Raw genomic sequence first — 60,948 nt, 5'->3', positions numbered from 1 at the left:
GGGATTGGAGGCTATGAAATATCTGGTGATAAGGCAAAGAATCATGAAGGAAGTGACATTTGAGTGACACCTTGACAGTTAGATAATGTTTTGATTGGGACAGATGAAAAGAATCATTGGCATGAAGGGTGAGTAGGGGGAGGATGAAAATGCCCTCAATGGTATTTATATCATTGTGTATCATTGACGATGTAATAAAAATTAGTTTGTCAGATAAAACAGATTCTGCTATGTTGAATAGTCAGAGAAAATGAGCATCTATGTTGTAGAAGTTCAAGGTCAGACTTCTCACCCTCCCAGCCCAACTCCCCTAGAGACAGAATCAAATAGCAGAAAGACTAAAGGATTACTGGAGAAATGCAGGAAAAAAAAATGAAGACTATATTATCAAAAATTTTCTCCACATTTTATTTTTGCCTAATTAGGCCTACCAACAGGTCCTGATGGAATAAGAAATAAAAGTGGTGAACATTGCTCAGAAAGAGGAAAACTGAGGAGGGCAAGACATGGAATATTGACTAAATGAGGAAGTTGTCTTGCAATGGGAACCTCTGGATCATAACTGCAGCCGGTGAACTTGAGATGGGAAAGACAAAAGGAATAAGAAAACTCATCTTTGTAGAAAGACAGTGTTTAGCCTCAAACTATTGGGGGTTTGACTTGGAGTTTTTGCTCATGTGATTGTGTAATTTTGTTTTCTTGGTTATGATGATAATGATTATATTGATGCCTCAAAAGACTCTTGGGAGGATTAAACAAGCTAATATACCTGGTTGAGTTCCTTGCATATAATAGCAGCCTAATATATGGTGGCTACATATTAGGGTGATATTATGTGATAGGTATTTTAATATACATTATCTTACAGTATTCTCAACATTGCTTTTAATAGGTACTATGAAAACTAGTATGCAATTGAACAGTCTTAGAGAGTTAGGTAAATACTCAGGTTTTGTACTTAGTAAATAGCAGACCTAGGTCTTGAACTTTGGATGCCTGACAACAAATCCTATAAGGATTCCATTATACTATACTCCTTCACAAATGCGACAATTTGAGCACATATTTGTTTTTCTTTCCATTTGGTCTAGTACTGGCCTCAACTCCAACTTTTGAGCTTTCACTCACCTTTGAGAGCATGTGGGATGTCATTTGTGAACACATCTATGTATTTTTAATTCTCCCAACCACCATTATCCCTATTTTCAGTTTGGGTAAAGCAAGACCCTAAGAAGTAGGCCAGTGAAAACATTTTCGTGTTTAGCTGTTTGCTTACGGTTTTAGTACATTTGGTTGTTTGGTATAATTCTCTATGAACCTAGAGAAATGTCAGTTAGAAATAGTATCTCTGTCCTGAGCTTAGAGTTCTCAGAGTGCTACCCACAGACCAGTAGCATCAACAAAATCTGGAAACTTGTTAGAAATGCAAATTATTGGGCTCTGTATCCCTAATGAATCCAGACCCTTTGAATCCTCACAGTCAGGCAAACCTACAGACCCAATCAATGAATCAGAGACTCCAAGGGGAAGAAGGTGGCAGGCAGGCAGCAATCTATGTTTTAACAAGCCCTCCAGGCAATTCTGAAATGCCCTACAGTTTGAGAACCACTGATATAGGGTATAAGTAGCATGTAATTTAGCTTTGAATAATAACTTACCCTTGTAATGGATTGATAACTTTTGCCTTTCTCTTTTGCTAAACAGAATAATAAACATTACTTGTAAACAACTTGAGAATGTCTTTTTTTTTTTTTTTGAGACAGAGTCTCACTCTGTTGCCCAGGCTAGAGTGAGTGCCATGGTGTCAGCCTAGCTCACAGCAACCTCAAACTCTTGGGCTCAAGCAATCCTCCTGCCTCAGCCTCCTGAGTAGCTGGGACTACAGGCATGTGTCACCATGCCCGGCTAATTTTTTCTATATATATTAGTTGGCCAATTAATTTCTTTCTATTTATAGTAGAGACAGGGTCTTGCTCTTGCTCAGGCTGGTTTCAAACTCCTGACCTCAAGCAATCCACCCGTTGGAGTCCCAGACTGCTAGGATTATAGGCGTGAGCCACTGCGCCCGGCTCAGAATGTCTTTTTTAAAAAAATTAACTTACCTGGTTCTAATCAGGACATTAAATATCCTTGCTAGATCTGCTTTATTATTTAAGGACCATTTTCCAGGAAAGAAGTACTCATTGCAAATGGCAACTTGTATCAATGACCCCACCTTTATTTTAGTAAGAAGTTTTTCTGTATGTCAAGTTTAAATGAATCCCCTGTGATTTTAAGTGTATTTCCATCTACTTTATCATCAAGGCACATTTCAAAAAACAGTTGGTTAGAAATAAAAAAAAAATGAGCAAGCTAATTAAAGCTTTTTTTATTCTCATGTATAAGTCATATATTTTTAAAATTTAATTCAATAAAGCATCTTTTTTATAACCTAATAAAAAAAACAGTTGGTTCTAAAAATAGGCCAAGATACAGATATTGTTTTTTTTTTTTATTAACTTCAGTTACAAAATAGCTTCTGAAAAGATACAGATATTGTCAATATAAATTCAGAATATTCTAATTTTGGCCTAACTTTAAATATTTTGAAAAATTGTCAAAATCTATGTCCCAAATTATGGTTTTAAAGTGTTACTACCATGGAAATGTGACATGCCAAATAGTTTAGAATTTCATCCCGATCTCCGGGAAATGAATTATTTTTTCTTTTTTAATTTCCCAGAAAAGTATTTAGCCAGTTGTAACATACATTTTCTGTGTGTCTTAGAATGTCCTTCTTTGATAATCTTCATCCTTATTTGTGTTTAAGCTACTCCACAGCTATAGCCAGACCATACTGGATTCTCTCTCAGAGCTTAGGAATCCAGAGTCAAAGATACAGGTCAGTCTCTGCTAGTCACTGGAGCGGAGGATTGTGAATTCAGCAGCTGTGGGGTCTAGAGAAGAGAAAGCCTATCGACAGAAAGAGGCAATAGCCCAGGCATGTCAAGAATATCATAGCCCAGAGAATGTGGAGAGAAAGAGACAACAGCAGGTGCAATTGCCATAATTCCTGATAGTTTTCTGGTTGTTGATTCTACTCTCCTCTATCGCCTAACGATGAGAAGTTTCTTTGAAATGCCCCATTAGTTCATTGAAAAGCTCCTCCTTTCCCCCCCCCTTTAACTCAATTTTAATGAAATTCTGTTATTTCTAATTCAAAGTGCTTTAAGATTACAGCCAATGAAGAAATGTTCCCACTCCCTTTAAGTAGCAGGAAAGGAATGTGAGTGGCCCCGAAATAAACTCTAAAATTGAAATTGCCATAGCTATCAAATCATTACTTGATAGTGGTGGGCAAAGTTATTCATATAGTCTTTTTTTTTTTTTTTCTAGAAACTCTGAGGAAGGAATATTCATATAGTCTTATGCTAAAAATGAATCAAATCTTTTAAGTTGCTTTTCGGTTATAAAGAAAACAGTAAAAAGTCTCATTCTGTATCAGTGAGGAAGATGTTTAGCAAGGAAGGCCGTTTTGTCTTTGCCAAATGGGTTTTATTCAGAGTTCTCAGCATTCTGTGATGGAAGGACCCTGGCCATTGACCACAGACTTAGGGTTTGAATTCTGGCTAGATCACTTACTACCTCTGTTCCCTTAGATAATCTTACTTGATTTCTTGCTTCCTAGTGTCTTCTGTAAAATGGGGATAAGAATGCTACAGCCTCCTTTGCCCGTGAGGATTGCCAAGGGTCTAGACCAGGGTTCTCCTGCAGAAGATGCACGATCACTACCATGCTTTGTGTACAGCCCCTGTTCTGCCAGCTTCCGCGGCCTCGGCGACGTCATAAAAACGGAACTGGGGGAGGGAAATCTGTAAACACTAGCCCTGGAAGGATACTCTGCATTCACTTTCGGCTCAGCGTTACTGCCGCCCTGTGGATTTCTCCGCCCTGTAATGAAACTCGGACTGAGAAATTAAAAGGCGGAGGACCACGCCTGGAGTGAGCCTCCGTGGTCACCGCGAGCGCCCCCTTCTGCGTGCTGGGGGAACGGCACGGGCTTTCCACTTCGGTTCGGAAGGTTGGTGGCGGTGACGCGGACGTGAGTGAGAGCATGAATGAATCCGCCCTCCTCGGCGGGGCGGACCTCCCCAGTTTTCAAACATAAAAACTGATTTCCAAATAATTTAAGTTTCAAGGCTGGCCGGTAATAAATCTAGGAAGAGAATTTAGGGTCTCCTGACTTTTAATTAAACATACTTCCCACTTACACAATTGGATAATAGATGCTTGTTTTTTTACAATTAATTGATGGCTATTTCTTCACTATTTACTTGTTTTGTAAGCAGCAGCTAATTGACCGATTAATTAATTGGCCTTAGAGCACTGCATTTACGTGTGATCCTGCACTTTTCTGGTCTATTTCCTGGGTGTTGGTCAATTTTCTTCCTTTAGAAGCATTTTCTGTCTTTTTCGTGTTAAGTACTGGGTGATAGTCCAAGGGCTTTCTTAAACCCGAGGACTCCATATGAATTTCCACCTTTGTGTATTCCTCCACTTCCTGAAAAATCCCTGCCTTCTCAGAAGCCGTGCACATAGGCCCAGTTTAGTTTCTGTCTACTTCTGAGTCTTTTAAGCCACAGTGACTCTTCCTCCTCTTTTGGGGGCTCGTATCATTGGCTCCTATAATTTAACATGTATATTATTATTTCTTTAGTTAGACTATAATATCTTTGAAAGCAAGACCTATGTCTTAATTGTATTATTATTAAGAGCACTTGAACTCCCAACATAAGCACAATTAATATGTATTTTTTGATTCACGTGGGTGTCCCTACTTTCTTTTCCCCTTTCTGTTATATTCCCATCTTTCCAAGCAAGCAGGAAAAATCCTATGGTCTATTTTAGGTCGTAGCAGATTATTGTGTTTTGTTTCTCCTGGTTTTTACTGGTGGCAACCCGTTTCCTCATTGCTCATACATATGCATGCTAAGTGCACGTGTGCATTTGATTCCCTTATAACTGTCTGTTGTGAGAAATTTATCTATAGGTATGTTTTGAGATCTCTGTTGAAGTTGCTTTCCTTTACGGAAGGTTTCCTTTTTGCTTCTTCCAGGCAACTGAAAGTGTCACTTTAAAACAAATTCTCGGGTTGAGGTTTTGGGGATTAATGTTGCAAACATGTTTGAACGCTGCTTTGTGGTTATGGATTCTCCACGGACATTATTTTTCCTTGTTCCCCTCATTTCCAAGGTTGAAACTTATTATAAATTTGTTCACTTTTCAGAGGGGAAGGATTTTTTGTTTGCTTGTATGGTTGCTTTAATTTGTTTGTAGTTTCCCATCACAATCAGGGTGTACCTTTATTGCATTCCAGGTGTATGTGTGCTGGAAGGATGTCTGTGAATTAGTCTCCCATTTAATGTTTTTACATTGGTCCAATTTGAGTGTGGGCTTCATGGCTGTCCTTATTCCTCATGCTCTATACAAATGGAAGCTCAGATTGTCCTGGGTTAGCAGATACCCCTAGGGCAGGTTCCCATTTCAAGCTTCTCTCCTGGGATTCTTGCTTTCACTTTATTTTGTTAAATCTCTTAACAATATTTTTTCATGTTATATCTTAGAATCCTGTATTTTTGAATTGGGATGATGGTTCTTGAGGCACACAGTGACCACTTATTTGCACTTTTAGATTCATTTTAGGATCAGTTTGCAAATTTCATGGAAGAATTCTGTAGGGACTTTGGATGGGAATTTCACTAAATTTATAGAAAAATTCAGAGAGAATGAATCTTTACAATATTTATTCTTGTCCTTCTTAAATATGACTTACCAGTCCACTTACTACATCTTCATTATGTTCTTTAGTAATGTTTATATTTTTTCTTTGAACCTCTTACACTGAGGTAAACAGGTTTTTTTTTTTTTTCTTTTCCCAGAGACAAGATCTTGCTCTGTCACTCTAGCTGGCATGCAGTGGCATGATCATAGCTCACTGCCACCTCGAACTCCTGGGCTTAAGTGATCCCCCCACTTCAGCCTCCCGAGTAGCTGTAAGTAGGTTTTTTTAACTTTCATTTTCTATTGATCACTGCTGTATAGCTAACACTTATATAGTACTTACTAGAGTCAGGCATTATTTAAAATACTTTAGTGATATTTTATCTGTTGAACTTGTTTATTAATTTAAATAATCTGTCATTTAGTTTCTCTTGAATTTTCAAAGAAGGCAATTATATCACCTATAGTTACTGACTCTTTACTCATTTTATTTCTAATATCTGGGCTTTTAATATATTTTTAAAAATTACTTTGTCCATTTGGTGTCTATCTTTAATGTTTTTTTTTCTGTGTGTGGTTTGTTACTCTTGACTGGAGGTTTATATTTGTATTTGAGAATTCCTCTCGCCCTGCCTCCAATGTTGGAGTGGAATCTACTAGTACAGAGTCTTCCAGCACAGGAATGAAGACGTTTCCATTCCTTTTGGGTGTTGCCAACCACCTGGAACACTGTATTGCTTCTGTGACCCAGTTATTTATGTTGAATTCTCCAGTCTGGAAGCAGATGCAGCATTGTTTATTGCTGATTCTGTGTGTGTGTAAATGTGTGTGTATGTGTAAATGTGTTTGTGCAGGGAGTGTGGAAACAGGGCCAACCTGCCTGTTTCACATTCCATTCCTAAGCAGTCACCCCAATGATGATTGTCCTTGGCTCCCTACTCCTCTTTATGTTCTCTAATTATGAGTTAGCAGAGTCTCAGGAACTAATCTCACCGTATCAGCCATCTCACCTGGTTTCTGTCTTCCCATGAAGATTTGCTTTCTCCATTTGATCCTGTCAGATTTCTATCTTATACGTATATAAACATTTCCGGTTTTCTAATGACATTCCTTCTTTTTTCCCCCAAGTTTGGTTAAGAATTTATTGTTTATTTTAAAATTTATTTTCAAGGATTTGTTATGAAGGATTTGTTTCAAGGATTTGTCCATTCTGCTGTATTGATGAAATCTTTACTAATACCCACTTATTAATTTTTCCTCTGTTTCTAGCTATTTCTTATTGGCTTAACTGCTGGTAAAAACATATTACTGACACCAGTAATGGAAGAATATTTATATTCATCAAACTCTGATCAACACATAAATCAGAGAAAAACTGAATTGAGTAAAAAACAGTAATTATCATAGGCTATTCTGTATAAATTGATATCATGTTGCATTTGTCCAAGGTTTTCATTAATTATATCACCAAGTTCATTAATTATATCACCAAGTTCCACAAGCCTGAGACAATTATTGTAATTTCAAGTTGAGAAAAATAAGTCTGAGGAGAAACTGAGATTTACACTTAGTATGTAACAGAAAGACTTAATGCCCAGATTAGCATGCTGCTAATAGCACAAAATACACAGCCAGACAGTCTGGGTTCAAATTTCACTGCAGTTGCTAACTAGTTGTGTTAGCATTGCACATTATGTAATTTCCCCATCTCTTACTTTCTCATCTATAAAATGTTATTAATAATAGTACTTCCCTCAAAATATTGTAGTAAAGATTAAATTGAAAGAGCTTAGAACTATTTCAATCACATAATATACACTCAATAATGGTCATTGTTATTATTACTGCTATTATTTTGAACTCAAGTCCAGCATCTTTTACTACATTAAATCATGGTATGTAAGATATTTTACATACAATGCAAATTTTGACAGTCTTTTTGATTTTAGGGATAAGTCCAGAAAAAAAAAAGAGAACTCTCCAAAAGTGCAAATGGACACAAACACACACTTGCACATCTATATAAAAGTATTATCAAACCATCTGCAATAGCAGCTCAACCTGGTGCTTCATAGGTTCCAGACAAAATGTGTCAGGAAAATAGTGTTGAGCAAGACAGATACTGCTATCTTTCATGGAGAAGACAGACAGAAGAGACAGAAATTTAAAAAATGATTATACTAAAACAAAATCATTAAAATTACATGAAGGACATTAAAACAAAAAACATTTGGCAATGTACTGCTGAAAAGACATGAGTTAAAAAAAATCATGATGATTGGAATATTTTCCTGAAGGTATGCTTGGAAAACTGTAACTGTTAAAACATGCCATAGCAGAATGTTCATGGCTCCTATCAGAAGAATTGAACACTTGGAATTTCTTTATTTTCATTTTTACAATTAAAGTGAGGGGAACAAAGTATCTAACTAAGTCTTTTTTTTGAGACAGAGTCTCAGTGTCATCGGCCTAGATCACAGCAACCTCAAACTCTTGGGCTTAAGCAATCCTCCTGCCTCAGCCTCCCAAGTAGCTGGGACTACAGGCATGCGCCACCATGCCCGGCTAATTTTTTCTATATGTATTAGTTGGCCAATTAATTTCTTTCTATTTATAGTAGAGACGGGGTCTCGCTCTTACTCAGGCTGGTTTTGAACTCTTGACCTTGAGTGATCTGCCCTCCCCGGCCTCCCAGAGTGCTAGGATTACAGGCGTGAGCCACTGTGCCCGGCCCAAAGTATCTAACTCTTTGAAGACATGTATCTATTATCAAGAGAAGGACAGGTCTTCTATTGTTGTCATTGGTACAAGGTTGGGGGGGGGTTGGCAGATGGCTAAATATACATTGGTAGGTTAGTGGATTGTAAGTAGTATGTTAGGAAAGCAAAAATAAGAATTTTCTGTGTATTGATCAGAGATTGCTGAATGCAAGACCTCTTTCATTACTTGTGTCATTAATCTGTGTTTTCCTGGAAGTTGAGCTTTCAGTTTCTGATGGTTAACATTATGTGAAATTATATACTGATATACTGATATATACTGATATACTGATACTTATATACTGATTTCCTACCATGTGCTAAGCACTCTTCTAGGCATTTGGGGCATATTAGTGAGCAAAACAGACAACAATCTCTGCCCTCAAGGTACTTCAAATAAGTCGATAGGAAATACCACCTGTTCTTCACACACCTTGTGTTTTTGGAGAAAGATGAGGGAGGAGCAGAGCCCTACTTCTCATGATAGAACTGAGGGCAAACAAAGCTGCAGTTAAGGAAGGCGACAGCTGTGATGGTCCTTTTGCTTGTCCCACTGATGTTTGCTGATCTGAGGTATCGTCACAGTTTAGCCCTTAACGTGCAGCTGCACTAGTAAGTCTTACTTGCAGTCGGTACATTGTTCAGGCAGAGTCGCTATCTTATGCATCACAGGGCATCTCTGTTTCTAGGCGGAATATTCAGCACATGAGGAGAAGATGAGTGGCCTTCCCAGAGTGATGTTACTGGAGTAATGGCACTGAAAGAATCCAGATTACCACGGATTGAGAAGTGAAAGATTGCTAAAGAAGTATTCTAAGAAGGTGGAGTGAGATTTGGTGGCTTTAGGTATCATTAAAACAGTCTTTCAGGATCCTGCCACTCAGATTTTTGCCTCACAGTTCCTGTCTTAGGAGTTTACGTGAAAAGAACAGTAGACAAAAGAAAGGCACACCCCAGTGGACTTGTATCTAATGTAAACCTAAGAACCAAGGTCAGGACACAAGGTGAAACATCACAGGTTGACAGAATTGCCCATGAGAATTCCATAATTGTCCCAAATTCAAGTACTTGACTCCTTTTTTATTTTTTATTTTTGCAGCTATATATCAGTTCCTATAATCCTTTGTTAATTGATTTTTTTTTTATGTGCTTTTGGTTAACTCTTCAATTTATCTCTCAAGAATGTTGACAAATCCATCACTGCTCACATGTCTGGCCACATGAGCCATGAATTTCTTTTTCTTTTTCTTTCTGACTCTCTCTCAAAAATCCTTTGAATCAATTGTGTATTATTTCCTTAGGTTTGTCAATATTTATTGACTCTTTTCAGCTTGACTGTACTTAGCATAAGTGACAATGTAGTTTAAACAACATTCCAATAGGTTAAATATGGGTATGGAAAACTCCCAGTGTAACATTTGAAATTATCTGGGTAAATTCTGGGCCTATCTGATATAAGATTACAGGTGCAAAGGCCTAAGGGAGGCTTCTGACTCTCTTTCTCAAGAAGGCTGATCACAGGAGGGGACCCTTGCCCACTGTTGACCTACCAAAATAATGGAGAGAAGAGAGAATGATCAGTCTGCCTCACGGGAGAGAGCTTGGCGAGGACACACTCTAGGAAGTACATGAACGAGGGAGTGTACTACACTTGGATTTTGAAAGAGCAAATCTATCCCTAAAATATGGTCTAGTTAATATCCTAATATTCTTGGTTCTGAAAAATCAGATTAACAAATCCTCCTCTCCTGAGAGGGCTCAGAAGGGGGAGATGGGCAGAGGATTGCAAATATGGAATGAAGGACAAAATGTATAGAGAAAGGTCAGCATACCTTCCTCCCCTCCAACCCCCATTGCAAATCCATTATCCTATAGTTACAAAATGAAACCAAATTTTGCAATAAAAACACTACTAAAAGAAAAATGTCTCTTATTATTAATTGTTCAAGGAAAAGTTCCCACACTTTATACATTAAAATCCTAAGGAAACCCCTAAATTCCAAAGTACTCTGCTATCCAATGTCATCTTGTAACCATCTTATTTAGGCTATTCAGATGCCCAGTTAGATTCCATTTACCTTTTGTGGTTAAATTTGAGCCATTTTTAAATTGAATAATTCTAGGTCCTTGAATCTCCAAAGTTGAAAAATATTCCCCTGCTTTCCAACCACAGTCTCTCTTACATGTCCATTTTTCAAAGAATAAAAAGGATAATTGCACATAAAAGAATATTACTAAAATATCTCTATAGTTAAGTTTTTAAAATTTATCTTGAACAATAACATTTAATGAGCAAAGGCAATGTTCCTTCATTACGATTGCCAGTCACAGAGGTAGAAAAATGAAACAAGAAAAACCAAAAAAACAAAAAAGAAAAATATTATTTTCAACTTAAATTATCAAATTCTGCTACTTGTTCATAATCAACAAATTACAAATTTAAACTCAACTGGGAGAAATATCTCCTTTAAGAAGTTAATAGTGAACTTATGCCTGTCTATATATACTCTCTCAGAGAGTGGAAATGTGAAATGCTCTGACTTCTTTAAATTTTATAAACATTGTATACAGTTTACTTAAGGAATTCTTCCCATTGGCTTTTGAGAAACCTCATTTTCTATTTCCTTTTTGAACCTCATCTTCCTAGCATGATAATACTAAATGCGGTATGAGATCTTCCATAGTAGTTTTTGAACAGGAAATCTTTATTTGTAAAAAGGTAGGTCCTGGCCGGGCGCGATGGCTCACGCCTGTAATCCTAGCACTCTGGGATGCCGAGGCGGGCGGATTGCTCGAGGTCAGGAGTTCGAAACCAGCCTGAGCAAGAGCTTCTCTACTATAAATAGACAGAAATTAATTGGGCAACTAATATATATAGGAAAAATTAGCCGGGCATGGTGGTGCATGCCTGTAGTCCCAGCTACTCGGGAGGCTGAGGCAGCAGGATTGCTTGAGCCCAGGAGTTTGAGGTTGCTGTGAGCTAGGCTGATGCTACAGCACTCACACTAGCCTGGGCAACAAAGTGAGACTGTTTGAAAAAAAAAAAAGGTAGGTCCAAGCAAACTCAGCCTTCATTCAGAGTCTTCTGCTCCCCCTTCTGTATGTTGTCATCTCCAGCAGGAGCCCCCCAGACCTTTACCACTATCTTAGTGTCTATCACTGTTAACCTTCTGCAGTGAAATTCTCCACTTCCAGCTTTATTGAAGTATAAATGGCAAATAAAAATTGTGTGTATTTATAATATACAATGTGATGTTTTGAGATCTATACACACATTATGAAACGATTACTACAATCAAGCTAATTAACATACCCGTCACCTCTCATAGTTATCCTTATTTGTGTATGTGCACGTGTGTGTGTATAGTAAGAACATTTGAGACTACTCTCTTAGCAATTTTCAAGTGTACAGTGCATTACTATTATATTAACTGTAGTCATCTTGCTGTAAAACAGATCTCCAGAATTTATTTCCCCTGCCTAACTGAAAATTTTGACCCTTTGATCAACATCTATCTCCTCATTCCCCAACTTCTACCCCAGCCCCAGCCCCAGCCCCTGGCAACTACTATTCTCTTCTCTGCTTCTATGAAGTTGATATTTTTAGATCCCACATACAAGTGAGATCATGCAGTATTTGTCTTCTGTGTTTGGCTTATTCCACTTAGCATAATGTCCCATGGATGCATGTTGTCATATATGACAGGATTGTTTTTCTTTTTTAAAGGCTGAATAATACTCCATTCCAATACAGACATGCACGTGTGTGTGTGCGTGCACACACACATACACACAACATACATTTTATTTATCCATTCATCTGTTGATGGACACAGCTCGGTTCCGTAAATAGCTATTGTGAATAATGCTGCATGAAAGTGTGAGTATCATTTCAGGATAATGATTTCCTTTCCTTTGGATATATACCCAGAAGTGGGATTTGGGATCACATGGTAGTTCTATTTCTAAGTTTTTGAGACATTTCCATACTGTTTTCCATAATGCTGTACTAATTTACATTCCCATCAACAGTATATGAGAATTCCCTTTTCTTCAGTCCTCCTCAACACTTTAACTCTTGTGTTTTTGATAAAACCCATTCTAACAGGTGTAAGGTGATGTCTCATTGTGGTTTAATTAGCATTCCCCTGATGACTAGTGATGCTGAGCATTTTCAAATATATTTGTTGGTGATTTGTATGTCTTCTTTTGAGAAATGTGTATTCAGGTCCATTGCCCATTTTTAAATTGGATTGTTTCCTTGCTATTGAATTGTTTGAGTTCCTTACATATTTTGGATATTAACTCCTTATCAGATATATGGTTTGCAAATCTTTTCTCCCATTCTTTAGGTTGTATCTTCACTCTGTTGATTGTTTCTTTTGTTGTACAGAAAGTTTTTAGTTTGATGCAAATCTATTTTTGCTTTTTTTCCCCTGTGCATTGGGGTCATAGCTAAAAAATTATTGGTTAGATCAGTGTCAAACTTTTTCATATATTTTCATCTAGTAGTTTTATAGTTTCAGATCTTACATTTAAGTCTTTAATTTATTTGAGTTGAATTTTTATATTTAATCTATTTGGATTCTTTGAGTTTTATGGATCTAGACGTTCATTTCTCTCTCCAGATTTGGGAAGTTTATTGTCATTATTTTCCGTAAACAAACTTTCTGTTCCTTCTCTTTCTTCTGCTTGAACAAGTCTGTTGTTGATGTCTATATGGTATTTTTTAATTCAGTCATTGTGTTCTTCAGCTCTAGAATTCCAGAATTCCTGTTTTTTATAGTTCATATTTTTTTGAACTTTTCATTTTGTTCATGTGTTGTTTTCCTGATTTTTGCTTAGTTGTGTATTTGTATTCTCTTGTTCTCATTGAGCTTCATTGAGATGATTATTTTTTAGGCTGTTCATAGATCTCAATTTCTGTAAAGTCAGTTTCTTGTGTTTATTTGGTTACTTTTGTAGCCACAAAATAGGGTTTTACTGATTATTCATGATCCTTGTGGCCTTGCCTTAGTGTATGTGCATTGATGAAATACACAATTTTTTCAGTCTTTACAGACTAGCTTCATCAGACAAAGCTCTTTACCAGTCAGCCCATTGACAGATTCTGGGTGGGTTGTGTGCCAGGATCTGTGGAGGAGCTGGCCTGCTATTGGGTCAATAGTTAGGCAAGTCTGGCACCCGGGAACACAGAAGCCAGTCAGGCACTATGGTCCATTTGTCTGGATCTGCAGAAATAGGCCTGGAGCCTGGCTCCATAGGAATGGGCATGGAGCTGTGTCCATAGGACTAGCCTAAAGCCTGGGTCCACAGGGGCCAAGCTGGAGGCCTGGGTCCTGGGTCTTGGGTCCATAGGGGCTGACCTGGAGCCTGGGTCAACAGCAGTGGTCCTGGAGTCCAGATTTGTGGAGGCCAGCCAGGTATTTAAGTCTACTGGGGCAGGCCTGGACCCTGGGTCTGTTGGAGTAAGCCTGTGGTGCAGAACCCAGGGGCTGGCCTGGACGCTGGGTCCATGTAGGCTATCTTGGTGCTGGGTTTCACTGGGAGAATATAGTGAAATTCTTTATGCCTATGAATCCTGCCCACTAGAGGAGGCTTCTCTCTCATCTCCAAGGTTACCTTATCTGGAACATTACTCTTACCTTATTCTTTTAAGTAATTAACTCATTTTTTTTTTAAATTGAGGCACAACTTACATCTCTGTAGTGCATAGATCTTAATTATATAGCTTGATAAAATTTTACATATGAATATATTTGTGTAACTACCTCTAAGATCAAGATAAAGAACATTTCTATCAGCTTATTCTTGAGTTGAGTTCTTGATGTTTTGGGAGCATAGTCTGTTCTTCCAAGTCCAGGTGAGGAACAATATATCCCTTTCTCTAAGCTCTCTCTTCCCTCAAACATCCTTTTTATTTTGGCTTCTGAATTTTTCAGGCCATGAGTCAATTGCACTACTTCAAGGGAAGCAGAAAAATCTCTGTAGTCCAGCTCTTATCCTGAAGCAGTGGACTAGGCCTCCAGGATTACCTATTATTGAATGGGTTATCTCACTTTTATTGATTTGTAGAAATTCTTTCATTTGGATACAAGTCCTTCTCAAAAATTTGTGTTGCAAATATCTTTTTTTATGGTTAGCTCTGTTGTGGTCCTGTCAATTGCTGTATTTAAGATTTCTTAGAAATCATAAATCATTTCAGAGGGCACCTCTCAATAATTTTCCACTACCATTGGGAAAACTATTCCACTTTGCTTTGTAGGATCTTTCTTTTCATTCTCTATTCAGTCAATCTTGATCTATTAACAATTAAGTCTCTCTCTCTTTTTTAGCCCAATCTTTAAAAGCCAATAGGTACGGGTATATAGCTCCTTTTCTTTTTCATATCTGTTTAGCTTGCTTCTAAATTCTCAAATTTTTGTCTGAAGGAAGTGTTCTCTTCTTGCTTTTACTCTGCAGCAAGCCCAGAATCTTAGTATCTTAAGACAACAGGTTTGTTTTGTTTTGTCTTTTCCCCATTTAGAAAGTCCATTGTGGGTCTGAAGACTCTCTACCTTCCACGCACTTACTCAGTGATTCTGGCCGCTTTGATCTTATTTATGGCTTTGTCCGTTGAGCACAAAGGCCTCCATGTTTGCCTGGAGAATTACAGAGGGCTTTTCCCTGCCTCAAAACAGAAATAATACATGTCACTTCTGTTAATACCCATTGCGTAGAGCTAGTCAAAAGTTCTGGACAACTACAAGGGGGTTGGGAAATACAGTTTCCTGGATCCTAGTTAGAGAGAGCGTGAAAACGGATTTAGTGAACTGACATAATTATCTCTGCCATGGCAGAAATGCCTCTTTTGCATTTCTTACTTAAAATAAGATCAGATCTTGTTTTGTAAAGTTTCGAGCAAACCTGATTCTCAGAGCCAAGGTGCTCGAGATAAAAATCTTTTTAATTTTCTTGTTGCTGTTAGTTTTTAATTATTCTGTTGAGTAGCCCATATTCACTCCAACACCAGGTTCTCTCTCCCTCAGCATAAAGGGTCACTGTCACTATGTCAGCTAAGTTGACTCAGCTGTCACAGTAAAGAATAAATAAAAGAAAAAAAAACCCCAAATCTCTATATTATAAAAACAAGTGAAGCCATTAAGTAAAAATTGTGCTCTATTCAAAATGTAATATATGAACATTGCATATAAACTTTTTGAAATTAAACCTCAAAATGACATCATGAAGAATTAATGGTAGATAGAATCTGAGTAGTGTGCCATAAACAGACGTTATTCATTCTAGAATTAAAAAGAGTGAAGAGGCCGGGCGCGGTGGCTCACGCCTGTAATCCTAGCACTCTGGGAGGCCGAGGCGGGCGGATTGCTCGAGGTTGGGAGTTCGAAACCATCCTGAGCGAGACCCCGTCTCTACTAAAAATAGAAAGAAATTAATTGACCAACTAAAAATATATATACAAAAAAAAATTAGCCAGGCATGGTGGCACATGCCTGTAGTCCCAGCTACTTGGGAGGCTGAGGCAGGAGGATCGCTTGAGCCTAGGAGTTTGAGGTTGCTGTGACCTAGGCTGATGCCACGGCACTCACTCTAGCCTGGGCAACAAAAGTGAGACTCTGTCTCATAAAAAAAAAAAAAAAAAAGAGTGAAGAATTATTTCCAGAAAATCCTGGGACAGTATAGAAAAACCGACTCCCTCAACCTGAAATGGAGTTGAGAGACCAAAGAATAATTCAGACAAGTCCACTCTGGCGAGTTAGATGAGTTTATTAGAGGTTATTTGTATGGACTCTCACCCTAGTCAAGACAAGAATCCTCTGGGTACTCTATCCTGGTTGGGACAGGAACTCTTCGGACACTGACTCCTGGTGGTGGCAGAAGTTCTTCAAAGAGTTGGATCCACATCTGCCCATCGCTGGTGTTGTCTTAAATCCCTTCCCAGTGAGTGATGTCGAACTCTTGCATTATATCATCATATGTTTCCACTGAAACAAAACGAGCATGCGCAGTATAATAATCGTGGGCCTGCATGCACCCCATGTTATGTCAATGATATTAAAATTCTCCACTAGGGGGAGATTTTTGTGTTTAGAATTAGGTGAAGAGTAGTATTACAGTCCAGCTAAAGCAGTTCTAAAGCAGTCAGGACTGATTTATACTAGTTGCCTCTGCCTCAAGAAAGTGCTGAGGCACATCTCTTATGCCCAGTAACTCTTTTTTGGAATTTGCTTCATTTATTTTGTAACAACTTTGTTGAGCTCTCCAAACCAGCACAGCACAGTGTTTTTGTGTGTGTTGGTGAACTTGTGTTTTTTTCTCAAGAATCTATGACTTCAGATGTTATAAAGATGTCATAATTATATCTGAGGTATCATGTAGGAGTGTAACAATTTTAAAGCAGGAGAACAGACCACAAGATGCTATTCCATTGTTCTTTTATGCCTTTGGTATTAAATGTCTTCATTCAAAGAGAGACTATATCTTCCTAGGAATAAGACTTTAGACATTTAGATTAAGTATTTGTTAAAAAGATAAAAATCTAGGAAGATATATTGGGAAGCTCAGCGTACTTAATTTAAATGGGTATTGGCTTCAATAAAGAAACTCCATTTTCTCTCAACATCTTAATGCTTTTAAGCAACACATTTTGTTTAATAGGAAAAATAATTACAGTCCCTTTACTTTCTTATAGGAGGAATATGGTAGTTGGCCTTGAAGAAACTGAGAAGCTCTGTGTGGTATGAGTATAAAGAGAAGAAAATGAAAGACACACTTAAAAATTTAACTCTTTTATGGAAGGACAGAAGCATAACACAGATCATCAAAAAGACTCAGTAAAGTTTGAATAATATCATGCTCTTTTAGAAAATTCCTCTTTCAATCAGGAGTAACAGACAGTCTTCAGTGGTTGTTGGTGTTTCTCTTCCTGTTCCACTTAGTGTTATTGACTTTCCTACTTTAACCTTTCTTTGAATAACTGGCTCTCCTGCCAATCTCAACAACCTGGAGAAATCTGAATGAGGAGCCTTTTCTAAATCCTGTAATGGAAAGCTTTCGTAACGAGGAGGCATTGTATGTCATTGAGAATGAAGCTGGAGGTCATGAATAATCCATAGCAATAAAATAATACGGATGATAATGTTACCTTTATCTCCCTGTTCTTATGTTTTTTGGACCCTTGTGGGATACCAGTTAGTGTTGAAGGATGAGTAACATTCCACTGATTATTTCTGTAGACTCACCAATTCCGAAAGAGCTGTGATGCAGACTTACCATTTTAAAATAGAAGATATAGAGCAAAGTTAATAAGGTTTTGTATTCAAGGAAGCATTCAGATAGGGCAAAAGTCCTTCAAGGTCATTTAGATAGTAACTTCTATTTCAAATTGTCATAAGTACAAAGGGCACTTAGAAAGAAAGTAATCTTGGGAGATGAAACTCAAGTTTTACTTTTTGATTATTCTACCATAATTAATAACAAATACTCGGGAAAGTCATTAAATTACTCTTGGTTTCACTTCACTTTCCCAAAGATTTGGGGTAAAAAGATTCTCTGATATTATTTTTTGCTTCATCATTTTAAGATAAAGTTTAGGTTTATAAAATGAGATTAATAAAAATGTAGATTTTTTTAAAGGAGAGAATAAAAAGGCCATATATATTGAGAGATAATCTTAATTATACCATAGGTACATTTTTGCATATACCCTAGAAACAATACTATTTTGTAAAGACAGCACAAATGGTAGATGTCAGTTTAGAAGACCATGTCTGGTTACCCATGAATATCATGTTGCGCTTTCTCAAATTCGCACCACTAGATGGAGCCCTTGAAGAAGTAACATTTCAGGAATTGGCCCTTTGAGGATTCAGATTTGAAATGGAAGATTCCAGTACTCATGAAAATCCACGTAGAATCAAGCTCTCCTCTCGTAGTTAAAGGCATTTAATGTTGGTTTTGGAAACACACAGTGCCAAGGTGAGCTGATGGTTTCCCCAGCTTCTACTACTGGTTTTCTTATTGTCTTTATACTGCTTTGAAGAATACAGCTTTTAAAATTTTCTAAACTGAAATTCTAATACTCTTCCTATCCAAATTGTGTGAATCAGGCCAAAGAACCACAGTCTGGTTACTTAGTATTTTCATTCAGAAAAGTGAGGAGTGTTGTCTGAATTATTTCTCAGGAAAACTATAAAGACTTCAGCAGGAAGAGAAAGGAGTTTAATAAGCCACAGATATTTTGGATGGTGTCCTATTATCATAGTGTGTTAACATTTAAATTTGGGCAACTAACCTTGCTGAGTTTCCATTTTCTCACCTGTTAAATGGGGAACACGGGAGGGGGAGGAGGGGATGGGTGTATACTTACATAATGAGTGCCATGCGCACCACCTAGAGGATGGACTCGCTTGAAGCTCTGACATGGCAGGGGGGAGGGGTGGCAGGGGCAATATATGTAACCTTAACAATATTTGTACCTCCATAATATGATGAAATAAAAAGAAAAAAAATGGGGAACACTTCACCCATCTTACATGTTTTTTATTATACAAGGACTAAATGAGGAGTAGTGCCTTGCTATCTCAACATAGCAATTGTTTAATAAATACCAGTTTTCTTTCCTTTTTCTCTCTTTCTAGCTTGTTTTATACCCAGTATTAATTAATTCAAATGCTCAATCATAACCAAAATCAGGGCTAAGATGCTGGGGGCTTTGAAATCAGACTGCCTGAGTATGAATCTCACTGATCATTAGTTATGTGACCTTGAAGAGGTCTTAGTGTTCTCACTTGCAAAATGGGAATAATAATAGTACATACGTACGAAATTTCTTGTAGGGAATGAGTGTAGGGATAAATTGCTTAGCCAAAATCATGCCTAATGTAAATGCTTGATAAATATGCTATTCGGAATAGTAAAGAAATTCAAAAGAACAAAATAGATATTCGGATAAAGCTATAATATATTTGTAGAAATTCACCCAAGGAACACATTAATATAAGAATACAGGACTTAACAGAAGACAGTAGTGGAACTATAATGTGAAATTAGTCTATGTTTATAATATCTGGTGCTCTATTCCCTCATAAGACTACTTTTGTGTTATTTCTAAAAATAGCACAGTGGTCATCTGGTCACTGCTCCCTGCACCTACCCTGCCATCCTGCAGTGTGCTGCTATGCCCCACCATAATCTCTCACCTCTTAATACTATGCTGCTCTTTACTCTCTTCTTGACACTGACTATTCTACTTGTCATCTAATTTCTGCCCTTATTCCTTGAATAAAAGATAAAAATAAAAAAGCCTATTGGTGGCAACGTTACCTTCTCTCTGCAATAGCTCTGGTTCTTTTCTGCCAGTGTCTCCCTCCCCCATTCCAAACACACTGCCCCCACTGCCTTGGAGCCTGTCTCTGGTTTTAACCTTCTGCTTGGCTGTCTGACCAACTTGCCCCACACCCCTTGTATACTAATTACATGCTGTCAGTATGTCTGTTTCATCCTGCGGTAAATACACAAAAGAAGAAATGCATGTATCCTAAGGAATATCCATATCATTATTATCATCTTCATTATCACTAGTATTTATGGAACATTTATGATGTGCCAAGATAAGCACTTTATACATGTAATATTATTTATCACAAAAATTCTATGAGTTAATTGTTACTTTTTCTCTTTTACAGATGAAGAGAATGCAGCTTAGAGAGGTTAACTAGTTTGTAAACATTACACAACTAGTAAATGATGAAGGCAGACTTTGAAACTACATCTGACTTCAGAACATAAACCCTTAACTCTTGTATTCTATTATTTGGATCAAAGGGAAAGTTTCTCTTTTCTTTTCTTTTCTTTTCTTTTCTTTTCTTTTCTTTTCTTTTCTTTTCTTTCTTTTCTTTTCTTTTCTTTTCTGAGTCTCACTCTGTTGCCTGGGCTAGAGTGCCATGGCGTCATCCTAGCTCACAGCAACCTCAAACTCCTGGGCTCAAGTGATCCTCCTGCCTCAGCCTCCTGAGTAGCTGGGACTACAGGTGCGTACCACCATGCCTGGCTAATTTTTTCTATTTTTAGTAAAGACGGGGTGTCTCACTCTTGCTCAGGCTGGTCTCGAACTCCTGACCTCAAGCAATCCTCCTGCTTCAGCCTCTCAGAGTGCTAGGATCACAGGCGTGAACCACCGTGCCCAGCAGTTTTTCCTTTCTAGTTGTATTCTCTCAATCAAGCATTTTTCTAATGTCTATACAATGGTCTTTTTTAAAAAAATTAAATAATTATACTTTATTACTTTATTCTTTTTTTATATACCCTTGTAAAGTGAAGAGTACAATGGTCTTTTTTGAGGGGCAATTTTTCATTGAGAATTGATAAAGTTTCTATCTTTAGAAATTTTGTTCAAACCCTCAGCATGTGAGATAAAGATAAGTCTTTAGTGAGCATTTAGTTCAATTCTCTCAGGTTTAATGCTGAAGTTCAAAGAGATAATAAATGGAAGAGCCAAGTCCTGAATTCATAGAAATCATTGGATTTCACTTTTCATGTGTTTGTAAGAAAGTCAGGTTTTTCTTTTTACTCCCAAATTCCCTTCCATTGAAACGAATTGGTCTTAATTTCCCTTCCAAGGTGCTGTAAAAAGTGCCACGACCCCACCCCCCACTCCTGGACCCTTTCCACAACTTCAACATTTTTGCTAAGGGAATGCATAACGTGTCATGCATCTTTACTTTTTTTTTTTTTTTATCAATTTTCTATGAACTAAATTAAATCTTAAATTAGATACCATACATTAATGTGAGTCTCTCCATTATAGACTCTCTGTGGTGCTCCTTAGTGATTGTTTTTATCCTCCACTTACAAACCAGAAAGTTCTTCCTAGATCCTTCCCCGAAATAGTTTCTGTATCATCAAGGGATTAGTTTGTGTTATCTTAATCTTCTGTTGTTTGTATTCTCATCACAGTTAAGTAAAACAGCAGAGGCCACATATCATTTGACAATTTTAATAACAGAGCACAATGAAATTGGTGATAAGTCAGAGAGGAAATGTTCCAGTTAAAGCAACTTCATCTGATAGAAGCCTTGGGAGGGTGTTCCTGTTAGCAGCAATGCTGTAATTGTTCTCTGTGAGCTATATAAATGAGATCGCCAAATTTGTTCAGAAGAGAGGGGAGTAAAACTTTGATTTAAAGATGTTTTACTTCTTTCTTTTAGCTACCCTGCTGGCTTTTAGTACAGCCCAGCAAGACCATCAAGCCCAAGGTAAGTTTGATATGATGACAGGTATGGTAAAGTTTTGGTGAGTGGACATGTTAGTAACTAGACTGTCTTTCCTCAGTCATGTTTTTCTATTCCTAGAGCATAGAAAACAAGAGGTAACAGAACTAGATTAAGATATCAACCCCAATTCCAACATAGCAATTCACCTTAGATAATTTGTTAAACCATAATTTCATGTTTGTCCTTTAAGTCTATTGATTTCTCTATCAATTATGTAGGGTGTCAATTTTTTTAATCAATGGTACTATTTTTTTTTTTTGGAATGATCAAAGATGTCTTTATAAAGTTTTTTCATGACTTCATTCTAAATATACAGAATAAAAAATGGTGTCTGCTCATTTGTGAGACACCAACCAGATTTTCCTTATACTGTCTCAAAATTTAAAGATCAGTTTCCCCAGAGAGTGTGCAATGCATCATATGGCCTTTTTTGAGGGTAGGAAAGGAAGGGTTGGGCAGGATAGCATATTAAATTGTACCATGATAGACATGGAAGACTGTTGTGCAATCTAGATAATTTATATACATTTTGATGACTTAGAAAAACAAAGCAATCATTTATGACAAGCCTCAAAAGCTTGACATATTTAACATACTTAGGCACTTTTTTTTGTGTGGTGGGAATTCTCTAATTAATGGTACTATTTTGATGCTATAAACATTCTAGTGCAGATGTCTTTCTAGAATGTCTTTTTTTCCTTTGGGTAGATGCCCAGTAATGGGATTGCTGGGTCAAATGGTAGTTCTACTTGTAGCTCTTTGAGGTTTCTCCGGATTACTTTCCACAGAGGTTGTACTAGTTTGCAGTCCCATCAGTAGTGTATGAGTGTTCCTATCTCTCTGCATCCATGCCAACATTTATTGTTTAGAGACTTTTTGATAAAAGCCATTCTCATAATCTAGCATCTCTTGTATTATCCTGCATACAGCTGGAGCCCATTCTACTAAGTGAAGTATCACAAGAATGGAAAAACAAGCACCACATGTACTCACCATCAAATTGGTATAAACTGATCAATACTTATGTACACATATAGTGGCAACATTCATCTGGTGTTGGGCAGGTGGGAGAGATGGGGAGGGGATGGGAATATTCACACCTAATGGGTGTGGTGTGCACCATCTGGGGGATGGACATGGACATGTTTGAAGCTCTGACTTGGGCGGGGCAAAGGCAATATATGTAACCTAAACATTTGTACCTCAGTAATATGCTGAAATAAAAAAATAGTAAAATTTAATCAATAGTACAGATTAACAGCCAATGCACATTAATATTTCTAAAATTTCTCTTACCCTTCCCAAGTGTCTTGCTGTATTACTTTTTTTTTTTGAGACAGAGTCTCATTTTGTTCCCAGGATAGAGTGAGTGCCGTGGCGTCAGCCTAGCTCACAGCAACCTCAAACTCCTGGGCTCAAGCAATCCTCCTGCCTCAGCCTCCCAAGTAGCTGGGACTACAGGCATGTGCCACCATGCCTGGCTAATTTTTTGTATATATATTTTTAGTTGGTCAATTAATTTCTTTCTATTTTTAGTAGAGACGGGGTCTCGCTCAGGCTGATTTTGAACTCCTGACCTCGAGCAATCCGCCCACCTCGGCCTCCCAAAGTGCTAGGATTATGGGCGTGAGCCACCAAGCCTGGCCTGCTGTATTACTTTAGTCGTGTAGTATTGAAATTTTAGGGAGACATTTGGCTTATTTTGAATAGAATCTAATAGTTAATTGAATTAATCAAAGGACAATTTCTATGAATACATTTGTCACTTTGGTCAATAAAATAAATTTTTAGAATCTTAAATAATTACATTGGTCAAAGAGGCATTTTTTTCTATAGAATTTTAGAGATAATCTCCTTTAATCTATTCATTTTAAATTAAGTGTGTATTTATTGAATATCTATTATGTAGAGGATACAAAAGAAATATGTGATGTGACTTATTGCCCTTAGGAAACAATCTTCATGGGAAAGGAAGGCTCATATATACTTAGTAAGGTAGTATGTAAAAGAAATACTAAATTCAACATTTTACTGATAGACTATGTAATACAAATTATACATATTACATGGACCTGTAGGATTAATACAATGACTAAGTTGTTAGAATCAAATAGAAAGAGATTAAAGAAGTCAGATTAAGTGAGCAAAAATGAAGTATACTTAATCGTATGGCTTTTTCATAGTTAGGTTTGCAGTTATTACATGTATTACTAGAACGAATATGAAAAATTAGTGCTTGAGAAAAGATTAGTAACTTTTGTAAACATATCATTTGCACTTCTCTATCCTTATGAATTTCCTTATTTTAAAAAGTTATACCATTTTTTCACATAGAAATAATATAAAACATAATTTAAAAGTTAATATATTTTATAACTTAACCTCAGGTGTCATTTCAAAGTTTTCAGCTAAGTTTTAAAATCATGTATTTCGGTTTTATAACCGATTTTTTGATTCTTGTTACTTTACCTACTATTCCTTTTTGTAATTTGCATTGTATATTCGGTTGTATATTTTCTTTCAGTGTTATATGTTACTCAAAAAAGAAACTTAAGAAGCCATGTTGACAACAAAATAAAAGGACCATGAAAATGGTTGCAATTGATATCAAGAAAAAGGATGATGTATAAAGTGGGTAGAATAGAAGCTATATCTACAATCACCACCACGTGGCAGCCTAGCATCACACATGACATAATAAAACTTAATAACTCTAGATGCATAACCACAACATAATGAAAGCTAGCCCAAATTATTGTAGGTTCTGTCCTTCAAGGATGCTTGGTTGTGTAGATATTTGATTTTCCCTGATTCACATCTAGTTTGACTACTTCCCTGGGCAACTGCCCTTTACCTCTAATCAGACCTTCCTTTATCTAAAAAGAAAAACTAATTCTACCTAACCCTAAACCTAGCTAGCTATCAACTCACTATCTAACTTCTTGACAAAATATCCTTGATTTGTAGAATCCACTTAGTAACTACTTTTCAAACAGCAGTCTGTTCTCCAGTGCCGACTCTCGATTAAAACTAGCTTTCAAGGTTTTCAGTGAACGCAATGAGTGTCAAGATGAGCTTGCAGTTGGCACTGTTGTGTGTCCTCCTCCTTTGGAAATGCTTTTCTATTATAGTTTTGTGGGCTTACTCTCTCTAAATCTGTTCTTATCTGTTAGGTTGTTTTTATTTAGTGTATTTGATTTCTTATCTGTTAGGTTGTTTTTATTTAGTGTATTTGATTAGTTCTTCTTCCTCAGCCCCTTCCTTATACAGTTGCATCCTCCAAAATTTTGCCACCAAAATGTCTGTCTTATGTACAGAAGCCCAGATATTTTATCAACTTTTATGTCAAGTTCAAGGAACACAGTCTAGCCAGCCGTCCTCAAACTACGGCCCGCGGGCCACATGCGGGTGTTTTTGCCCATTTGTTTTTTTACTTCAAAATAAGATATGTGCAGTGTTCATAGGAATTTGTTCATAGTATTTTTTTAAGCTATAGTCTGGCCCTCCAACGGTCTGAGGGACAGTGAATTGGCCCCCTGTTTAAAAAGTCTGAGGACCCCTGGTCTAGCCAATACTGATTTCATAAGGTGGTGGGCCTTGGGAGTGAGTTCCCTCCAAGGCTTAGGGGTTCAGTCCCTGATACTGAGAACAAACGATGCAGAGAGCAGAGAGCTTCCCCTCTGAATCCTTTCTCAGGCCAATCCTCCTATCCTTTTTAGCTTATCCACTGCCCCCTATGTCTTTTCTTGTCTTTGATCCCCATGGGTGGGTAGCCTCTTTTTCTGCCCCTTTAGATTCTGCTCTTGCATAGAGAGTGTAGGGGGCTTGGATCCTATGTGTGGAGGTGGGAAGGAGTTATGAAGAGGAAAAGAACTCAAAGTGATGGACTGTGTTAGGTCAGAGTCTTCAGAAGCCAAGCTTGAAATGGGAATGTTCTTCAAAATATTTATTGAGAGTTCTCCCATAGGGGAGAGTTCAGGAAGCAGGGTAGGTAAGGTATAAATCTAAGCAAAAACATGGTCTCACATGGAAACTAGCTTAGTCTAACCACAGACTGAAGTCTGGGGCATAAATTGTTCCATAGAGTTAGTTTCATCTGGGGCAAGGAGGCCAACCTTTTGTACCCACATGTCAGAGGGTCACTGCCGAGGGCAGTAATCTGGAGAAGGTGAAAGGTATACAGGCACATTCTGTACTATCTTTGCAACCGCTCTGAAATCTAAAATCATTCCAAAAGTAAAAGTTTTTCTTTTTTTTTTTAAACTCTTATTCTATTTCTTTAGACCCATAAGTGTGGGATTGGGACCATGATGAAGAAGAATCTATTCTGCCTTATACATCCATGGAATAGTTGATGAAATAATATTCCCTATTAAACAATGAAAAATCAATAGCACAACAGAATATTTCTATCATGCTAGACTATTTATTCTATGCTATATATTCACTGGGAAGATATATAACATGCAGCTTTAGTGTTGTAAACAGAGGAGACCCCCTGTGTGCTCCAATCACTTGCTGTAGTCATTGCTCGAGAGTGAAGGGAACACATTATCAAGTTGCTTTAGGATTTGCTAAAAGGAAGATGAGTAGGCAGTGAGAAAGTACTTACTCTACATTGTATTCTCTACTCCCCCAGGTGTTTGGCAAGACCAGGATCAGCAAGGGCAAGGTGAGATCCTGGTCATCTCTTTTCTTCTGGTATCTGTTTCCTTACGTGGAACATGAGATCGATTGCATTATCTGGTGAACGAGATGAAATAGAGGACAGATGTTCATGATTGGAGGGCTATCGGTTGAAAAATATGTTCAGTTATATCTAATAGAGTTCTTGACCAAGTGTAGCTCAAACAAATAGCAGTTTCATTTTTTCATATAGCAGGAAGTCTGGAGGTAAGCAGGCTCCTATATTGTTGTTCCTTCATCTTTGTTTGGGGGCTGCCCCACTGATTGCAGGACACCTAGTGGCCCTGACCCACTCACCGAATATTGGCAGGGCGCTCCAGTACTGTGACAGCTACACCAGCTGGCAAAGATTTCTGAAATGCTCTCAGTTGAGAACCACTGGGGACATTGCTCCCCCAAATAAAATAAGAGTCCTGCTAGCGCAGAAAAAGTGGAAGAGAACTTGGACTAGCCGTGCCTGCCAGAAAAGATAATACAGTAGAATATGAAAAATTAAAAAAATGAGAAGTAAAAAAAAAGGTTATGTTTATTGAAAGAGCAGAGATGTACTTTCATTTGAAATTAGTTACTGAGTACATTGCGAAATGGGCAAAAGTAATGAAAAATATGTGTCATCTGAAATCACAACCAGGAACATACAAGAAAGATGGAACAAGGGACAGGCAGGTAAGAGACATCACTGTCACCTGACTAGCAATTAAAGAGTAATTATACAGGATAGTCGAGAAGATTGCACAAACTCAGTAAAAGAACATGTCATGGCAGAATGAGCTATGTGGGACATTTTATCATATTTTTTCTAGAATTAAACAGACTGATGAAAGAAAACCTTGTAATAAGTATAGCACTTTTGTAAAAAAGATCGTAAGCTGCTCTCAAACTTTAGATTCTCTAATTCTGTTATTCTCTTCTCACAAGAAAATAAAGGTAATAGAGAAAAGGGAAAGCAAATTTTAGGTTTAATTTCATAATTGTTTGATTTTATAATTCTATTTTTCCTTTGCTCTCCTTTAGAAAGTCAACTCGGACAACCAAGTAAGTTTCATTTGTTTAATTTCCATATTTTTTTGTATTTTTACTTTTTATGTCCATTGTTTTCTATGGTATAATGAACAACAGGAATTAGTATATTCACATGTTAAACTTTTTATAGTGTCAAAGTGCCATAGAATTATTATGAAAGTTTGTAATGCTTCCTGCAAATCATTAATTACTGATAATATTCACTTACATTTAAATAAAAATTTATAACCTAATTAACCTCATGTAAAGGAGGAACACTATTTCTGTTGGCCTTGGTAAATGTTTATTCAAGTGCTTCTTAAATGGCAGTAAGTGTGAATAGATAAGATGTATAGTGTGCAAAACTCCAGAAAACAGCTGACTTACGTAGATTAATGTTCATATTGCCAGGGTTAAAGAATTAGAGGCCTTTAGGACTGCAAGAAATTCTTAGGGCTCTCCATTGATTTAATTATTCTCTTTAGCAGTAGTCTTTGTCTAATATACTACAAATTTACTAATATATCCTTATTATCTATTTTGCCCACTCTGTGAAAGAGAAGACTTTTTGATTTATTCTGCTCACTGCTGTGTCTACAGTGTTAACTCTGACATAGACAGTATTGGCACTCAATAAATATTTATTAATAAATATTTTAAATAAGAAATTAGTGACTAAATGGGAGTAAATGGATGAATTAAAGGTAATACATCTGTTGATCATCCACACAATTTAGATTTCCTATACCATATTTCAAGTAAGCTTATATTTGAATACTTCTGGTGATTAAAAAATGCATGTGTACAAAATATTTTGTTAATTTCATATAGAACAGTAACAAGATTCCATTAAAATGAATAAATATGAGTTGAAACATCTTTCCTTATTGTATAAGTAATTTCTTGCCCCCCCCACTTATTTCAAATGCATGTATTCCACATATACATATACTTTATATTCTAAATATATATTCTGAACATATATTAATATTTTCCAAATGTGCACATAAATATTCCAAATATATATTCCAACTATATATTTATTCCATATTTATCATGTATCATATACACCAAACTATTATAGTAAGTAGGTAGGACCTGGTGTAACAGCCAGTTTATAATTATACCTTAAAAATATACTTGGTAGTGTTTTATGGTGCTTTTAAGACATTTTAAAGAGAGAAATCAACTAATTGAAGAGCATAATTAAGGAGATTATAGACATATTATGGGAAAAAATCAAATCTTTATAGAAATACAAAGAAGGTAAAAAGTTTCACCGTTCCTTTTTTCTTTCATAGATGAGGAGAAGCCAGGAATGTGTCCTGGATTTATACAATCTTCGGAGAAAAAGCAACAGAGTAGCAATCAAGACTCACGCCAAACCAAATCTAGGCTCCTTCTTGGCAAACAGCCCTCTAAGCAACAGTCTAAAATTTCCACCAATTGTAATAAAAGAGTGATCCACCGTTGTACAAATGACTATGACTGCAAAACTGCTATGAAGTGCTGTGATACCTTTAGTTGTGGCCTGACATGCATGCATCCCATTATGTTTTAACCCGACATTTTTGATTCATCTCCACAATCCGAGGCCTAAGTAAGTATTGGTTACATGACCCCCTCTTCATTTCCCTGACTCTCTTATCTTAAAATCCTCTCTGTATCTTTTTTTTTTTTTTGAGACAGAATCTCGCTTTGTTGCCCAGGCTAGAGTGAGTGCCGTGGCGTCAGCCTAGCTCACAGCAACCTCAAACTCCTGGGCTCAAGCGATCCTCCTGCCTCAGCCCCCCGAGTAGCTGGGACTACAGGCATGTGCCACCATGCCCGACTAATTTTTTCTATATATATTAGTCTGCCAATTAATTTCTTTCTATTTATGGTAGAGACGGGTTCTCGCTCTTACTCAGGCTGGTTTTGAACTCCTGGCCTTGAGCAATCTGCCCGCCTTGGCCTCCCAGAGTGCTAGGATTACAGGCGTGAGCCACCACGCCCGGCCTGTATCTTTCATCTTATATTCTTCCAACCCAGCCTCATACTTTGTATCCATTATAACTTTAGTATCAAATTTATAGTTAGTATGGTGTATTGTATGCCACGTTCTCCATGGTATATAAAAGAGCATGCTATCTCAGAATAAATTCTGTATATATGCCACCTGATTTCATTTACTTATTCATTCAACTAATGTTTAATTTAGTATATGTGCTACCAAAGTGAGCACATCAACTAATGTTCATTGAATGCCTACACTATGTCAGGCACTGAGAATACAGGGATCCACAGGACAAATGCAACCACTACATGAAAGCCGTGGATAACATTCCAACCAAGACTGTTTCTCACTAAGCAACCAGGCCATATCTTCTCCTTTATTCCCTACTGCTCCCATTTCTTCTCTAAGGATAAGAAAGCATAAATCCCACCCTATCTCACACTTAGACATCAGTTTTCAACCTTTGGTTGAATTATTTCCTTCTCTGTTTTTTCCCCCCCTAGATACTGGATGAAGAAATGGATTCAGAAGGAGGCATCATTGAGCTTATTTTTCCCAGCTAAAATATTACTCTCTCATGTGTTGTTTTTAAACTCCTCATATTAAAAGCTCAGCATCATCTATCTTTGAGCCCTGTGTCTCATTTGGGTTTTTTTTTATTATTATTATTTTTGAGTTGTGTAAACAACTGGATTTGCAGTTCTGGTACTAGAAATAACTGGATTTGCAAAGCAGATGGTCTCTGTGGTCCAACTGGGATTATTATGGACTAGTAGAGGATCCCACAAGTTCCTTTAGAATATAGAATCTAAGGGATCCTGGAAAATTTTCAGAAGACACAAATCTCAATTTGATCACCAAAAATGGCCTGTAGATAATTCTGAAAGTTCATATACCATACAGGTTCTTTGTTTTTCTTTTGTCTTGTGATATAATTGGCATTATTTTAATCTTTCTTTATATATACATATATTTTAGAATAATATTTTTATTATATGGGTACACATGTTTTGGTTACATAATTTGCTTTTGTGCAGTTTGAGTCAAAGTTAAAGTGTGCCCTTCACCCAGAGAGTGTGCATTGTACCCATTAGGTATGAATTTACCCCCCCGTCTCCCACCTCCCACCTACTTAATTTCCATTGAGTTTTACTTCCATATGTGTACATAAGTATTGATTGATTAGTTCTAATTTAGTACTGAGTACATGTGTTCTTTGTTTTTCCATTCTTGTAATACTTCACCTAGAAGAATGGACTCCAGTTCCATCCAAGTTGTTATAAAAGATACTAGATCATCATTTTTTTAATGGCTGAGTAGTACTCTATGGTATCCAAATACCACATTTTATTAACCCACTCATGTATTGATGAGTACTTGGGTTGTTTCCACATCTAGGCAATTGTAAATTGTGCTGCTATAAACATCGAGTACAAGTATCTTTTTCATAAAATGTCTTTTTTTTTCCTTTGGATAAATAGCTAGCAGTGGGATTGTTGGATCAAATGGTAGGTCTACTTTTAGTTCTTTAAGGTATTTCCATAACATTATACGTTCCACAGAGGTTGTACTATTTTACAGTTCCACCAACAGTGTATAAACGTTCCTTTCTCTCTGCATCCACACCACCATCGGTTGTTTTAGGACTTTTTGAGAAGAGCCATTCTCAGTGGAATTAGGTGATAGCTCATTGTGGTTTTGATTTGCATTTCCCTGATGATTAGAGGTGTTGAGCATTTTTTCATGAGTTTGTTGGCCATTAGTCTATCTTCATTTGAAAAGTTTCTGTTCATATCTATTGCCCACTTTTTAATGCGATTGTTCAATTTTTTTCTTGCTGATTTGCTTGAGTTCTGGTGATCAGCCCTTTATCAGATGTACAGCGTACAAACATTTTCTCCCATTCTGTAGGTTGTCTATTTGCTGTATTGATTGTTTCCTTGTCTGTGAAGAAACTTTTTAATTTGACCAGGTCTCATTTATTTATTTTTCTTGTTGCTGTGATTGCTTTTGGGGTTTTCTTCATAAATTCTTTGCCTAGGCCTATATCTAGAAGGATTTTTCTAAAAATTTTTTCCAGAATGCTTATAGTGTTTCATGCCTTAGGTTTAAGTCTGTTATTCATTGTGAATTAATTTTTGTGAGTGGTGAGAGGTGCAGATCCTGTTTCAGTGTTCTTCATGTGGCTATCCAATTTTCCCAGCACATTTATTTAATAAAGATTCTTTTCCCCAGTGTATGTTTTTGTCTGCTTTGTAAAGATCAGATGGCAATATGAGGATGGTTTCATATCTGGGTTCTTGGTTCTTATCCATAGATCTATATCTCTGTTTTAGCCATAGATCTGTGTCTCTGTTTTTCTGCCAGTACCATGCTATTTTAGTTACTTTAGCCTTGTAGTATAGCTTGAAGTGTGATAAAGTGATACCTCCCAATTTGTTCCTATTATATAAGATTTGGTGTCTTTTCTGGTTCGATATGAAGCACAGAATTATTTTTTCTAGCTCTGCAAAAAATGACATTAGTATTTTAATGGGGATTGCACTGAATCTGTAAATCACTTTGGGCAGTATAGACATGTTAACAATGTTGATTCTACCAATCCATGAGCATGATACACAAAGTCATGGAATCTAAACAACCTAGTGCTGAATGATAGTTGAGTCAAAGGAGAAGATAAAAATGGAAATCAAAAGATTCTTTGAACTACATAATAATGGGGATCTAAGTTATCAAAATTGGTGGGATACAGCAAAAGCATTCCTGAGAGGAAAACTCATAGCCTTAAATATGCACATCCAAAAGACAGAAAGATCACAAATCAATAATCTAATGGATCATCTCAAGAAACTGGAAAAGGAAGAGCAAACCAATCCCAAACCCAGCAGAATAAAAGAAATAACCAAGATCAGAGCAGAACTAAATGGAATTGAGAACAAAAGAATTATACAGAAGATTAATGAAACAAAAAGTTTGTTCTTTGAAAAGATAAACAAAATTGACAGTTCTCTTGCTAGATTAATCAGAAACAGAAAAGAAAGGACTCTAATAAGCTCAGTTAGAAAGGAAAAAGGAGAAATAACAACTGAGATCACAGAAATACAAAACATCATCTCTGAATACTCTAAAAATCTTTTTTGCTCTGGGTTTGATATTGTCCCAGAATCCAGCCTTTTCTCCCTACAGAAGTATATCTCCTGAAGTCTAAATAATTCAGTTTGTAGTAATGCCCCAGCATGACAATGAATGAGCTTTGTTGCAATTATAATTTCTAAAATGCATTTAGTGTAGAAGGATAGGTATAGGGGTTACTTTGGCATTTCAAGTTGTAAATGTCTACAAGGAAGTATGGGTCATTTTAAGTGCCTCTCTTTGCCATCTTCACAAAAGTGAATTACAAATATGTTTGTGTAATAGGATGTTAAAATGAGACTCTCACTGTTTTATGAAATCTCCTAGATCATTAGAGCTAACTCCCCTTACATTATAAACAAAGTACTGCATGCCCTAAGCAGGGCTTACAAATGATGTGGCTGAAAACTTATTTAAAGCTAATGGCCCATACCTCCTTTCAGGTTATATATTGCCAAGGCTAAGGGATCAACAAAGCATTTCCGAGATGAGAGAGACAAGTTCTTTGGGAAAAAGTGGTGGAAATGCTGTCACAATGTTCTTCTATCCACGTGGAGATGGATTGGGAAAAATGCTTCCTTTTCATCAAAAGCTTAGGAAGAGGGGCTCCAAAAGCTTAATATGCCTCCCTGGAATTTAAAAAGAGTACAGTAAACCATGGTTTAAATCACCCCTGGAAAAAAGTCTACAAGTGAGTAGCTGCCTGAAAAAACTTTTGGCAGCAAAGTGGAAGATAGCACTTGGGAAGAACTGCACGCCTTGACACAGTGGGCGAAAGGTGCATGCCTCATACGGAGCAGTTGTAGGCTACATTGCAAAGAGAGACTATCTGGAACTGCTCTGAAATTTCCCTAAGAGGTTTTCTGAGATGGAGAAGCAACTCAGTAGAGAGAGGCTGAGGAAGTTGCTGGGAAGGGAGTAGGAATGGTAAGATGTTGCCAGCTGAAGATGTGGTGCTGTCTATGTAAAGGAAGTTGAAATCGGAGGGGGCAGATTGGGGGACATCACTCCTAACCTCCCCCCATATAAAATAAAAATAAATAAATTTAAAAAACCCATAAGAGAAAAGGCAGCTTTAAACCTAAGTCCCAGTAGCATTCCATGAAAGAAATTTCAACAAGCTGAAGTTAATTAAAAACTATTTAATCATTTGGTCAAGAGAAATTGTCAAATATGGTAATTCTCTTAACTAAAAAGATAAGCACAGAAGGAAATATTGAAACTATTATTGATGTATTTGCTTCCATTAAAGTCAGGAAAGCAAAATTATAACAAATTCTGTTTTTGTCATATAAATAAAATATTTAAACTTAAAATAATTTTGTAAGTTTTAATACACCTACTTTTTAAGTTTTCAGTCATTTTCCAATTACTTTATTGTTCTGGAAAAAAATTAGCCATTAAAAATACAGCGGCTGGGTGCGATGGCTCACGCCTGTAATCCTAGCACTCTGGGAGGCCGAGGCTGGCGGATTGCTCGAGGTCAGGAGTTCAAAACCAGCCTGAGCAAGAGTGAGACCCCGTCTCTACTGTAAAATAGAAAGAAATTAATTGGCCAATTAATATATACAGAAAAAATTAGCTGGGCATGGTGGCACATGCCTGTAGTCCCAGCTACTCGGGAGGCTGAGGCAGTAGGATAAAAAAAAAAAAAAACACAGAAGAACATGTATATAGGGGAGCATCTATTTCCATTTTTTCCCCCTGGTTTCATAGCTCAGTACAGCACCTATGTTTATTTAAAATTTTAATATTTTGCTTGTTATGGATTTCATTATTTTTGATTGTTTTTATTTAATGTTGCATTAAAAATTAATGATCTTGAGTACTGAGTTTTTTTGGCACCCCCTTAGATTTTGCACCCAAGGCAAGTTCTCCAATTTAAACGTGGCTCTGCCAAGTGTAGATTCACACTCCCATCTTACAAGAAGAAACCGTAATTCTCAGAAAGAATACTGGATTTATGTATAAAAAGAGAATATGTTTTTTGTAACTGGCTCATCATTTGGAAGGTACCTTACTCTCACGGTGAAGTCAGTATTTCACATTGTTAAACAGAGCAGTGGTTTTCCTTTCCCTTTATTATCCCTGCTTTTAGTAATGCTCAGAGACCTAAATTATTGTGACAATATTATATGACATTGTTATATTAACAGTAGCTATAGGCGCGGCTGTGGCTGCCGAGACGCTGGGATGGCGGGTGCGGGGAGCGAACCCGGGTCCCAGGGGCTGTGGCTGGTGCCGCTCAGGGAGCTGCTGGAGGACGAGCGGCCGCGGACGCAGACTGCCCGGAAGACAGAGGCGGTGGCCCAGCGGCGGCTCCAGATGGCGCTGCAGGGCCTGGAGTGGGATTTAAGCCTCCAGCGGTGGCCCCAGGCGGAAGCCACCGCGGTGGCTTCTGTCGCGTTGAGGGGACTGGGAGGAGAAATGGGGGCGTGGGCGGGTGCGTGGGAAGGGATTCGGGAGCTGGGGAACTGTGACTGGTACTTAAGCGAGAATGGGGGGCCTGAGACGGGTTCGGGACACTGAGGGGACTGAGACAAGGCTGAGGCGGGAAAATGGGTCCTGAGATGGGGCTTGGGGAGCTGCCTGGGGGGCCTGACACGAGGGTTGGGGGGTGCTGAGGACCCAAGGCTGGGTCTGAAGGAGGAATTAGAGAGTCCGGAATGGCGGGTAGACTGGAGGGCTAGGTCTGAGTCTGGGGGGATGAGGAGGGACTTGGGGGATCCGAGATAGGGTTGGCAGGGGTAGAGTGGGGAGAGGATTATGGGGGACTGAGGGAACCTAGAGCTAGGTCTGGGAAGGGATTGGGGGGCTTTGACAGGAAGGGTTGTGGACATCCAGGGGGACTGAGGCATTATTGGGGGGTCTAAGAATAGGTTCTGGAATGCCGAGTGGGTTAGCTGGATATGATTTTTAGGAGAGGGTTGAGGATTCCAAGATGGGTTTGGGAGGCCGAGGGTCTGTGGCTGAGTCTAGTACGTGGTATACAACTTGATGAGTTTAGAAGTGAGTATGCATCCATGAAACCATCACCACAATCAACACCATAAACATACCCATCACCAGCAAAAGTTTCTTCCCATATACTTTATTATTTTTGAAATAAGAGCACTTAACATAAGATCTGCCCTTTAATTTTAAGTCTGTAATAGTTTTGTTACTGTAAGCACTATGCTGGATAGTAGATCTAGGAATTATTTATCTTGCATAACTAAAACTTTGAACCCTTTGACTGAAACCTTGCTTTTCCCCTCCCCCCAGTAGCTGGCAGCCACTGAGCTGCTCTGTGCTTCTGACTATTTTAGATTCCACATATAGGTGGAAATACATGCAGTATTTGTCCTTCTGTGTCTGATGTATTTCACTTAGCATGTCTTCCAGGTTCTTCTATGTTGCCACAAATGGCAGAGTTTTCTTCTCTTTTAAGGCTAAATAATATTCCATTGTATGTACTGTTAAAGCAAATTTCTTATTTACTTTAATAGTTTCCAGGATGTCTCTGTAATCAGAGCTCTTTTTTTTTTTTTTTTTTTTTTTGAGACAGAGTCTCACTTTGTTGTCCAGGCTAGAGTGAGTGCCATGGCGTCAGCCTAGCTCACAGCAACCTCAAACTCCTGGGCTCAAGCGATCCTCCTGCCTCAGCCTCCCGAGTAGCTGGGACTACAGGCATGCGCCACCATGCCCGGCTAATTTTTTTTTATATATATATCAGTTGGCCAATTAATTTCTTTCTATTTATAGTAGAGACGGGGTCTCGCTCTTGCTCAGGCTGGTTTTGAACTCCTGACCTTGAGCAATCCGCCCGCCTCGGCCTCCCAAGAGCTAGGATTACAGGCGTGAGCCACAGCGCCCGGCCCAATCAGAGCTCTTATATAAGCAAACTGAAACTTAACTGAGAAACTTTTTTTTGTAACTAACTTAAAAAAAAAAAAAGCCTTAATCAAGCATAAACAGCTGAGCAGCTGATTGTTTATACAACTAGAAACCTGCCATTAGAACATGCACAAATAAAACAAATGTCTCATCACATCATGCCCAAATAAGGCAAATGCCTAGCTATAGCAAATTGGGTAATTTTTCTGCTTTGCTTTCTTGTTTGGCCCAGAAAATCTCACTGTTCATGTAATTTCAGAACCAGTTCAATAGTTCAAATTGGTTCAATTTTGTTAGTAACAAAATTATGAGTTGTTGCTCAGTGTGCTGGACCCTCGAGGTTGCAGGTCCTGTAACCTGAGCATTCCAAGATGAACCAAGAATGCCTGATTCATGACTCCAGAGTCGACCAGAACGAAAATGTCAACCACAGGCAGAACCTACGTGCTCAGATCAAGGAACAGGAACTCAACTGAGAAGCAAGGGATGCCCCTTTTACTGCAGTATGGACTTAAAAGCCAACAACTTTGCACTGCCTCTTTCCTTGCCCCAGTCAGATCGCGCCTTGTTGTATTTTCCTTCCTATCCCATAGTTACTCTCTGCCTGTGAAACCTCCCCCAGCCCTAGCTTGGAGAGACATATTTGAGCATTGCCTCCTGTCTCCTTGCTGGTTGACTCACAATGAAAGCCTTTACTTTTCTCAAAGCTGGTTCCATAGTATTGGCTTCTCTGTGCATCAAGCAGTGAGCCTATTGCTTCCTGACACTCGTGCTGCTGGGTGGAGTTCCACAGAGCTCTTTCTGTTATGAATGCTCTTAATTCTTGAGTTCTTTGCTCAAATAAATTTAATTTGGATAAAGTCTTTTTTAAAAAACAAAACAAAACAGTATATACCACATTTTCTTTACCCATTCATCCATCAGTGGACATTTGGGTTGCTTCTACTTTTTGGCTATTGTGAAAATGTTGCAATGAACATGGACTGCGAATGTCTCTTCAGGATCCTCGTTTCAGTTCTTTTGGGTATATGCCCAAGGTGAAATTGCTATTATACGATACTTCTATTTTTAATTTTTTGAGAAACCTCTCAAGTATTTTTCATAGTGGCTGCATCAATTTACATTCCTACCAACAGTATACAAATGAGACTACATTAAACTAAAAAGCTTCTGCAAAGCAAAGGACACAAACAACAAAATGAAAAGGTAACTTATTGAATGGGAGAAAATATTTTTAAATTCTGTATATGATAAAAGGTTAATATTAAAAAAATATAAGAAACTTCTACAACTCAAGAGAAACACACCAATTAAAATATAGGCAAAGGACTTGAATAGACACTTCTCTAAAGAAGACATAGAAATGGCCAATAGGTATATCAAAAGGTGCTCAACATAATTAATCATCAGGGAAATGCAAATCAAAACCAAATTAAGGTATTATCTCACATGTTAGCGTGGCTATTATTAAAAGGACAAAATATAACAAGTGTTGGTGAGTGTATGGAAAAAGGGAAAACTTGTACCTTGTCAAACTTCTTCACTTTTGCCATTCTAGCAGTTAAAAATTGGTATTTTATTGTCTCATATGCATTTCCCTGATTATTAATTAGATTAAGCATCTTTTTGTGTTTATTGACCATGTGAGTTTGCTTTTTCTGTGAAATTCTTGTTCTATGACATTTGCTATGTTTTTCATTGAGTTATTTTCCTTTTTTGGAGTTCATATATAAATTCAAGTTACTGAGTGTTAAGTATATGTGTTATAAATATTGCTACCATTTTGTGTCTTCTTTTTTCACTGCCTTTATGGTGTCTTTGGATGAATCCAGATATTATTTTTTAAGATTTATTGAGGTATTAGTGACAAATAAAAATTGTATATATTCAATATATATACAATTTAAAATATATATATTAAAACATCTTAATGTTTTGATATAAATATACATCGTGAAATGATTACCACAATCAAGGTAATTAACATACCTATCATCACACATAGTTATCTTTTGTTTATTTTTTTATGGTAAGATCCTTAAGATCTACTCCCAGCAAACTTCAAGTAGATAGTACAGTATTATCATGCTGTAATTAGATCTCTGGAAATTATTCATCCCACATAACTGAAAGTTTGTCCCCTTTGACTAACATCTCCCTATTTCTTCCACTACTCTATTTTCTACTTGTTTAGTTTGACTCATACATTCCACATATAAATGAGATCATGCAGCATTTGCCTTTTTGTTTCTGGTTTATTTTGCTTAGCATAATGTCCTCCAGGTTTGTTTGTGCTGTTGCAAATGTCAGAATTTACTTCTTTTTAAAGGCTGAATAATGTTCTGGGGTGTGCATATAACATTTTAAAAATCTCTTCATTCATTCCCAGATGCCTAGGTTGCTTCCAAATCTTGGCTACTATGAATAATACAGCAAGGAACATGAGAGTGCAGATATTTCCTTGACATACTGGTTTGATTTCCTTTGGATATATACCCAGAAATGGGATTATTGGATCATACAGTAGTTCTATTTTTCATTTTTTTTGAAGAACATACATAGTTTTCTATAATGGCTGTACTAATTTACATTCTCACCAATGGTGTAGTTCTCTCTTCTCCATATCCTTGCAAAACTTGTTATCTTTTGTCTAGTTGATAATAGCCATTCTAACAGCTATACGGTGATATATCATTGTGGTTTGGGTTTGCCTTTCCCTGATGATTAGTGATGTTGAGCATCTTTTCATGCACCTGTTGGCCCTTTGTCTTCTTTTGAGAAGTATCTATTCAGGTTCTTGGCCCATTTTTAAACTGGATTATTTGGTTGTTTTTGCTATTGTTCAAGCTCCTTATATATTTTGTATATTAATTCTTTATCAGGTACATAGTTTACAAATATTTTATCCCTTTTTTGAGATTGTTTCTTCACTCAGCTAAGATTGTTTCTTTCGCTGTAAAAAAGCTTTTATTGTGATGCAGTCTCCCTTATCTAGTTTTGCTTTTGTTTTCTGTGCTTTGGGGAAAAAAAATCATTGCTGAGACCAATGTCAAGAACTTTTTTCCTACCTATGTTTTTTTCTAGTAGTTTTACAGTTTCAGATCTTATGTTTAGATGTTTAATTAATTAATCTTAATTAATTTTTTTTATTTTTTATTCTTTTCCTGAAGAAAATCAGCAGGTATATCTTAATTAATTTTAAATTTAATTTTGAATGGATTTTTATATATGGTGTGATGTAAGTGTCCAATTTTATTCTTCTGCATGTGGATATACAATTTTCACAATAGCATTTATTGACAAAACTATCCTTTCCCCAATTATGTGTTCTTGGAAGTCTTGTCAAAGATCAGTTGAATATAAATGTGTGAATTTATTTCTGGGCTTTCCTTTCTGTCCCATGTATCTATATGCCTGTTATTGTGGTAGCATTATTATATTTTGATTACTGTAGATTTGGAAATATTTTGAAAACAGGAAGAGTGATGCTTCCAGCTTTGTTCTTCTTGCTTGATATTTAGAATTTTTTAATTTATTTGAAAAATGCCATTGGTATTTTGATAAGAATTGTGTTGAAAATTTACCTTGCTTTGAATAATATGGGAATTTAAACAATATTAATTTTTCCAATCCATGAATACAAGATCTTTTCATTTATTTATGTCTTCTTCTTTTCTTTTATTAATATTTTATTTTATTTATTTATTTATTTTTATTTTCTTTCATAGAAACTCTGAGGAAGGAAATTATTAATATTTTATAGTTAACATTGTACAGATCTTTCACCTTCTTGGTTAAATTTATTTCTAAGTGTTTTATTCTTTCTGATGCTCTTGGAAATGAGATTGTTTTCTTAATTTCTTTTTTGGACAGTTAGTTATTAGTGTATAGAAATGCAACTTATTATTGTATGTTAATTTTGTATACTGCAACTTTATTGAATTTAATTAGTTCTAACTTTGTACATGTGTGCACTCATTAGAATTTTCTACCTATAAGATCATGTTGTCTGTAAGCAGAGAAAATTTAATTTCTTCTTTTTGATTTGCTTTTTCTTTTTCTTGTCTAATTGCTCTGGGTAGAACTTCCTGTACTATGATGAATAAAAGTGGCAAAGAGTGGACATCCTTGCTTTGTTCTTGATCTTAGAAAAAAAGCTTTCAGTTTTTTACTCCTGAGTATGATGTTAGCTGTGGGCTTGCCACATATACATTTTATAATGTTGAGGTACATTTCTTCTGTACCTAGTTTGTTGAAATTTTTTTTTTTTAATTTTTTTTTTATTTTGGCATATTATGGGGGTACAGATTTTAAGGTTTCAATAAATGCCCATTTCCCCCCCTCCCCCCAAGTTTGTTGAAATTTTAAAAGCTTGTTCAATTTTGTCAAATATTTTTTCCTGCATCGAGATGATATGTGATTTTTCTTTTCATTCTCCTTATGTGGTCTATTACATTAATTGATTTGTGTATGTTGAAGCATCCTTGTACCCCAGGGATAAATCCCAATTGATCATGATGTGTGATTCTTTAATGTGTTGTTGAATTCTGTTTTCTAATGTTTTGTTAAGGAATTTTGCATCTATGTTCATAAGGGATATTGGCTTGTAGCTTTCTTGTGTCTGACTGGCTTTGGTATCAGAGTAATGTTGGCTTTGTAAAATAAGTTTGAAAGTATGCATTCCTTTTATATTTTTGGCAAAGTTTGAGAATGACTGGAGCTATTTCTTTTTTAAATGTTTGATAGAATTCAGCAGAGAAGCCATCTGTTTCTGGGCTTTTCTTTGTTGAGAGACTTTAATTATTGATTCATTCTTTTTACTAATCATAGATCTGTGCAGATTTCCTTTTTGTCATGATTCCATCTTGTTAGGTGGTATATTTCTAGGATTTTTTCTTCTGTTATTTAATATCTAGTTTGTTGGTATATAATTATTCATAGTAATCTCATATGATCCTTTTTATTTCTGTAGAATCAGTTATAATGTCTCCCTTTCTTTTCTCATTTTATTTATTTGAGTCTTTTCTGGTTTATTCTTTTTTTTTTTTTTTTTGAGACAGAGTCTCACTTTGTTGCCCAGGCTAGAGTGAGTGCCGTGGCGTTGGCCTAGCTCACAGCAACCTCAAACTCCTGGGCTCAAGCAATCCTCCTGCCTCAGCCTCCCGAGTAGCGGGGACTACAGGCATGTACCACCATGCCCGGCTAAATTTTGTATATATATTTTTAGTTGGTCAATTAATTTCTTTCTATTTATAGTAGAGAGGGGGTCTCGATCAGGCTGGTTTCAAACTCCCGACGTCGAACAATCCGCCCACCTTGGCCTCCCAGAGTGCTAGGATTACAGGCATGAGCCACCATGCCCAGTCTCTGGTTTATTCTTGTTCTAGCTAAAGGTTTGTCAATTTTGTTTATCTTTTTAAAAAACCAAATCTTAATTTCATTGATTTTTTTTCTATTGTATTTCTATTTTGCTTTTTCCCCCCCTCTCTAATTTTTTTATTTCCTTCCTTCTATAACTTTGGGATTATTTTGATCGTTTATTTTTAGTTTCTCCAGGTGTAAAATTAGATTTTTTTTTTTTTTTTTTTTGAGACAGAGTCTCGCTTGTTGACCAGGCTAGAGTGAGTGCCGTGGCGTCAGCCTAGCTCACAGCAACCTCAAACTCCTGGGCTCAAGCAATCCTTCTGCCTCAGCCTCCCGAGTAGCTGGGACTACAGGCATGCGCCACCATGCCCGGCTAATTTTATATATATATTAGTTGGCCAATTAATTTCTTTCTATTTATAGTAGAGACGGGGTCTCGCTCTTGCTCAGGCTGGTTTCGAACTCCTGACCTCGAGCGATCTGCCTGCCTCAGCCTCCCAGAGTGCTAGGATTACAGGCGTGAGCCACTGCGCCCGGCTTTTATTTCATTTTTGTAGGATATTTTTTCTAGATAAAGTATTCTTGGTTGGCAGTTTTTTTCTTTCATCATTTGGAATATATTAACCTATTCCCTTCTGTCCTGCAAGATTTTGTCAACCATTTTCTTTATCACTAGTGCATCTTGGTCCTGTATAATAAATTATTTTTCTTTCCAAAAGCATAATATTCATTTTTTCTTATCTCTAAATTGTAAAGAATAAGTATTATATCAAAACTTGTACTTGGTAATAACTTCTGTCTTTGTTACACACAGACATGGTCACAGCATTTATTATCCTGTTTCTTTTGGGGGAAGGGGAGGTTTTATACCTTGATTACAGCTTCCACTTAGTGTCCATGAATATCATTTGCCAAACTTCCATAGAAAAGGGAGCACCAATTAGAGAGATTAAATATCTTGGGCCAAAATGATCAAGCGTTATCAATTGGGGTCAGGCTCTTTAGCAATGTAGCAAGTAAAAGAAAAACAATTTAGAAAACACTAAAGAAGCAAGAAATTCTTAGATATTTTGGATTTATCCAGAAAAATTTGAAATTTATTGTATTTTCTGGAGGTAGTTTATTAAATATACTAGCTCTCTTCCTTTTTATCCATTCTTTCTCTCTCTTACTGTTTTCTTATTCCTAATAATAATTACAACTGACCAATCTGTAATACTATAATCACTATAAAAGTTCTGATGAGAAAAGTATATATGAATGGGTTTAATAAGAAAAAATTGTGAATATAATATGTATTTTTTAAAATTAGAATTCTGGGTGAGTTAGTGATCCAACCTTCCCTTTGAGATTCAACTATCTTTTACTTTTTATTTTGTTGCTAGCACCCAGTGATTCTGACTTTTAAGTCACTACATTTTCCACCAAGCTATATAATAATGGGGTGAGATTTGATTATGGATGCCTTACAGTGATGTTTGCTCTGTCCATAAGAGCATCAGTGAGTTGATGTGTCATTTTTAATATTTTTATCAAGCTAAGAGAATAGAAAGAAGTCAGCGAGGAATCAAAAGTAGAAAGCAAATATTTGTAAGGTAAAACGTCACCTTACTTGCATGTTCAGTGTTCTAAGAACAATGACCAATTATTGTTAGTCCTTTGAGGAATTTATAAGCACATAGGGACTATAACATAAATCAAAATGAGGAAGAATAAAATAAGAGATTAGTAAAGTCTAGTATATAGCATCACGTAGTGGTTAAAAGCATGCATTTTGTCTTGATCAAATGGACTTAATGTCAAAACCTCATCTCCAAAATGTAGTATACAAATTCAGTCTACACTTTAATTTATTTACTTATAATATTGGAATGATTATAGTACCTACTATTTTAAGGTTGTCAGGATTATATTAAATAATAGAATGGCTAAAAGAATTTACACGATACCTTGTGCATATAATCCAGGCCCACTAAGAGTTAATTATCTTTAAGTATTGATTATCAGTCTTAAAGTTGGGCATTTGAACATTGAAACCAAGGTCATGGTTCTTATTAATTCTAAAGAGCAATGAATGAAAATAAAATTACATATGGAAGGAAGGAAGGCCTGCAATTAAGGAATAAAGTGAAGGTCAATTATCAGGTGAAAAAGGTAAATGTCATAGCCTCATATGGCCAGGTAGAGTTAAGAGCTGGAACAAATTAATTATTGGATGGTGAAAACGAATGTGCCAAGTGTTGACCGGAACAAAAACTAGACTTGAGGTCATGGTTAAAGGCCAAGATCTGAACCTCGCAGAAGCAAATGAGGAAGCAGGAAGTTGAGGCTTAAGGCAAATTGCGTAGTAGTCCTCTTTGATTTTGTCAAACTACAGCTTGCCAGAGAGGGTCTTCATTTTTGTTAGTATTTTTAAAATATATATAAAAATTATTATAAAAAGTTCAAACAATATAGAAGGATAAAAAGAAAATAGTCTTCTTATGTCCACCATAATTTCATTTCCTGAAAAAAATCACTAATAAAATTTTTAGCCATGATTACAGCTATTTTCTGAACACAAATCCCTCTCTCAAAGAGATATATATATATCAATGAAAATGAATGCATTATAATCTACTCATAACAAAGTGCTAAGTGAAAGCATTATCTATATATGTGTGTGTGTATATATATATATTCCTTTTACATAGAGATGAAATCATACTAATCTTTGTTTTTATTTAACAATATTGTTTGGATTTACTTCCATATGAATACCATACATTTATTGTCACTGAATTCTTTTTAATGATTGAATTATTTTCTATTGTATTGGTGGTCCATAAAATTATATAACCAATTTGATCAACAGTTGTATTGTTTCCAGTATTTTGCTATTACAAAAAGTGCTGCGATAAATTTTTTATTCATTCATTTACCTACTTTTTTTTTTTTATTTCGGCATATTATGGGGGTACAGATTTTAAGGTTTCAATAAATGCCCATTTCCCCCCCTCCCCCCAAAAGTCTGAGTCTCCAGCATGACCATCTCCCAGATGGTGCACATCTCACTCATTATATATGTATATACCCGCCCCCTCCCCCCTCCCACCTGCCCAATACCCTATTACTGTAGTACCTATGTGTCCACTTAGGTGCTACTCAGTTAATACCAGTTTCATTTACCTACTTAATGCAATAATACTTGCATGATAAATTCTAAGATAGGGATTTCTGGATAAAGCACCAGGTGCACTTTAAATTTAGATAATTTATACAACTCATCTTCCAAATATTACATAAATTTGAATTCCCCAAAGGTGTCAGAGAATGGCAATTTCCTATATCCTTATTAATGCAGCTTAAAAAATTTATGGAGTGTATACAAAGCTATATCATCTAAGTGATCATTTTTAACTAATATTTTTTGTTAAAGTATAACATACCTCCGAAAAAATATACAAGTTATAAGTATGCAGATTGACAGATATTTACAAAGAGAACACATCCATGTAATTTATAATCAAGCTTACTAAATTGTATATTAATAATATTTTACAGTATGTTACAGTATTCCAAAGAAACCCCTCATGTCCTTTCCTAAACACTCCTCTTCACTGCCCCTACACACACCTTTCATGTTGGTAAATCATACTGTTTTAAACTTTATATAAAATGTAACAATATAGTATATACTCTCCTGAATTCAATTTCTTTCACTCAGCATTTTGTTATGAGGATAACAGTAGTGCCATCATTTTCATTGCTGCATAATATTCTGTTCTATTACTTTATGACAATTTACCTATTTTCCTATTGACAGACATATAAATTATTTATAATTTGAACTATTTCAAATAAAGCTGCTAATAATTGTGCATGTTCTTCAGCACACATATCTTACATGATTGTTCTGTCTATACTTAGAACAAGAATTGCTAGATCACAGAATATGTGTATCTTCAGCATTAGAACATACTGCCAAACAATTTTCCAAGTAGTTTGTATTAATTTAACTCTTCACCAAATACATAACCCTTGCTTATTTACCATTTGGAAAATGGTATGTCCTAGCTTTGATGTATAATTCTTTAATTTTATGTGTAGTATTTTCTTGTTTCTTGTCTTTATTATGCCAGTCTGAATTTCATTTTCATATGAGTAACTATACCCACTTCCACTTTCTACCTAGATACTTTTATAAAATAACATACAGTCATGCATCACTTAATGATTGAAATACTTTCTAAGAAATGCCTTGCTAGGCAACTTCATCATTGCGTGAACATCATAGAGTGTACTTACACAAACCTAGGTGGGATAGTCTACTACACATCTAGGCTATGTGGTATAGCATGTTCCTAGGCTAAAAAGCTGGACAGCATGTTACTGTAGGCAATTGTAACACAATGGTAAATATTTGTGTATCTGAACATAGAAAAGGTACAGTAAAAATGTGAAATAAAAAATTAAAAAATGGCACACCTGTGTAGGGCACTTACCATGAATAAATCTTGCAGGACTGGAAGTTGCTCTGTGTGAATCAGTGAATGAGTAGCGAGTGAATGTGAAGGCCTAGGACATTGTTACATAATACTGTGAGCTTTAGAAACATTAAATATAAACCCTATACATAGGGTATACTACAATTTTTCAATACAAATTTTTCTCTTCAGGGATAAATTAATCTTAGCTTACTGTAACTTAACTTTATAAACTTTTTGACTCTTTTGTAATAACACTTAGCTTAAAGTACAAACACATTATACAGCTCTATAAAAAAGTTTTCTTTCTTTATATACTTATAATATTACCTTTTTTTCTGTTTTCAAGTTTTAATTTTTTTACTTTTTAGATACTTTTGTTAAAAACGAAGACATAGACACACACATTAGCCTAGGCCTACACAGGGTCAGGATCAACAATGTCACTGTCTTCCACCTCCACATCCTGTCTCCCTGGAAGGTCTTCAGGGGCAGTAACATGCGTGAAGGTGTCATTCCCTGTGATAACAATACCTGCTTCTGTAATACCTCTTGAAAGACTTGCCTGAGAATGCTTTACAGTTACCTTCTTTTTTTAAATAAGTAGGACTATACCCTAAGGTAATGATAAAAAGCATAGTAAATACATAAGCCAGTAACAGTCATTTATTATCATTATTAAGTTTAACGTAACATAATTATATGTGCTACATTGTTTTTACAACTGAAAGTGCAGTAGGTTTGTTTACACCATCATCACTACAAGCATACAAGTTATGCATTAATTATCCCATGACATTACAATGGATCCGACTAGGCTATAGGAATTTCTCAGCCTCATTATAATCTTATGAGACCACTGTTTATAGGGGTCCATCCTTTATCAAAACATTGTTATGTGGCACGTGACAGTAATTATATTTGTAGTTTTAAAATTTTGATGAGATGTAACTAGTTCAGACTTTTATTTATAATGATTTTCTCTTTCAATCGACATGGGACTTTTTTAGCTATGAAAATTTTTTTCTACTAATCTATCTTTGATTTTTGCTTTTGTGCCAAATTATCTATATGTTGGTCGGCCATCGTCTGCACCTTTCTGTTGTTGCATCACAATTTTCATGCTCTGTATTTTTCCACTGCATTCTTAATCATTGTCATAATAACTAACATTAGTCGAACATTTACAAAATGCTGGTCACTGTTCGATGAACTTTGCATACTTTCAAAAGTAGGATCTCTTATCATTTTTAGTTTACACATGAGGAAACTGAGGCCAGATTAGACTGAGTAATTTTCCCAGGGTTATGTGACTAGGAAGTGACAGAATAAGGATATTAACTCAAGCATCCTGGCTTCGAATTTTTGTCTTTTATCCAACACTCTATACTCTTCTAGGCATTCTGATAATCCATGACACCTGTTATTTGATTTTCTAATGAATCTCTTTTGCTCCTTTCTGCCTGTACTGTAGATTTTAGTTGGACTACTCTAGTTTTAATTTCCATGAAAACCTTTCTTGTTTGATCCATTTCTACTTTGGCCTCATCTCGTCCTGTTCTCTTTTGAAGACTTTGTGCTATTCATTCACAATAGCTACCATTCATTCCTAACCTTAGTTGACTTCTTGATATTTTCTGCTTCTTCTGTTGATGTAACTAAGCTCTTTCAGATCACTTCTCAGTTCCCCTCCCCCCAAGGATTCTTGATTTCTTTTACATCTTAACTCTTTTTGTGTGTGTCTCTTTTTTTCCCACTTGTTTCTTTTTCCTTTTTTTTTTTTTTAATTTCAGCATATTACAGAGGTACAAATGTTTAGGTTATTTATTTATTTATTTATTTATTTTTTTGAGACAGAGTCTTGCTTTGTTGCCCAGGCTAGAGTGAGTGCCACAGCGTCAGCCTAGCTCACAGCAACCTCAAACTCCTGGGCTCAAGCAATCCTGCTGCCTCAGCCTCCCAAGTAGCTGAGACTACAGCCATGCGCCACCATGCCGGCTAATTTTTTCTATATATATTAGTTAGCTAATTAATTTCTTTCTATTTATAGTAGAGATGGGGTCTCGCTCTTGCTCAGGCTGGTTTTGAACTCCTGATCTCAAGCAATCTGCCCGCCTTGGCCTCCCAGAGTGTTAGGATTACAGGTGTGGGCCACCTCGCCAGGCCAAATGTTTAGGTTATGTATATTATCCTTGCCCCACCTGAGTCAAAGCTTCAAGTGTGTCCATCCCCCAGACGGTGCATATCGCACCCATTAGGTGTGTATACACCCATCCCCTCTGCCCCCTCTGCCCCCTCCTATCTAGCTGACAATGATGAATTTTATTACTATATGTGCACTTAAGTGTTGATCAGTTAAAACCAATTTGATGGTGGGTACATGTGGTGCTTGTTTTTCCATTCTTGGGTTACTTCACTTAGTAGAATGGGTTCCAGCTCTGTACAAGAGGTGCTATATCACCATTGTTTTTGTGGCAGGGTAGAACTCCATGGTAAACATATACCACATTTTATTAATCCATTCATGGATTGATGGGCACTTGGGTTGTCTCCACATCTTTGCAATTGTGAATTGTGCTGCTATAAACATTCGAGTGCAGATGTAATTTTGACAGAATGTCTTTTGTTCTTTTGGATAGATGCCCAATAAGATGATTGCTGGATCAAATGGTAGTTCTATTTGTATTGCTTTGAGGTATCTCCATATTGCTTTCCACAGAGGTTGAACTAGTTTGCAGTCCCACCAGAAGTATATGACTGTTCCCATCTCTCTGTAACCACACCAACATTTATTGATTTGAGACTTTTTGGTAAAGGCCATTCTCACTGGAGATAAGTGATATCTGATCTTGGTCTTGATTTGCATTTCTCTGACGATTAAAGATGTTGAGCATTTTTTTCATATGTTTGTTAGCCATTAGTTTATCTTCTTTTGACAAGTTTCTGTTCATGTCCTTTGCCCACTTTTTGATAGGGTCGTTTGATTTTTTTCTTGCTGATTTTCCTGAGTTCTATATAGATTTTAGTTATCAGCCCTTTATTGGATATGTAACGTGGATATTTTCTCCCATTCTGTAGGTTGTCTGTTTGCTCTCGTGATAATTTCCTCGGCTTTTTAATTTGATCAGGTCCCACTTATTTATTTTTGTTGCTTCTGTGATTGCCTTTGGGGTCTTCATGTCTCTATAAAGTCCATGGAGATACAGTGTAAAAATTAAGTATCTCTGGGGTAGGGAGAAGGAAGGTTTGAGGAGAGCCTGGTCTGAAACCCACTTCACAGAGAAGGGATTTCCCCATAATCGATGGGGTCCATGTGGAATAGGACTGGGGAGAAACACTGGAAGCACAGCAAAGCCAGGCAGGCTTCAAGCAACATGGTGAGTTGGGTGAGGCAAGAGCACACATTTCAGGACTGGAGACTCACTGGGAGACCAGAGAGAAACAAAGGGCCTTGAACAGCTGTTCAGGAGCTCGAGCTTCATCCTGTCACCAGTGAGCAAATACCCTTTGCTCAGGTCAACAAGGAAACTTGCTAAAAATATGAATTTCGAGACCCTACTCTAGAGCAGGACCTGGAAATATACGTTTTTGGCAACCTCCCCAGGTGACTGGCACGTACACTGAAGTTCCATAGCAATGGGTGCACCAAGGGGGATCTTGGAAAATTTTTCAGCGTGAGAGGAAAATAAATGGACATTATAAAAGTATTATGCTCATACATACTATTTATGGATCACATCTAAACTCTGTGCTAGTTCAAAACTCTTATCCGTGTGTGAATATCTAATTTTCCCCATTAAGAGGGAAAGACCACGCCTACCCCCATGTGCACCATCAACCAGCACATTACTCCTCCTCTGGCCACAGCCCGTATGCCCGGGCGCCTCCAAGCACAGGTAGCAGGAAGACTCCAGCAGGGAAAAGACCATTTCTAAGTATTATAAAATATCAAAATATAATATATATCAGAGTGCTAAGCACATGACAGGTGCACAAAAATGTTAATTATTTTTCCTAATGAACCTGTGGAGGCTTTTCCTGTTTTGTTTTCTTTTGTTGTCTTGTTATGTTTTGGTTTTGTGTATTTCAGTATAACTTTAGTTCCATAGGATTTTATTTTTTTAATTTTTAATTTTATTTATTTATTTATTTATTTATTTATTTATTTATTTATTTATTTATTTTTGAGACAGAGTCTCGCTTTGTTGCCCAGGCTAGAGTGAGTGCCACGGCGTCAGCCTAGCTCACAGCAACCTCAAACTCCTGGGGTCAAGTGATCCTACTGCCTCAGTCTCTCGAGTAGCTGGGACTACAGGCATGCGCCACCATGCCTGGCTAAGTTTTTCTATATATATTAGTTGGCCAATTCTATTTATAGTAGAGACGGGGTCTCGCTCTTGCTCAGGCTGGTTTTGAACTTCTGACCTTGAGCAATCCAACTGCCTCACCTCCCAGAGTGCTAGGATTACAGGCGTGAGCCACCACGCCCGGCCAGCAGTAATTCTTTTTTTTTTTTTTTTATTTTTTTTTTATTTTTTTTTCTTTTTAATGCATCCTGGTGTGCTATAGCAGTAATTCTTTTTTTTTTTTTTTTTTTTTTTGTATATATATTTATATTAGTTGGCCAATTAATTTCTTTCTATTTATAGTAGAGACGGGGTCTCACTCTTGCTCAGGCCGGCCTCGAACTCCCGACCTCGAGCAATCCGCCCGCCTCGGCCTCCCAGAGTGCTAGGATTACAGGCGTGAGCCACCGCGCCCGGCAACAGTAATTCTTGATGTGGGCTACTCCATGTCTTGGGAATTCTAGGCAAAACCTAAACATTAGAAGAAGAGAGGTTATTTGATGTTGTTGGAGGAGCTGGCTTTAGTTAGATGTATCATTACTGAGGTTACATGTTTGTTGAAAACAAACTATTTGAGTGGGTTCAGATGATAAAAATAAATAAACAAAATGACAATGCAATGTGAACAATTGCAAAGGGAATGACAGGATTACAGGAGATGACACTTGAGCTAGAACATAGAAATATTGTTACCAAAACTCACCACTTGTCCACCAGGCTGCATCAGAAGAATGAGGACAAGTGATTTGAGGAGAAGGAAAGAGAAGTTTATTACTTTGCTGGCAAAGGAGGTAAATAGCAGATTAACATCTCAAAATCAAAATTCCTGAACATAAGCAGAAATGTAGAGTTTTAAAGGGAGGGCCCTCAGTTCTAGGCCATTGTCATTGATCTTCAGCATAGTATTGGAAGTCCTAGCCAGAAGAATCAGGCAAGACAAGGAAATAAAGAACATCCAAATCAGGAAAGAGGTCAAACTATCCCTGTTTGCTAATGATATGATCTTGTATTTAGAAAACCCTAAAGACTCCACCAAAAGACCCCTGGAATTGTTAAATAAATTCAGCAAAGTTTCAGGTTACAAAATCAACATACACAAATCAGTAACATTTTTATATAAAAATAACAGCCAAGCTGATAGTCAAATCAAGGGCTCAATATAATTCACAATAGCTACAAAGAAAGTAAAACACCTAGGAATATACCTGACAAAGGAGGTTATCATTTGGTACAAGTATTTCTGTACATGATTTCTGATTTACAGAAGCCAGTCTCTTGGATCATCTACAGAGTACAACTAATAGCTGTGTGCTTAGAGGTCCCATTTTTTTCTTCTAACCCAGCCCTGTATCAGACATTGTGTACAAGGCAACAGTCCATTTCATCTTGTCAATCCTTATGGTTATAGTTATCGTTTGTGTCCTTTTTCACTTAATAATCTGTACCTATTATCTAAAACATACCCTCAATTCATCAGGAAATAGTTTTAGGACTATGTTGCCCCTACTGCCATATATATGGAAGGGTAAAATTGACAGTGGGGAGCATATATCAGAGAAAATGGCCTGAAAAAGGGTAAAAATGTTTTATATCTCTTCAAAACCCCCTTACCCTTTTTGAGTAGTAAAACATATCCCTGCCTAAGGCCAGTGATTGGGAGGGACAGGGGAGTGTCCTTTGTTCTTTGTGGCACAGGAGATGGCTCAAGGGAATTGTCTGGGTGGAGGTCATGAGAGAGATTGTCTTAGCTGCAGAAGGGATGAATCCAGGCAGATGTCATAACATTGTCTTAGTTAAGATGAGCTGAATCTAGGCAGAGGTCACAAGATTGTCTTAGCTGAAGGTGGGATAAATCAGAACCTTTAAAATCTCTGTACTTCTGCTCAGAAGCAGGATGTTAGTACTTTGAGACAAGAGTCTGCCAACCTCATTTACTAGCAAATTAATAATCTCCTTTTTTCCTCTCCTCAAAAAAAAAAAAAAGGAGGTTAAAGACCTCCACAATAAGAACTACAATAAAAGAAATTATAAATGACACAAACAAATGGACAAACATCCCCTGCTCATGGATTGGTAGAATCAAAATTGTTCAAATGTCCATACTGTCCAAAGTGGTTCACAGATTCAATAAAATTGTCATTTAAATATCAGTGTTGTATTTCACAGACCTTGAAAAAATAATCCTAAGCTTGATTTGAAACCAAAAGAGATCCCACATAGCCAAACCAATCTTAAGTAAAAAAAAAAACAAATCAGGAGACATCACTTTACCTGACTTCAAATTTAACTACAAGGGAATAGTAACCAAAGTAGCATTGTACTGGTATGAAAGTAGAGACATAGAACAATGGAACAAAAGGAGAACCCAAAAATAAAACCATTTACCTACAATCAATTGATCTTCAACAAAGCAAACAAGAACATATGATGGGGAAAGTATGCCTTATTCAATAAATTGTGCTGGGAAAACTAGATGGCTACATGTAGATTAAACAGGATCCATATCTCTCATCACATACAAAAATTAATTCAAGATAGATGAAAGACTTAAATGTAAGGCATTAGCATAAAAATTCTGAAATAAAATGCAGGCAAAACCCTTTAGACATCAGCCTAGGCAAAGAGTTTATGACTAAGACCCCAAAGACAAATATAACAACAACAAAAATAATGGGGCTTAATTAAATTCAAAATCTTCTGCATAGCAAAGGATATAATCAAGAGAGTGAATAGACAACCTACAAAATAGGAAAAATATTTGCAAACTATACATCCGATGAAGGACTGATATCCAGAATCTTTAAAGAATGCAAAGAAACCGGCAAAAAGAAAACAAACAACCCCATCAAAAGTGGGCAAATGACATGAACAGAAGTTTTGCAAAAGAACACAGACTAGTGGCTAACAAACACATGAAAAAATGCTCAACATTACTAATCATTAGGGAAATGCAAATTAAAACTACAATGGAATACCACCTTACCGCAATTAGAGTGGCCATTATTAAAAAGTCAAAAAAAAAAAAAGTCAAAAAACAATAGATGCTGGTGTCGATGCAGAAAGGAACACTTACACACTGTTGGTGGGACTGCACATTAGTATAACATATATGGAAAAGAGTATGAAGATTGCTCAAAGAAATAAATGTAGACATGCCATTTGATCCAGCAATCCCACTGTTAGGTATCTACCCAAAGGAAATGAAGTCATTTTATCAAAAAGATACCTGCACTGAAATGTTTATCATATCACAATCCACAATTACAAAGATGTGGGATCAACCTAAATGCCCTTTGATTCATGAGTGGATAAAGAAAATGTGGCTGTCGCGCCCGCCTCGCCAGCAAGGAAGACGTGGCAACCGGAGTTCTTCTGACAGCGCTTTATTGGGGAATCTGAAGGTGACTAAAGCGGAAGACCCCGAGGAGCTCTCGGAGCGGGCTTATATAGGCACTAAGTACATTAGGCAGAATCTGATTGGCTCACGCAAGAGCCCTCATTAGCATACTTGATGAGAGACAGGAAAAAGCCCCTACACATGCGCGGTTCACCCTGTTTATCAGTCTTGTGGTATGGGTGTGACCAGGAAGTCGGCGCCATCTTGCAATGGCGTTGACACTGCGCCCCACATGTGGCATATATATGTCATGGAGTACCATTCAGCCATGAAAAGAAATGAAATAATGTCATTTGCAGCAATGTGGAGTGAATTGGAGACCATTATCCTAAGTGAAGTATCACAGGAATGGAAACTCAAATACCATATGTTTTCACTAATAAGTGGTAGCTAATAGATGGGTACACATGGGCACAAACTAATATAATGTACATGAGAAACCAAGAAGTGGGGCCCATAGGAGGGTTGGCATGGGATGAAAACTTGCCTGTTGGGCACAGTGAATACTGTTCTGGCGATGGAAATACTAAAAGCCCTGAGTTAAGAATATAGATACACAAGATATAGATATAACAAAAACACTTGTATCCCCTTAATTAATATCTTGAAATTTAAAAAGTAAGTTAATTAAAAAATAATAAACCAAAAAATAAAGAAATTTTTCATGTATTCTAAAGTAATTAAACTTTATCCTAGACAATTTAAAAACAGATTTAAAATTCAAAATTATCTAAACTAATTTAAATAATTCTAAGAAATTATTTTATATTGTCAACAAAATATTCTTTTTAACATTAATAGCTCTTTTTTGTACCTTTAAGAACTACACAAACAAGATTGCTCTTTGTTCTGTGTAAGTACAGGTATCATGCTTATTCATATTCTTCTCTTTTGAAGCTGAACACCCTTAATTCAGTTGATAATTCTTGCAGGATATTGTTTTGTAACTTACTCGTTATTTTGATTATTTTTAGTTTTAAGATTTCACAGTCCATTCAAATCATGAACTCAAGCACATTCTGAATTACTATAGTCTTCTGAGTCTGAAGTTGATTTTAGCCTCTTTCTGGCAACTGCTTTCATTTTTCAAGCTTTGTAAGATAACTTATACTAATCTTTCTTAATGCTTTCTTGTTCCTTCATCTTGAGATTATGTTTTTGTTGTTTTAGCCTTTCATTTTCTGATGATTCTGTTGGCTCATTCTAGAGGAAAGGGGGGTAAAAGGACATTTGGACAGCTTGAGCAATGTCAGATATGGTCATAGAACAGAGACCCATAGTTCAGGGTGGAATACTAATAAATGGAAGATAATTATTAATGCTTATAATGAATAGTTGAGGAGGATGGACAATTGTCTTAAAGAACATGACAAAAATTATGGTTTTCCCTTGAGGATCTTGACTAGTTCCTCAGTTAAAACCCAACTCAGTGAGTCTGGCTGAGGCCCCAGTGGAAAATCAGATAAGAGTGAGAAGTGTCCAACCAATGGACTTCAAGGGTGAGCTGTTCTCCTTGATCTCATACTATAAAGTGTGCCTGAGGATCGTACATCATAAAAGGAGGAGGACACCATGACTTCCACCAAGATGCTGCTGGTCCTGTTCTTCATGGCCTTGCTAGCCCTGAGCTCAACTCAGCATGTAGATTATGGTAAGAGGAAGAAATGGGAAAAATACAATGCATAATGGGGTTAAAATTCATGGAAAAGAGTATAGTTGGATAGACCCTTCCAAAATTGAAGTATTTTATTTTCAGAGAGTATGTCAATAGAAGAGGAGGCAAGATTAATTTCTATTTTTCAGTGATTGCAAATATCTCTCTGAGTATTTGGACCTAAGTTCCAAGCCAGCATCCTCGTGGTATAACTTCTGCTGTTCTAATATATAATGATTTTCAGTGATTCACTCTGTGTGAAACAGGGTATCTAAACTGAATGAAAATTCTATAATTCCTCTAGGTATCTCATGTCCTCAATATCAATTGCTTGAACATGTAGAAATATTGAGAATTTTGATTAAATTTTTATTTATTTAATCAAAATTGTGATGTTAAGCAGGCACTATTAATTTCTTTCCATTGCATTACTTATTCCTTTAAAACACTTACAGGTTACCCCTGGTTTATAATCTATGATCATGACCAGGGTTCTACTTTTGGAAATGTTGATTCATTGCATTTAAACCTTTTATAATTTTTTTCCTGGAATTCTCTTAGGCATTTTCTTATTAATAACTTCTTGTATCCAAACCTAAGTGCCTTTTCACTAATGCATAGCTGGAGTCTTATCAAATAATGTTTTAAATTTGTCTTCTTTTTCTTTTTTTGTTTTTGTTTAAAGTCCTAGATACTATTTCTGACGAGCCCCTTGAAGAGCCAGGTAAAACCTTATTCAAGGATGTGTTCATTTCTCTTTTCTTTGGAACCTATCATACCTTTTTTTTTTTTTTTTTTTTTTTGCTTAACATTTTATGTCTTGAATGTGCTCAAAATTGAGTTTAGGAAAGTCTAAAGGACAAAAGAAAATGACAAAATTCATAAGTTTTAATGGTCTTCAGTAATAATGTTAAATATGGGTCATCTCCTCCATTTTCACATTGGAATCTCTTGTGTCAGAGTTTTAAATAACATCTGAACATCACCGGAATGTCGACAACCTATTCATTTGTAAATTCTTTTACCTAAGTCCTTCTACAACTGGTGGCTAATGATTAGACAACACAAATCCATTACATTTGCAAGGGAATTATCTCCATTAACATATAACTATTAATAACTTGAAGCATAAAGATACTATGCAATTTGCCTAAAGTACTATAGTTAGTCATTCAGTAAATTTACCCTCGCAGCATTTTATTTCTTTTTCCACTCTGAATTTATAGCACTAATGCTTCAATCCTTAGTTATAAAGCCCTGATACCTGCTTACATGCTAATTTGTCTCAGAGTAAGTGAAATCTGAAGCCATTGTTAGTCATATACACTTCAAATGAAATATTTTAAGTCAGTTTTAATGGCCTGTGTAAGAGACTGCATGTAGGAAGAATGATGTAAGAAAGGACTGGAGTACATGAGAGAGCTACTGCTATAAGTTACCAATGAACAAACCAACAATTTTGTTGCTTAAACAAAACCTTCAGGCTTAATGAGTTTTTTCTGAGTTCCTGACTTGTCAACGACCCTTCCATTCAGTTTATGATGTCATTTCAAACATCATTCTTTTTTATTCTTTCTTTGCAGGAGAATTTCAAGAGGAAGAAGAAGATCCCTATGTACCATGTGAGCTATTTTGAGTTCAATTAAGTTATTGAGAATTAAATGTAAGTGGATTCTAGGAACCTCTGGGTTACTGGTCTAATCCAAAATTTCTACGTTTTTAATAATGTATAGTTTCAAATAGCTAGAGGCAGGACACTGAATGTTCCTAACACAAAGAAATGATAGGCCGGGCGTGGTGGCTCACGCCTGTAATCCTAGCACTCTGGGAGGCCGAGGCGGGTGGATTGCTCGAGGTCAGGAGTTCGAAACCAGCCTGAGCAAGACCCCGTCTCTACTAAAAATAGAAAGAAATTAATTGACCAATTAAAAAATATATATACAAAAAATTAGCCGGGCATGGTGGTGCATGCCTGTAGTCCCAGCTACTTGGGAGGCTGAGGCAGGAGGATCACTTGAGCCAGGAGATTGAGGTTGCTGTGAGCTAGGCTGACGCCATGGCACTCACTCTAGCCTGGGCAACAAAGTGAGACTCTGTCTCAAAGAAAAAAAAAAAAAAAAAAAAAAAAAAGAAATGATAGATGTTTGACATGGTGGGTATGCTAATTACCATGATCTGATCACTGTACATTATAGTCTGGCAACAGCACTATGCACCTCATAAATACACACTGTTACTATGTGTCAACTAAAAAAAAAGTTTCAAAAAAATCATGTTTTACCATTAAAACTTCTTTTCTCAACCATTCTACTATAGAGTTTTTAGTTCCACACTGTAGAGAACAAAGACCAAAAAATAGAAAATTATTTGCCTTAGATTTAAGAGCTCTCTCAGGTCCTGTGTGGGGTCACTACTTTGCTTCTGATTTTTTCTTGCCTAATGTACCTGGACTTGACTGTCATTGTGAGGGTCTGCCTATTTCAGGATTCCTGAAAGAAATATTTTATCTATACTTTATCCCCCAACATTGATTAAATAAAATTTAATATTTAACAATCCCTCTGGGAGGACCCTATTCTCAGCACTGAAGATACAAAGGAAACGAAGCATTATCACTGTCTTTAAGGAATTGAGAATATAAAGGAAGAATTGGCTTGGACATAACACATCATAATGGTCGCTGTCAGAAAAGTGGCAAAAGAAGGTGTTATGAAAGCTTGGAGCAGGGGAAGAAAGGGAAGTCCTCATGCAGGAGGTGGCATGTAATCTAGACTTTGGAGAGAGGAGGGTTGGGAGAAAGCAGACTGACACGTGTGGCTAAGTCTATGCAGAGATCGTGGTATTGTTAGTGGTTTAGGAACCCCGAACAATCCAGGAAAGTTGAAGTGAAGACAAGGAAGATAAAGTTAGTAATGTGGGTTAGTTCCAGGTTATGAAGGTTGTTGGGAGCGACACCATAATTTCTTTGTTGTCTGACAGCAATGAAGAGTAAGCAGTTTGAGGGCACAGACAGTCTTTTAAGCTTAGAATTTTATTGTCTGACATGTCCAGGACACACAATTAAATATATGTTGAATCCACAAGAGAATGATTGTAAGTAACAGTGATAATCATGAAATCATAAGGAAATAATTGAAAAGTGATGCAAGAGATGGTGAGGGCTCAGGTTTAATTATAGGTAACAGAAATTTGCAAAGGGAGATAATATGGGGTGGATTTTATTTATACTTTCTATTTGGGAAGCTACAGCCCTAACAGTTTATGGAAGGTCATAGAAGGGGAAGAGTGAGGGTCTTCTGTGATAGCCCTGCCATTGGGAAGGACAGGGTGGCTGATAGTTTTCCCCTATTGAATACACTTGTGTCAAGATATCACATGTATCCACAGGTAGACACAGTGACTCTCCTGGTGGTTTTTCTCAGAACCCCTGAGAAGTCCAGTGCTTTATGGATGATTTCATGTACTGTGTGGTCATTCCTCAGTATCCCTGGGAGTTTGGTTCCAGGACCCACCCCTCCTATCCATACCAAAATCTGTAGATGCTCACCTTCCTTATACAAAATGTTGTAGTATTTGCACATAACCTACCTCTTGTATACTTTAAATCATTTCTAGATTACTTAAAATACCTAGTACCTTATAAATTCTTTGTAGATAGCTATTAAACTGTATTGATTTTTAATTTGTATTTTTTACTGTTGTATTGCTTTTATTTATTTATTTTCAAATATTTTTGTACTGCAGTTGGTTGAAATCATGGATGCAGATCCTGCAAAGCGCTGACTACATATTACAGCGAGCTCAGGATAGGTGGTATTATAGAACAGTGGCAGTAACATCAAAGAGAGGGAAGTGTAAATGGTGATGGGGCAAGTGAGAGGTGCCTTACTAAGTAAGGGTACTCTGAGGAGTCAGGATTTTTCTACCCCTTCTCTTCTAGGACCCAGGCCCTGGTCACTACCTGATATCATTTATTTTTTATTTATTTATTTATTTTTGAGACAGAGTCTCACTTTGTTGCCCAGGCTAGAGTGAGTGCCGTGGCATCAGCCTAGCTCACAGCAACCTCAAACTCCTGGGCTCAAGCGATCCTCCTGCCTCAGCCTCCCGAGTAGCTGGGACTACAGGCATGCGCCACCATGCCTGGCTAATTTTTTGTATATATATTTTTAGTTGGTCAATTAATTTCTTTCTAATTTTAGTAGAGACGGGGTCTTGCTCAGGCTGGTTTCGAACTCCTGACCTTGAGCAGTCTGCCCACCTTGGCGTCCCAGAGTGCTAGGATTACAGGCGTGAGCCACCACGTCCGGCCTACCTGATATCATTTTAAAAAGCAAAATATCACTTCTCGCTAAATGTAGGCTATGGTAGAGTCCATATTTGCCTTGTGTAAGTTTATAGCTAATCTTTCTTTTTATCATTCTTTTTCTGGATCTGTGGTCTCTCACCTAAGCAGATGCTGAATTAGTTCATGACAACCTAGAGGAACTCGAACCTCAAGAACTCAGAGGTTAGTGTTGCAAGAAGGACAAAAGTGGAAAGAAAGTGCATGGTCAGCGGCATGGCTCTGGCAGCCAGATTGTCCCAGGAGGCCAGGAGAGCTCACATGGAGAGTCACTTGGAAAGCCACATGGTAGAGGTGGCCAAAGAGGCTGAGATCTCCAGGCAGCCATGGGGGCCGAGGTGGTGGGGTGGCCAGAGAGGCCGGCCTGGAAGAGGTGGCAAGGTGGTCAGTACAGTGGCTCTCGTATTGACCAATGACAAAAAACCCACCTAAACATGGCCTCCAGTGATTCCTGAGGGACTAATTCTGGTTTTGTTCATTAATTTAATGAATTTTAGTTTAAATTCCCTAATTCTTTCTTATTTCTGTTTGTTTCTCTCCCATTTCTCTTAAACTCCTTGCCCAGCTTTGTCCTTGCCACAGTTTTACTTGCCTCAGCATTGCACATAGAAAAGTCTTTATTTTTATAAGAGCAAGTGTTATTTCTACCCTGAGATTTTTCTGACTCTCTTTTTCATATATTAGCCAACAACCCCTTCTAATTCTACCTCTCTTGTTCTCTCCACTTCTCTCTTCTCCTTCTTCCCTTTCTCCTCCCTTGGCCTCCTCCTCCTTTTCCCTCTCCTCCTCCCCACTTCTTCCTTTCTCTCTCGCTCAATGTGATGTCTTGTAATTGGACTACTTATTATTTCTAACATCCTTTTCTTTGTTTCAGAAATTGATGGATATCGA

General features: G+C 36.9%; 2 long non-coding RNA genes across 2 annotated transcripts; both read left to right on the top strand.

Moving 5' to 3' along the window:
* Positions 1-4,018: 4,018 nt before the first annotated feature.
* On the top strand, positions 4,019-18,600 carry LOC105858381 (uncharacterized). The gene is made up of 4 exons (XR_012921479.1): positions 4,019-4,060; positions 5,919-6,032; positions 9,209-9,365; positions 17,212-18,600. It is a non-coding gene; the product is annotated as an uncharacterized LOC105858381 (long non-coding RNA).
* Positions 18,601-24,254: 5,654 nt separating this feature from the next.
* LOC142873412 (uncharacterized) lies at positions 24,255-30,098 on the top strand. Its single transcript, XR_012921478.1, has 4 exons — positions 24,255-26,465; positions 27,494-27,514; positions 28,783-29,081; positions 29,981-30,098. It is a non-coding gene; the product is annotated as an uncharacterized LOC142873412 (long non-coding RNA).
* Positions 30,099-60,948: the final 30,850 nt, after the last annotated feature.

Source organism: Microcebus murinus, chromosome 10 (genome assembly GCF_040939455.1).
Source record: "Microcebus murinus isolate Inina chromosome 10, M.murinus_Inina_mat1.0, whole genome shotgun sequence".
Classification (NCBI taxonomy): domain Eukaryota; kingdom Metazoa; phylum Chordata; class Mammalia; order Primates; family Cheirogaleidae; genus Microcebus; species Microcebus murinus.
The sequence above is the reverse complement of the archived record's forward strand: the minus strand, read 5'-3'. Positions and strand labels throughout refer to the sequence as shown.